General features: G+C 43.9%; 1 protein-coding gene across 15 annotated transcripts; it reads right to left on the reverse strand.

Moving 5' to 3' along the window:
- Positions 1 to 22042: 22042 nt before the first annotated feature.
- On the reverse strand, positions 22043 to 58567 carry GPATCH2L (G-patch domain containing 2 like). Of its 15 annotated transcripts, none has more exons than XM_086748522.1 (12): positions 58480 to 58567; positions 57941 to 58021; positions 57702 to 57848; positions 56922 to 57592; positions 50549 to 50613; positions 46960 to 47136; positions 46493 to 46572; positions 44341 to 44408; positions 43382 to 43436; positions 40693 to 40778; positions 28380 to 28471; positions 22043 to 23831 (listed from the first exon to the last, which is right to left on the reverse strand). In XM_086748522.1, exons 4-12 carry the CDS (start codon positions 57578 to 57580, stop codon positions 23659 to 23661), a joined length of 1455 nt encoding a protein of 484 aa, XP_086604648.1. In that variant the 5' UTR covers positions 57581 to 57592; positions 57702 to 57848; positions 57941 to 58021; positions 58480 to 58567; the 3' UTR covers positions 22043 to 23658. The 15 variants fall into 15 exon arrangements, with proteins under 15 accessions (XP_086604648.1, XP_086604649.1, XP_086604646.1 ...); XM_086748523.1 differs by having other exon boundaries at positions 57702 to 57858; XM_086748520.1 differs by having other exon boundaries at positions 56922 to 57589; positions 57702 to 58021.
- Between the last annotated feature and the right edge of the window lie 13522 nt (positions 58568 to 72089).

Here is a 72089-nt window from a genome sequence, read left to right on the forward strand (position 1 = left end):
AGGTAATAGTTTGTCCCCTTAGATTGCTCTTAGAGAAATGGATCCTCCCATCCAAACCATAGCTTTGGAGCACAAAGCATGGGGCCTGCAGAAAGCAGGACAACACTTACCACCACACCACTGTCACCAGCCAAACATCTCCCCAACTCAGGCCTCGAATCAGAAGTGCATCTATACTGACCCTGGGTCTCCTCTTGTGCCTCCTTCACTGGAAAAAAAGAGCACACAGGAGGAAAAGTCTGGGGACAGGCAGACACTATTCTCTAGCTGGCTCCCACTGCTGCTCCCACTGCACATAGAGGACTACATGCATGCACACAGTCAGCAGGGCAGTCTGACTTTTGAAATAAAAAAAATCCAAAGAAGGTGGACAATAGGATAAGATACAAGGAACAAAAATTCACTCAGCTTTCAATCCAAATCATATTTCTCTGACAACATCTCCAAAGTGTGGGCTCTGCTCCCCAGCTAAATCTCTATTCCAAACACATCCACCTCTTATCTTGGTTGCTCTTCTTCTTGCCTATACATGCCTTCATACATGTATCTTCCCTAATGACTTTCAATGTGCTTTAGCTGGTATCCTGAGATGCCCTGGCTCATGTCCTGAAAATTAAGGACAATTAATTCAGCAATCTCTTTTTTTTCCCATTTTATTTCACACTGATGTCATCGTGGATTGTATATCATCCTGCTCTTGCTCTCCTTTACGACTTGTGACCCACACCCACACCTTTCTCGGTTTGGACAGTACATTCTCTGGACAGCAAATGCTCCTATTCATAGCCTGTAAAGCCTCAGGGTCAGCTGGACTTCAGTATTGACCAGAGCCTCCTAGGGACTACAGTAGTAAAGAAAGTGAGGAAAAGCTGAGTTTACAATGATTCCGCAGGCTACAGCAGTTGCCCAGGGCATCACCTTGGTCTGTGGATTGCTTTGCTGAAAGAACACTTCTTTCGTCTCCCAGATAGAAGTACTATTTTTACAGGCCACCCAGTGACTTTTCTTCACACAACCCTTGTTGGAGGAGTTTAAAGCCCTTCAGCCACCACTCACTGGACACTGCAGATTTTTCAGCACACTCGCACCATGGCAACTCTCAAATAACCCAAGTATGCATCAGATGGAGTGAGGCACTTCAAAGCAGGTTATGCAAACCTGCGCCTGCTTGTATCCTCATAATTTGAAGCCTCTCAGGGAATATTGAGATCACCAATATGTTAAAGAACACATCAGAAACTACTAGGGTGTTAAATATTTCCAACTGAGAAGAGCCTACATGGCTGGGAGGAGACAGCTCCAGTAAAAGACTGTATGCTGCTGGATCCCAAGCCCTCAGCAAGAGCAATGATTTTCTTACTTGCAATATTTCACAGACTGTTTGAGGCTAAAGAAAATCTACCTTTGTTATTTAAATGTGAAATATCTCAGTGGTACCCTATGACAGAGAATTGGTCATCATCTTTAATATTTAATCTTGTATCATGCTTCTGTTCCCTGTATAAGTGGGCACACAGAAAGGCCTAAAAACTGTGACGAACAGAATGCAGTGACAACCACCACATCTGTAAAATAACAGAAAAATACTGTTTGAGTAGCTTCTGGTTTGGTTAGGGGTGTTTGGAGGAAGAGGAGGTGTCTAGACAGAATAGACATGGCGGCCAACTAATGAAGGCCCTAAATCAGTCACTGCATGGAGCCACTAAAAACATCACTTCAAACAAAAGAATTCAGTGAAAGTATCACTGGAACAAAAGTGACTGGAGGGATGAGATCTCATAAACCATCTGCTAGTTGGAGTCAGAGGAGAACTTTCTCCTCCACTAACATGTTACTACACATTTATTACACATCAAGTTTATATGTACCTAGAAAGCACCAGTAAGAAGCAAGGTAATCTTCCAGGGTGTGACAAAGCAAGCTTTCCATTAATAAACCATAATGTCATCAAGGAAAAAAAGGAGGTGCACAACATTTTCAGAACTGCTCAAGATTCTTGCCTGCCCATTCAACCCAGCTTTGTAAGCATACACTACAGGTGCAAGTAAGCCAACTTTTTTTTTCCCCCTCAACTTCCAACCACTTGGTTATGTCCAAGAAAGGTCAGGAGGTAACCATTAGCATTAACAATGTCTTGTCTTCACGGAAGCAAAATCACCTTCAGGGATCTGATTCTATGGAGGTATAAAAGAAAGACATTCCAGGAGAAAGGTAAGAAGCCATTAACCATATGCTGTATAAGAACCAACTTCTGCAGTTGTTCAATGATGAGACCTATCATGGCTGAAGCAATTTTTCTTTTTTGGAATAAGCAAGCACCTTTTATAGAAGCTTCCTCCTATTGTACTTCCAAAACACTTGATGGGTTACATATTCCACAGAAAATCTGGCTCTGTGCTGAGCAACCAAGGGTCCTTATCTAGGGATGGGAACGGAGACCTAGTAGGATGTGTAAACAGAGCTGGATCATGTAGCCAAACTGAGTAACATCCAGTTCATAATGACCTGTCATAATCCTGCGCCAGGATATGGGAAAATGGACCAAATGGTTTCCCAAAGGGAGATGTATGTTGCAGGGGGAATGGTAAAAAAAAACCACAGACTGAGTCTAAGCTTCTGGGCACTGCATTGCATTCCCTGGGTACACGAGGGAAATGGAGGGGCAGCTTGACAAACAGATTGCTTCTCCCTGATCCCTCTACTGCTGGCAAGGCTGTGATTTTATACAGGAAAAACAGCACTAGAACAGTCTGGAATAGAAGATATCACAGCTCTTTTTTTCTCCCTCTGCCAAGGTGAAGGCCATAACGGCCCAACAAAGCAACATATCTGCTTGTCTTACTCTTTCAAGGATCACTTCAGCTGTGGCATTGCACTGCACCCTCCCATCCAACTGGGATCGCCTCCAGTGGCACTTATGCTTCAACTGAGAGGAGGAAGGATTTAATACAGAAATGCCCTGAAGCTAATGCCTCGCAGGAGGTGCATGAACCACTCCAGGTTGCCAAGAGGCCTTACAAATATACAGTCCTTTGGGACAAGGTCTTTTGCGCTGTTTATGGGCTGATGCACTCTCACACTGGAAGTGGAAATGATAACCAGCAATACAGCTCATTGCAGCACCTGAAAATGAGACCACCCTGCCCTTTAAATCACCCTGCTTTAGTGCTTTCCTAGATGGAGAAATATAGTCAAATGTCATGCTCTTTCCTCAAACCCAGACCCTCCAAACCCCAGGAGCAGACAAAGTAATTGCACCTCTGCATTTGAGAATTACTCAGCACACCCACCTCTGTCTTGGGTGGCAACAGCATTCCCTGGATTGCCTCCCCACAAGCACAGGAAGGCTGGGGAGTCAGGCTCCCTCTTCAGCTGTGGAGGAACATAACCACTCCACCTGTGTCACCCAGGCACGCCGAGCTCTGTCAGTACAGAAGCATTAGCACTGCCCGCACAGGATGCACGTGCCCTGGCTCCCCTGGACTTGGAAGGCAGGAGAAGACAGAGACATTTTTGGATTTGAGTGCACATCTCAATCAACCAGGCCTATTTTGGTCTGTTTCCTCCTCCCCACCCCGCTTTTAAATGGCAGTTCTTTCTCTTCTGGCTTCACAGAGACCTTCAGGACTCCAGAATCCTTCAGCATTTCCTATCTAACAAATTTTCGTCCATCTTACCTACTAAAAGTGGACAAGAAGAACAAAACATCTGTGCTCAACAGAGCAGGCAGGTTTGTAAAGCAAGATGGGGCAGGGCAAGCGGAGAGTTGTTTGTTGATGTGACAGTGAACTTAAGGGTGGGCTCAAGAGACAAAGGTGAGAAAGAGTGACCCCTGCATTGCCCAGTATATCCCTCATTCCTTCTGAGACAAGTTCGTCAATCATGTGAAATCCTCACTTGGCCATCTCATCCTTCTTTAGTGACACGACTGCTTAGCAAGAGCCCCCGTTAGCAAACCTAAGCCCCCCTTTCGCAAGTGGCAGCCTGCTGTAGAAGGCAGCCACTTTACCAGGCAATAACACCTGCTGGAGAGAAAATTCCTGTAAGCAGATTCCTTGTGACTGAAGCAGCAACCTTGACCAGTCACTTCAGAGCCCTGTTACATCCATAATGATACTGTCTCCACCTTTCCCTTCCCCCCAGCATGAAAGATGAGTGGTTGCATGGAACGAGTCCCCGAGCTGTGATGGGAATCCGTCTCGCTTGGCTGCAAAAAATATATATATCCTGGTATGGCTGTGATGAATCCTTTCATTATTCATCTGCAATTGCCCCGCTACTGTTCCGTTCTCACTCTCTCTCTTTCTTTTATAAATAAAAATGGAAACAGATTAATGACAAATGTTGACAGAGATTGCTTTTAAACAGCCACACCTGAATGTGGGCTATGGGGGAGGAGCAGTGGCAGAGCAGCACGAGAGGGATGGGAAGAGCAGGAAAAGACTAAGAGATGGGAAAAGACAAAGATGCTCACTCCAACTGGGCTAGATGAGCAGTGACTGAAGCAAGGCATCTCTCTAGTGATGAGGACCTCAATTTGCTCCAACAAACAAGCTCTAGATTAACAGAGCTGTGTATCCAAAAATATTTGAAATAACTAGCAGTAGGCAGTTGTACTGTCAAAGATACTCTGGAGTGAAGTTTGCAGAGACGCCACCAAAATTTTCACTGAATGAAATGGCAACACACAGAGGTAGTTGCACACAGCAGTCCACAGTGATGAATAAACAGTACCTGATAATGCTGTCATCCCACTCCACTCCTGGTGAACCGTTAACATCAAGGCTCTAGTTTGTGCAACTGCCAAAGCCACTTGTATTTTGGGAATGTGGCTCAGATGGGCAAAGACAGTCTGTGAGCAGTCAGGCCACAGGTTGATACAGTGTGGGAGAGCATCCAATGCAGGCAAACTTGGCCTCATATCACCCTTCCCTGTCCATTCCCACTGCATGAAGATACACAACAAGCCTTTTACTCAATTAGCACTCCAAGAAGCTACATTGTTTATTCCTACTTAATGTTTCATCCTTTTATTGAAGAAAGTACAGGAGCAGGAGAGGAGTGGCAGAGGTGGTATCCAGGTCTTAGAGAAAGAAAAACCGACTCACTTTGGGTTTACTTCTGATCTTGCAGCCATTCTGAGCAGATGGGCTGCAGGAGAAAAAGAACTCTTAAACTGCTGCCCTCTCATAGCCAAACTGTACCTGTCCCTTGTAGATTCTGGCACAAGTTCTCATCACATGAACAGGTGAAAGACCTGACCTCCAAAATGGCCAACTCAGACTGCTTGGTGTGCCACACACCACTGGAGCCTTGCAGAGAGGGGCAGGGAGCTGCATTGCACCTGCCTTAGTATTTAGCCCAGATATTGCACCTTAGACCTTCTAGGTGCTGTGTAAACCCCGCACATTGGAATAAGTCTCCTCTCCCCCATGGGAGGACTGATGCCACTCTCTTGCCCTTCACACCTAGTGACACCCTTTAAATCAGCTGGAGGTCCAGAGATTACATTCAATTTTTTTTCCATTCTTCTTTCTGCTTTTAACCTCTTCCTCCTCCACAGACAGCTTCAGTTCTGTTACTGCGTCTCTATGTACCTCTACCCCTACAGTGATCTCCAGTGACTGTAGTCTCCTCTCTAGGTCCCACGCTTCCTACCTCAAGCACTGCCTATCCACCTGAAGATACCATGTCTTCTAAAATCACCCTCTGCCAAACCATTTCCAAGGCTATCGCATCTTCCTGCCCTCGGTTCCACCTCCTAGCTAGCTCCTTATTTCCATCAAAGCATTTGGCATCACATTTGAGAGCAGAGATGTGCATGGACTCATTGCTGCTTGCTCCTTGCCAGCCTCCCACTTAACTAAAGCCATTTTCATCCTTCCCTCATTCTGCTCTTTTGGTGCCAAGCCACCCTCCTGTCCTCCTCAAAGCACACTGCTCCTTGGACTCCTTTCAACAGCAGCTAATGCAAGACATTACAGCACAGAAGCCTGCGCCAACATTCAGTGCATAAACAAAGACCAGACACATGAGAGGAGAGAACACACTGTCAGCATTTAATAACAAACACTAATTGCAGACAGGGGGATGGAGTGCTCCATCCCTGTTCTCTCAGCAGCCAAAAGCCATCTGAGCCAGGAGACGTCGCCATTCACAAACCAGGATCCGTGCATCGCTGAATGGCCCCCGTGTGGGGTGGGTATCCATCCGGCTGCCACCGGCCTGCTCAGTGTCTGACTGATCCACTGAATGGCCAGCCTCCTGCAGTTTTATTTGTGCCTCACTAGTGCAGGGACACAGAAATGTAACGCCTTTAGGGATGCCATTTCAAAAGGCTTTCGGGCCTGCCACAGAATTGCCCTATAACCCTTGAAAAGTTTTAACTTCTCTTTGTGCCTCTAGTTCTCCTGAGAAAATTGCCATACATCCCATCCCAGAAGGCTGCAAAGCATGCTGTTTGTGGGCCTCAACATTTGGGTACTTCTATCGAAAGCCGTTGCAAAGGACAGATGGCTTTTTTAATAACATTCTCACCCACCAGAAAGGCTGATGCTCATCCCATGCAACATGGTGCAGAGATACTCAGAATTTTCCATCATTTTGCCCCATCATTCATTACTCCATATAGATAAACAAATCAGCCCCCTAAACAGAAGAGATCCACATGAGAGACACTTTGGATTCTGTAGAGCAGGCAAGTCCCCTCCAGCTATAATCCCTTTCCAGGAAGCACATACGGTTATGTCACAGGAAACGTCCCTTCTTACCTCAGCTAAAGATGGCCTCAAAACCCCTAAGCAGCACCTGGGAGAAAAGGAGCATGTAGTTCTTGGCAAGGCAGCTCCACGTGGCTTCACAACCCCTCAAAGCACCTTGTGCAGCCTTGGACTGTGTTGAGTTCCCACGAGCTGCAGAATCCCTAGAGAACACAGGGTGCTGGGCACAGGTCTGTAAGCAATTCAGCCAGCGTTAAAAGCTTGATGCTGCCAGTCAGGTCAGTCTCCCTTATTCAAACCATTCTTCCCCAAGGCTTTCTCCCAGCCCACCCATCTGCCCAGCCCCAGGCCTGCCCTCATGCCTTGGGCTGCCTCTGGCACTCCTCACACACATCAGTTGAGCCAAATCAACTGATTAAATCAGCAGAAATCAAGACTTTTTTTTGCAGTTAAAGGGGCTGGTGTGACTCAAAGGGGTCCAAGGAGTGAAAAGTAAGCAGTAGGAGCTTACAGCCAGGCGTGGGGAGACAACGGGGTGGAGATGGAAGAAGGCTTCCCCTTTCAGCAGCGATGAACTCTTTACCTCACCTCACGGCCTTGCATCTGTATTTCCAACAAAGGAAATAATGTCCCTAAAATTTTAGTCAGCTGCAAAGATTTTATAGAGTGCTTGAGAATGTATTTGGATAAAAAAGTAGTAATGGAAGGTCAACACCCTTCCAAATTTCTACATGTTATAGGGTTTCAGCTCCCACAGCCACTCAAGGTGATTTGAGTGCATTACTGTCCCAGTCTATCAAGCTGCACATGCAGTCCATCTTACTTGCTACTCTAGTTGTCACTGTACTTCTTGGTTGATTTTAACCTACAGAGCCCTTCAGGATTCAGAGTTTCAGTTCCCCCACTATCCACCCCTCTCCTCAGGCTCTGAGGCCAGTAGTTGCACAGTTACTTGTATAGTTACTTAGGACAACCTCATGAGAGAGTTTCAGCTGCTGCCTTGCCTTGGCAATGTTACTAGCTTTGATGTTGTTTGTGGTTTTCCAAATGAACACCCTGCGTTAACCCACACGAAGTTTTAGCCCTCTCAGCATTGAGCAGATTTGAACTCTGTGGAAAGGCAGAAGATCTGGAGTCTATTGACCTTCACACCCCACCGCAAAGTCCACCTTTCACTCAAGCCAATGTTTAATGAGGTGACATGAAGTGCCTAAGTAATGGGGTATAGTATTCATATGGATATAAACTGCCCAAACAAAGGCCTAGTCCAGCCTGTCTCTTTTTCCTTCTTTATTCTGCCCCTCATGTCTCACAGCTTTGCCCCTTTGCCCTTGTTCTGACTCTTCCCGGATCCTCCCATCAGGTGACAATTTGAATTTTAAAGCCATTTACACTCCAAAAGGTGCATAATCAGATTTTTATCCTGTACTTTTCTGATGTGACTTTTTTATTATGACATCAAGTACTGACCCATAATAAGGATGTAAATGCCCACTTTAATGTCTATTACTGGTATCTGCAGATGCATATAAAATTATAGTATCATCACATAACTACATATTAACCTCTTGAGCTCCATGACAGACAAACTCTCCAGGGAACACTGTATTCCAATTCTCAATTACCAGCAGTAGCTCAGTGACAAGCAGTAGAAGTTGTACTCATCCATATCCTAAACACTCAAGGTACTTGCAAAATGGTAGAGAAGAGTCACATTCTGATTACACCAGTTCTGGTGCTTCCCACTGTCAGCTATTTGTGATAAGCATTTGGGTCCTTCCCAGGAACAAATACACAGTCACATTTAAGTATACACACAGGTGGGATGTACCTTACTTGAAAGAAAATTGTGGTTTTCAGCAAAGCTGTTTCTAAGCCATGTGGTAGTGCACAATCATCGCTTTACCCACAGCGATTAGCAAGGAGAAGATAAGGTGTACAGCAACATACCATGTGTCATCTTTTACGCTTCTGTTGAGCAAACAATGCACTTTGCTCAGAAAATGCCCATTTTGCACAGGTGTAAAGGTGCAACGTATGAGCAAGGAGTGATGTGGTCCACAATATTTTAACGCAAGGATAAGGATATCACAACTGCAGCCACCTGCCCAATCTCAAGATGACATTTGTAGAAATTCAAACATTCCGATTTTCATCTTTCATGTTAATGGCATCTCTTTACATGAGAAATTGGGTATCCAGCTGCAAACGGAGCCTGCCAACCCACGTCTGACACAAGAATCCTACAAAAACTTGGAGAAGGAGGAGGTTGCTTGTGGTTTTTTGTTTAAGAAAAGTAAATACATACCAAAAATTTCTAGCTCAAAAATAAACTAAATCTATCTACACACACATATCCGGTTACACATAACAACACTCAAAAGTGAAGAAACGGACTGCTATCCTAATTTGTCCTTCTGTGCATACACATTATAATAATGACAAATCAAATGATCACAGAGTTTATTTTCTGTGAGACTCTAGCTTCATACGGAGCACAGAACACACACCCCTGGAGAGGTGAGGGCTGAGAACTGAAGGAGATTGGGTTTGACTCATTTGCTGCTGAAGACAGAAAGGACAAAGCAGGATACTGTCAAGGCAAAGTTCTTGCAATGAAAGGAATTGACCACTGGCCCTGGAGAGATGTCTGCCTGTTGCCATCTCTCTGATATCTAAGAAGCCCAAGAGAGACTTCAGTGATACGAACAGTGCTCCTCACCTCATCAGTAAGTGTGGCTGGATTTACAGAAGCTCTGAGCACTCAGAGCTGCTGTGGAACTTTGTAGGAAATGTGATTTGAACCTACCAAAGGCTACAAAGTAAGCCACTCCAAAACTCCTGTTTTTTGCTTCAGTCATTCTGACTTAAACTCCCCATCTATAAAATAGGGTGACAATAACATCAAAATTCTCAGCACATAAATAAATTCATTAACATTCTATGCTGCCATAGCAGGAGGTACCCTGAAGATGTTAACAAGGAAATTACTTCTTCCCTCTTCAGAGTACAGTCTGGATGCTGTGCAGTAAATAAAGCTTGAAGTCAGTCTAAATGAGGAGAAAAGCCCCGAAACTCAAGCAGCTGTACATTCAGAGAGTCTCAGCCCTCCTACAGTGACTGAGGCAGGAACCTAGTGTGAAGAGCAGGGGTAGGGAACGGGATGGGGCACACAACCCTCAAACTCAACAACAAATTGTGCAACTGCTTGACTGCATTGTACTGTGCACACAGAAGGGCACAAATTACAGCAACATCAGCCACTTGAATTGTAGCCTTGTTTGTCATTGGAGCTCAAATGTTCTGGTTTGTTTTCTCTTTTATCGGGGGGTGAGGGGTGGGGTTAAAGGTACTTGTTTAAATATCTAAATAAATATGTAAACACAGGAAGCCTGCCGCTTAGAGTCGTGCAGTCTACCAGTGTGGTCAGGAGAGAGGGAAATGCCACCGGCCCCAGGGTAGCCCTGCGGTAGCCCCTGCACTACCTGAGTGCAGGGCAATGGCTGCACCTCATGGTCCCTCTCCTCTCTTCTGGGAATCAGACCCTGCACTCATTTCCACTCTTTGCTGTCTCCACAGCACCTGAAAGAACCAGCAAGGGATAAGAGGCTCACAAAAGCTCCTCTTGTTTATATAGGTTCCTTTCATGGTGACACTGGACAGCCAGGAAAGAAGACACAGGACTCCTTTCACTCACCGTGCAACACAGCATTAGCAGTGTCTTCACCTCTGGCTTTCTCAAAATGGGAATGCACGTTTCTCCATGGTGGGAGGCTGGGTGAGTCCAAGAACTTGCAAATTATGTGGTGAAGCAGGATGAAGAAAAGTCCTAAAGCAATGTTGGTGAACCTCTCAGGAAGCTGGTGTCAAAGTTACTAGAAAAACATCAGTGTTGATGCTGACATTAGTTTAGCAGAACCACATTTGCTATCACTGCCCCTGCAGGCAGTCTGTAAGGAAGAAGCTAAGACACTTCCCTGAGTAAGATTTCTCCAACTAGGTGCAATTTTAAAAGTGTGTTTTGCAAAGTCCATGTGTTTCATCTGCCTAATGGCAGCAACTCCTGACTAAGCTGGGCTCTTGTTCTCATCTTTAGATAGCTCCCTGTTGCTCCCCCACTAGAAATGAATGAAACTAATGTCACTCAGCATTTTGAAACTCTATACTATGTTTCATTAAAAAACTATTAGCAAGTATCTGCTTTTACTGGAAAACTGCTTTACTTTAGTAAAGAACAAATCTTGTACCCTCAGATTTGAAATACCCTGTATTTAGGTGTGAGAAATTCTCCATTAGTACATAGCAAGTCTACTTGTATCCATTTGTAGTTTCAGTTGATTCTCTGTGCTAGAAAATTATGAAACAAGCATGGTCTGAAAAAAAATCAAAACAGTAAAAGCCACCACAGTTAGCCCATTAGCCCTGTTCTGAATTTACCACCAGCTACTCAAACTGAACTAAGAAAATTCTCAGCCCTTGGGTGTAAAATTAAGAACATATGAACAAGAACCATTTAGCTTTTTTTTTTTTTTTAAATACAAATGCTTCCAATTATCAAATGAAATGCTTCATTCCTCAGAAAAAAAAATGCAAACAAGTGGAAGACTGAACCAGCTTATAATGATTTTTAGATATCAGATATTTTTGACTGTTATCCATAGTTTATCATGTTTGCTAAGTTTGGGCACTTCCCATAAGAGAATCTATTAAGAGCTCTTTTCTCCTTGCTCCCAACAAAAATCAGCACATTTCACCAGGAGCACTTCCCAGTTCTCACAGGTGCAGCCTGCAGATGAGAGAGGAAAATCATCACTTTTAAAAATTGGATACCCCTCTCTCCCAGTATAGTGTTGAGAACTTGAAGCAATTTCCAAAGGATCTTGATTTTTTGTTTTGTTTTGTTTAAAAACATTCAATCAACTTGGGATCTAATTTTTAAAAATTTATTCCTTGGAATAGTTAAGGTAGAGGGAGTCCTGCTTTGTTCCTTCCACAAGTGTGCATAGCTATCAATACTGGGACACAAATATATGCAAAAGAAAATTCAAAGTCCACTGTTCATTTGATCTTTGAAGCCATTGCTATCATGGTAAAAAAGAATGGTGCCAATCTATCTTAAAAGGACATTAGCATTGGCAAAATGAATAGATACCCATTAAACAATTGTGACTGATCTGCTCATTTAAATGAAATCCTTTTTGGGTCTGGGCAGATCTGAAGCAGTGACTTGGAAGTGAAAGGCTACTTAAGAAACTCTGGAACTGTTTCAAATTGCTAACAGGGAGCATCTCACTTGTCTAGATACAATGTCAAGACAAACTGGGAAACAAACAAAATCACTGAAAAAAACCAAAGAATGGACATGATAAATTACCTCAAATCCCTCACTCAAGTTTGCAATTCAAAGGAAGAAAAGCACAGTAACTCCCTATAGACCTTCAGGTTACAGTTTATACTTAAGGAAACGGTCAGGGAAGCATGCAGATTAATGGACATTCCAATACTGTAAATCTAGTTAGATGTTAGCAGAGCCTCTCCCACTCTCAACTCAGTTCGCTTTATATCAGATAAAACACTTCTTTCATATATTGATTTATTTCCAGTCTCTATAATCAGAACAAAGATTCTGCAAAAGTCTCGTTCAGAAAATACACATCATGTTTAAGACAGAGGAATACAGGCAAGAATATTCCTTATTTACATGTTACCCCCAAAACAGAGTCCTAGGACCCCAGAGTCCAAGCCCTATCAAACAGTTAGATCTTATGGCCACATAAAACATTTGGGACATGCACAGTACAGCTCTTTAAAGATTTTGAGTAGACCTGTTTGTGAACTATCTCTAGGTAAACTCTCTGGGACAGCAGGAGGAAGCTAGAATGCAAGTAATGGTAGCTCGTCTGGTGCTGCCAAACTTGAGAGATATTTCAACAGCTTCAGCAGTACCCAGGGGCTCTGGTCAGGTCAGACCAGTCTCAGTTCATGGCACTCTTACAAGAGCTTCCAGCAATGAAATCTCACATACACCAGTCTGGGCAACAAAACCAAATGCTAGCATGGGACATTAACACTTTGTCCAGGACTTGAGATCTGAAGCAACAATTAAAACGTGGCACTATTCCATCAATAGGAGTTCACATTCATTTTGAAACAAAGGTACAGAGTAATGTATTTTAAAGCTGAAAAGGCTGAACAAGTCATTGCTCCCTAGTGTTAGATAAACACTTCCAGAAAATTGCTTACTCCAGTCTCACCATCTCCTCTCAGATGAGTGCAGAAGAGCTCTCCCCCTTGGAGAAACTTACCACCAACTCCTTCAGTGTGATAGTGAAGGGTACAGGCTACCAAAAGGGCACGCCTACAAGGAGGCACCTTCCTTATATGTCATGAGAGAGAAAACCAGAAGCAACTGCTATAGTGATTAAGAAAAATACTGCATACTTTTTTGGCAAGTATCATTTAAAGGTAATAAGCCTGCTGATGCCCTCCCTCATTTGTTTCTGATTTCAGTGCAATGTACTAGCAGTTCACACAGCTGAGTGAAAGAACTGAGACAGAGCTGCTGAAGCTGAGCGTGTACACAGGGAACACTACCCCAAGACAGCAGACCTGCAGCTGCCAGTACAGCAAGAAAGGGGAAATACTTGCCAAGGACACTGTTCAACCAAGTGACTGTATAGGTTCTGAAGATTGCACACCCTTACGTCATACTACTCAAAAATAAACTGGCATGCAGAAATGATGCTTCATTTCAGTTTGCACAGATAAATTTTTTCTCACCTTCCCATGCAAATTTCATTACTGTCTTTTGGTAACACCGTAAAACTTCCATCACCATGATTTTTTCCTATGTTTGCTAAAATACTTTCCACTTTTCAACAGATCTCTGTGCTGTAGAAAAAAAGTCTTCTGTCTTCTCTGAGGTTCTAAAGCAGAACCAACTATCATTTTGTGTAAACTGACCTTCACTATGAACTTGACCATTCAATGACTTTTAGATGCCTCTGTATTTATTTCAGTGGCTTACATTTGGCTACAACATTCCTTCCATAGAGCTGCTGTCTTCAGTTTGAAGCCTGAAGATGCACAGAAGCTACTCCTTCTCACAGTACTTTGTTCCAATGGTTAATCTGTCCTCACTGTTAAAAACTCACACACTATTTCTAACTTGAATTCATTTGGCTTTAGTTTCAAGTTCATTTTTATGCCCATCCACACAAGACAAGAGATGCTCAATTACCTAGTATTTCCATTTCCATGAAGGACTTTCTACCACACAGGCAAGAGACTTCTGATCCTCTGCTGATAAAACTAAACAGACCGAGCTCTTAAATGTTCCAGATTATAAAAACCGTCAGTCCAAAATTGCACTATAATACTGCTAAAGGAAATGCAATACATTTTGGAATAATTAAAAAAAAATATTATTCTTACTTTCTAGGATCTCGTGCACTGAAAAGCAGTGGCAAGAACTTTAGATTCAGAGTCAACTGTCAGAATATCACTTTTATGGTAGCGTTATAGCAGTGTTTGGGCAGCAAGAGCTAGCATGATGTTTGGATATATGAGTATATGAAGCCTGAATAGCAATAAGGAAGAAAGCGTTCCTGCTTCTGTAAAGAATAAGTGCAGACACTAGAACTGAATGCAGATGGAGATGTAGAATACTGGGGATTTTTCACGCAAGAGCATAATTAAGAGTTAAATGACAAGTTTTGCAGTGTGAAGCTTATGAAAAATGACTTATACAGGTTAGTGGATTACACAGGACTTGTTGACTGGTAGTTATAAGTGACAAAGAAGCCTAATTGTAAAGGAAGAATAGGACTTTTCAATCTTGCTGAAAAAAAAAGCATAGCAAGAAACAATGTCAAGATGTTGATATCAGGAAAAAACTATTCCAAGAGAAGACGCATTTTCCTTATAAAGAGGGCAATTAACAAGAAAACTGATTACCAAGAAAGATGAGCTAATCCTTACTTGATGTTTTTAAAGTCAGACTATATGTCCTTCTAAAATTATAATTAGTCCAGTTGCAGGATAAATACTATAGCCAAAAGGTTCACAAAAGTTTTCTCCAGCCTTGAAGAAAGAGTTTGTACATCTTTTTGAGACAGGACACTGGGCTAAGAGAACATAAAAGGAAAGTATCACTATATAACTGCTTTGTCCTTACAGTACCCCCTGGGGACCCAAACCCGGCCACTGTGAGAGACAGACTACTAAGCCAGACAGACCATCGGTCTGACCCAGTGCAGTCTTTCTTATGCTGTTCATCCCATTTCCTTCAGAGGCTATAAGGAAAAGAGGGCAGCTTTGCAAAATCCTGATCATCCTCATAATACTGGAAGCTCTGCATTAAGACAACGAATACTTCAGGTCATACACATAGGGCTCAGCAATACTTTCTCTGATTATTGCCTGCAGGTATATATATTTTGCATCTTTCTCTGATATAACAGGCTGTGTCAGCCCATTTTCCACCTGTACCAATTCTTTGAACTAGTAGAATTCTCTTTTCCTGGTATGCCAGTTAACACAGCTTTGTCAGCTCACTGGAGTCACACTAACAGCCAGGTTTGCAGTTGGGAAGGCATTTTACCCACATTAAAGTTGACAAAGATGTTGAAGATTCCCTTGTCTCCACAACATAAGTCTGTTCGTCACCTCATAGAGGGCAAGACATGCACCAGTCTCCAGGCATTGAGAGCAGAGAGAACAGAAGTTTGTTCTCCTCTGATAGTCTCCTCATAGACTACTAAAATACATTTTCTGAACAAATTACTGGTCCTTCACTTTTGCTTCACTGAAGTGTTCTATGGTTACAAAACTGTTCCTCAAGACAACAAAACAAAGTTCTTATCCACTTTACGTAATTCCTTTTCGATATCCAGACACACACATTGTTTTTTTGTAGCATCTTCTTTCTTCGGTGCAGAAGGGGTTACAATAAAAGAGGCACTCAATCACCCTTCTTGTTGCCCTTCCTCCAATTTCCCTTCTCATCCTCTGCTTGCTGAGCAGGACTCTGCAACATCCACAAAGTAACAGCATGAGCTTCTACAGTTCGAAGGACAGCACTAACCACCTCAATGTCATTATTCAGGAATGCTGGCAAGACACACCTCTGCATACCACAACCATGAAGTTAATCTATCACTCAGTAGCACTAGTCCCAGCCTCTCACAAGTTTCTCTCCAGCTACTATTTTGTTGCCTTTTTCACTCTTTACTGTACCTTACCTTAAAATCATAAATCCATCAGGCCAGAAACAACCGGTCACAAGTGGTGTTCCCCAGGGGTCAGTGCTGGGGCCTGTCCTCTTCAATATCTTTATTGATGATCTGGATGAGGGCATTGAGTGCACCCTCAGTAAGTTCGCAGATGACACCAAATTGGCTGGGAGTGTGGATCTGCCTGGGGGTAGCGAGGCCCTACAGAGGGATCTGGACAGGCTGGAGAGCTGGGCTGAAGCCAATGGGATGAGGTTCAACAAGACCAAATGCCGAGTCCTGCACTTCGGCCACAACAAACCCAGGCAGCACTATAGGCTTGGGGCGGAGTGGCTGGAGGACTGTGTGGAGGAAACGGACCTGGGGGTACTGATTGATGCTCGGCTGAGCATGAGCCGACAGTGTGCCCGGGTGGCCAAGAAGGCCAACGGCATCTGGCTTGCATCAAAAACAGTGTTACTAGCAGGAACAGGGAGGTAATTGTCCCCCTGTACTCGGCACTGGTGAGGCCGCACCTCGAGTACTGTGTTCAGTTTTGGGCCCCTCACTGCAAGAAAGACATTGAGGCCCTGGAACGCGTTCAGAGGAGGGCTACGAAGCTGGTGAGGGGTCTGGAGCACAGGCCTTATGAGGAGCGGCTGAGGGAGCTGGGATTGTTCAGTCTGGAGAAGAGGAGGCTCAGGGGAGACCTTATAGCTCTCTATAACTTCCTGAAGGGAGGTTGTAGTGAGATAGGGGTCGGCCTTTTCTCTCGTGTAGACAGTGATAGAACTAGAGGCAATGGTTTCAAGCTGCGCCAGGGGAGATTCAGGCTGGACATTAGGAAATATTACTTCTCGGAAAGGGTAGTCAGGCACTGGAATGCACTGCCCAGGAAGGTGGTGGAGTCACTGACCATGGGGGTGTTCAAGAAACGTTTGGATGTTGTGTTGAGGGGTATGATTTAGCTGAGAAGTATTGGTGATGGTTGGACTGGATGATCTTTTAGGTCTTTTTCAATCTTGATAATAATTCTGTAAGGCTCTGAGCAACCTGATCAAGTCGGGGATGTCCCTGCTCCTTGCAGGGAGGTTGGACGAGATGACCTTTGAAGGTCCCTTCCAACCCTAACCATTCTATGATTCTATGATTCTTTTAACTCACACTTCTCCAGTACCTCCAAACTGGACATTACGCCTCACTAGAGCTCACTGGAACTACTGGAAGCGTGCAAAGAACAACTAGTAAGTGTGGTCCTCCTGGCTCTCAATTTCTGTTTCACTGAATGTCCATCTTCTCCTGTACACAAATAAACCCCTGTTTGCAAAAGTATGTCTTTATAAGACTCATCTCTGTCATCTATGAACAATTGCATGAGGTCCTCGGAGACAGGAAGGGGTACATATCATGTCACCTTTCTAAAATGCAGGAAGGAGGATCTGGGGAATGGCAGGTTAGTCAGCCCTACCTCTGTCCCTGGTAGCTTTATGGAGCAAGTTCTGGATGCCATTTCCAGGCACACAAAGGACAAGAAGATGACTAGGAACATGCAGTCAGATTAAATAAGGGAAAATCATGCCTATGAACCTGACTGCTTTCTACGGTGAAATGACAGGCTCTGTGGATATGTAGAGGGCAGGGGATGCTGATTATATTGACTTCAGTAAGCCTCTTGATGTAGTCTCTCATAGCATCCTTAAAGCCAAATGGAGCAGTTACGGACTGGATACCATCCATTAAGAAAGATCAGTGAGACACTGGCTGAACTGTCAGGCCCAAAGAATAATGATCTATGGTTTGAAATCAGTGTGACGGCCAGTTATGAAAAGCATGCCTCAGCAGACAATGCTGGGATCGATACTGTTCAGGGATCATTAGTGATCTGGTGGAAGGAGACAGAATATAATCCCAACAAGATCAGAAATGGCATGTTGGGGAGGAGAGCCACTGATATACTGGAGGTTGGGGGTACCACCTAGAGGGACCTTAACAGATTGGAGAAATAAGAATACAGAAACCTCATGAAGTTCATGAATAGAATAGAATAGAATAGAATAGAATAGAATAGAATAGAATAGAATAGAATAGAATAGAATAGAATAGAATAGAATAGAATAGAATAGAATAGAATAGAATAGAATAGAATAGAATATTTAAGTTGGAAGGGACCTACAATGATCATCTAGTCCAACTGGCTTGACCAGTTCAGGGCTGACCAAAAGTCAAAGCATGCTAAGGGCATTGCCCAAATGCCTCTTAAACACTGACAGGCTTGGGGCATCAACCACCTCTCCAGGAAGCCTGTTCCAGTTTTTGACCACCCTCTCTGTATAGAAGTGTTGCCTAGTGACAAGTTTGAACCTCCCTTGGTGCAGCTTTGAGTCTTCCCATGCATCCTGTCACTGGATAACAGGGAGAAACAATCAGCACCTCTCTCTTCATCTCCCCTTCTCAAGAAGCTGCAGAGAACAATGAGGTCACCCCTCAGCCTCCTTTTCTCCAAACTAGACAAACACAGACTCCTTAGCCACTACCCACAGGGCATTCCTTCCAGCCCTTTCACCAGCTTTATTGCCCTCCCCTGGACACATTCAAGGACCTTCACGTTCTTCTTAAATTGTGGGGCTCAGAACTGCACACCACATTCAAGGTGAGACCACACCAACACTGAATACAGTGGAATAATCACCTGTTTAGATCAGCTGGTTACACTGTGTTTGATGCACCCCAGGATGTGGTTTGCCCTCTTGGCTGCCAGGGCACACTGCTGACTCACATTGAGCCAGTTACTGACCAGCAGCCCCAAATCCCTTTCTGCAGGGCTGATTTCCAGCCACTCCTCTCCCAATTTATACTTGTGTCCAGCACTACTCCAGCCCAAGTGCAGAATTCGGCTTTGTTCTTGTTAAATTTCATTGCATTAATCATAGCCAAATGCTCTAATCTATCTAGATCCCTCTGCAGGGCTTCTTGTCCCTTGAGAGGGCCAACAGCACCTTCCAATTTAGTATCATCAGCAAACATGCTAATGGTGCATTCAACTCCTGCATCCAAAACATTGATAAAAATACTGACCAGAAATGGCCCTGGAATTGAACCCTGAGGAACACCACTGGTGATCAACTGCTGGCCAGATGCAGCCCCATTCACCACAACCCTTTGAGCTCTGCCCTTCAGCCAGTTCTTCACCCAGCACACCGTGAACCTGCTCATCTCACAGTTGGACAACTTGTCACCATGAGGGACAGTATCAAAAGCCTTACAGAACAAAACTACATCCACCACCTTCCCTTCATCCACTAGGTGGGTGACCTTATCATAGAAGAGTATCAAATTAGTTAAACAGGACTTTCCCTTTGTGAATGCACGTTGACTGTGCATGATGAGTGCATTGTCCTTTAAATGCCTTTCAATAGTACCCAGTATGATTTCTGCATAATTTTTTCAGGTACTGAAAATTATAGACTAACAGGTCTATAATTTCTTGGGTCTTCCCTCACACCCTTCTTGTAAACTGAAATAACATTGGCTAGCTTCCAGTTAGCAGGGACATCCCCAGACTCCCAAGACCTTTGATAGATGATTGAGAGGGGTCCTGCTGTAACATCCACTAGCTCCTTCAATACTCTGGGATAAATCTCATCCAGCCTCATGGACTTATGAACGTTCAACTGGTCCCTTACAACTTTAGTGTCCACAAATGGAAAGTCACTGTTTCCCGCAGTCATGGTCCTCCAACTCAGGGGACCAGGCAGCCCAAGGTCTGCGAGTATTATCAGAGATTAAGGCAAAAAAAGCATTGAATGCTTCACTTTTTCTTCATCTCAATTTGTCAGGTGACCATCTTCAACAAATATTCATCCAATGTTTTCCTTAGACCTCCTCTTGCTATTAATGTATTTCAAAAAGCCTTCCTTTATGTCTGACACAACACTGACCAGTTTCAACTCTAATTAAGCTTTGGTCTTTCATGTCTTCCCCCTGCATACGCGAACCACAGCTCTGTAATCTTCCTGCGAAGCCTGACCTTGCTTCCAGAGATGACACAATTCGTTTTTCATCCTGAGTTCCAAGAGGAGTTCCCTGTTCAGCCAAACTGAAGACCTGCAGCGCTTGCTTCACTTTCAACACAAAGGGATTGCAAGCTCTTGTGCTTTTAAAAGGTGGTTCTTAAAAACTGACCAGAACTCATGGACCCCTAAGCCCTCAAAACCAGATTCCCAGGGGACACTGCTAACTAGCTCGCTGAATAGCTTAAAGTTAGCTCTCTTGAAATCCAGGATAGCAACTCTGCTGGTCATTTTTCTCATTACATCAAAAATTGTAAACTCAACCAGTTCGTGATACCTGTGGCCACGACAGCCATCGCATCTCCCACAAGTCCTTCTCTACTCACAAATATCGAGCCTAGGAGGCCATCTTTCCTAGTTGGTTCACTGAGTACTTGTGTCAAGAAATCTTCAACATACTTCAGGAATTTCCCAGACTTGCTTGTCACAGCAGTGTGGTATTCCGAGTTGGTGTTTGGGAAGTTGAAGTCTCCCATAAGGATAAGGAGAGAAGACAAATCTGAAAAAAAATGGAGAGTCCTGGTGCACAAAAGTGAAATATGAGTGAGCTGCCTATCTTTGAAGCAATAATCACATACTGGACTATCTTAGTGGAAGCACAGCTACCAAATCAAGGCACGTTATTATTCCTTTCTACTCAAGCAATCCACATCTGAAGCATGGTGTCCTTCACCGCGGGTACTGTGTGAATACAGTGTGAGTTCTAAGCAATATGCCTTAGAGGAAAAAAGACAAAACAATGCACCTAGTTCATTCATCTAAGAATATTCAAATATTGCTGCAGATATTCAAATCTGTATCTAGCTACTGAAGTCTGAAGAGAAATTTGATAAATACCCTGGAGTAAGAAGATATACGATTCATTTAGTTTGTCTACTACTCAGGAGAATCAAATCTGGTTGAAAGCCCAACTGACCGGCAAACGGATTCTAACCTAGAAATACAAAAGACAGGGCAGCTGCAAGAACTTGAGTCTCCTCGCACTTCCAGAAAGTTGCCATGGCAGAAGTATGGCTTATCAGGACAAGGCCTGCCACAGTTACTCTTCAGTACTGCCACAGGTACATTCAACCTTTAAAGGCAAGGAAGACCTCCTAGGAGCTTACAACCTAAGTAAGGGCTTAACCAGATGAACAGTGCTACTGACCTCAATAGGAAAATCTGATAAATTATCTTTCCCTGCCCCTAGAGAAAAATCATGTAAAGTCTGGCAATTCCCACCTGAAATGAACAAGATGAAGGCTGTTGATTCTCGAACACCTCAAATACCTCTCCAAAAGTTTTAAAATCATCCTGACACCACAGAAGAAACAGAACCACTTTGAACAATACTCAGAATATAACAAGATATATCACAACTGTTTTTTTAAAAGGAGAACACAAAGGCTAAAATTCAAAGTTTTAGGTGAATCATCAGTAATTTGAGAAAGTCTGTTGAATGGACTAAAACCAAGAGAGGTTGTGGAGGATCCTTCATGAGGCTAAAAGTGCTCAATTGCCCAAATGCTCTTTTAGGGAACCACTCCCTCTCACCGAAACAGCCTGCAAGTTAGGTTACAAGGCTTCCAATCCTAAAATTTATCTGCAGGTTGTCAGAAGAAGGTGACCGCCTTTCCACTTCACTGTTTTCTTAAGTACTAGGTAGTGAAGCTACTACTCTTCAGGTTTACTTTCTATTTGTATTTTCTAGATTACAGGCCCTCCAGTGCTGACTTTGTGTGCTACCTCTTAAGCACCATTGCTCAAAATAACTGCAAAATAAGACAATCCAATGACTGCCTTAAAACATGAACATCCCTCTCTTCACAAAACCCTTACAGCTTGTCCTGTAATCCAAACTGACCTCTGTACTCCTGCAGCAAGGTAAAAAGGGCTTCCCTGTTCTAATTAGTTCTAAAATGTACCACCACCAAAAAAAAAAAAAAAGTTTTGAGAGGGATTTACAATGACAGATCTGACAGTTTGCTTGGGCTGCGAAATATAAATCCAATTTGGATCTCTCCCCAAGAATAAGTAGGTATTAGAGGATCAGACATGGACAGTGTGTTTGTAGTATAACTGTATTTGTCAATCATGATTTAGTAAGTCACTCAATTTTTGTTTTGTGTATGTTATGACCATTTAACATTTTAATACAGAGTTAAATTCAAATCACTGCTTTATATCCTCACAATTATATCTGTCCCTCAGCTATTTGATTTATAACGGAAAGCAGAACACTGCAAAACTACTAAAATCATGCAAATTTTGTTATCTACTTAAGAGTGCTAACTGCACCTCCATGTTCGAAATGAATTTAACAACCTTAAATAGTCCTGTCTGAAAGCTCCACCCAGTGAGGAAAGCACAAAGAGTTCTATGCATACAAATATACCCAGTTTTTAAAGGACTTAAGAAGCCATGAGGCGACCTGTTGCTTGACACATGCTATGCAGGTATATATTCTAAAATCATAGCCCAAAATAAGCTCTGGACAGAGTAATTCAAGAAAAGTAAGTGGAGTGTGATCAAGAATTTGAGAAAAGAGAGGGAAAAAAATCACTATCTGTATATTCTGCAACATAGAAGGTAACAGGACACCAAACTGAAGTGCTATGAACACAATCTCTTTTGTGTATGCTGCAGAGTAAAGTACAATCATCAGTAGGTGGAGACACCTCCAGTAGATATAGCAGAAAATACTTTTTGAAGGGAGGGAAAACATGAGACAGAAGTGGTCTCGTCAATACCCAGAATGCTCCGAACTCAGAGCATTTAAATGGCTTTTTTGTTCAATGGCATGTTAATTTCAGCGGCAAGCATCCTTTAGAAAGGCTAACAGTCACTTTTCAGTTTATACACTGAGAAATGGACGCTTTGTGTATCCTCTACCATGCTCCAAGGATATTCCAGGGCCCAGGTTCCTTTCCAGGACACCAGCTTGCACATTTATATCCAAGTAGTTCTCCTAAATCCTTATCCAGCAGGAGATTTAGGAAAGAACATGCAATACACAAGCAAGACTTAAGATATTCAGAACAAGGGAGAAGGAAAAGGTCTAATGGACTATGCTGCCAGTGAGCCAATGGCAATTTCTGAATGAACAAGGACATATTTGCTTTGCTACAAGCAACATGATTTGAGTCCATTAGCACATGGCCTGAAAACATTCTGCTAATACAGAATTCAGGTTCCATGCTTCAACTTGTTTGCATTCCCTCCTCACTCCCCAGCCAAGAAATCCTCCTGGCCTGGAAGAAAGCAAGGGGAGACATTTGCCTCCCTGAGCGGCAGTGGGATTTTCACCCAAAAAATGCCAAATGCACAAACAAGCAACATGTCCAGGGGTGAATAAAGATCTGAAAACCTCAAAGAATCTGTACATGACCCAGCACATATAAGCTGGCTTCAGGGAAAGAGATAAATGCACAATAAATACAGCAATAGCAAGAACATTTTTAAAAGTCACTGCGGTCCCAACACTGATTACCTTTTTTTAAATATAAGTTCACAAACATTATTTAAGTATGTGGGGCACGCAGATCAGTCTGGATGATGGCACGCATCACGTGCCAATACTGAAGATATCACTACTCCCAAACAAGATGTTCGGTGAAGACACACACGAGTCAAACACTTCCAAAATCCAGCAAGCTTTTACAGTTGCAATGCTTCCTTTTAGCTGTATCCAGGGCTCTTCTCTGGTGGCATTTTAAAAAAGTTACTGGAGGCAGCAATAGCGGCTTTCTCGTCTGCTGGTGTTTTCCCTGTCCACTCAGAGTTCTGGGATCTCAGGGATGGTGTTGCTGGTAGCTCTGACTCTGTTGCATCCATGTGGACAGATAAAGTTGCTGGAATAGAAAATTGCAGGAAAGGGCAATAAATAAATATTAGAACAAGTGACTTCACGGCAAACATCTCATATATATAATTCCTTATATGAAGGTGATATTTACTGAGTTCCTACAAGTTTCCCCATCAAATTCCTTTGAAATATAAGTTCTTGATAGTATTAACACCTTTGCCCTAATGATTCTCACATTCAGAACTCCAAGTTCCCAGTCCACTAACTCGTTCCCTTAGTTAAAGTTCCTGTTGAAAATCAAGAGCTTTAGCTGTCCCATACTTAAACAATCAATTCATAATCACTCAGCTGAAGATAACTCGATCTCTTCACAAAGACTGAATTAACCCTGTATCTGAGAATTTGAGAGTCACTGAAGGCCTGGCAAATTTCAGGTTGCAAAGCTCAGTTAAAGAGGAAAATACGCGTCTCCCCCTTACCCAGTAAAGGCAGTACCATGAACCTCCACGTATATCCAACATATCCAGCATATTATAACAAGAAGCTACTTGCTAAGCTAGGTTGGAATCCACTCTCATTTTCTCAATACAACCACTGCTTCAAAATGGGAATGGCTATAATTAGCAAGAGAGATTTGCAGATCCATAGCTGAACCCAACAGTCACCCAAATTTCCAGAATTGCCAGAAACCTAGAAATACAAGAGTTTACTCCCACATTTTCAGTATCCTGAATCACTCAATCCTCACAAGCAGAACAGGGTAGGATTAAAAAAAAAAAAAAAAAAAAAAAGTAATTGCCACAGGAGTCTTTGGGGCAACCAGAATTTTTTTGAACAAGGAACTACCTCAGTATGAAACACATCTCTTTTTCATTGTATTCTCACAAGAGATAATAGTTGTTTGTTTTTATTACAAGTTTGTGTTTTTATTACAAGTCGCGTCTGTTGCTTTGTAGTGGATGAAGGATCAAGAGGCTATAACAAGCCTCAACTAGAGGATGGATTGCTTTGAAGTTTAAATAAAAAGCTAGTTCAATGCTTGAGGTTCCACACACAGTAGATCTGGAACCCCAACAATCCTGCTTCTGTACATCCAAAACAGTGAGTCATTCCCACACAACCACAACAACACAGTTGATAACAGTACATTGCATATTTTACCTCTACCCCATCAACTTCCTCCATCTGAAGGTCACATGAAACATGCAAAAAAGTCGAAGTCCTTAAACTAATAATCACCACTAGTACTACACTCTGGGCCCCTCGCTAGCAGACTCCCCACTCAGGCTCTCCATCTTTGTGCATAAAAGGAAAAAGAGCAAAGGACTGAAACAGGCTTCTTGCTGCTGGGTACCACCACACCATGACAAAGAGTGAATGCATTAGCAAGAAACAGGAGAGGGAAAACTCACCAAATTGCTACTACTCATCAGACTGTTCTCTGATCAGCAGCTTCAGAGGCTGCTAACTGGCACCTTTTGGAAATTACTATTTTTCACAAGCTAAGCGTGAATGCACGCCAAGGCATGCAGACATCTATTTATGCAGACTTTTGCCCCAGAGTCACTGTAATACCTGAATAGGATGCCAGTTACCATGTGCCCTGCTACATATATTGTTGTTCTCAACAGCCAGACCTTTTTCCAAAATGCTATTCTTCAACAGCCATCTCACTTATGGTATTGAGGCCAGTTAGCCTCAAAGGGCAGGACTAATACCGGAAGTTTAATGCTATAACAATACAACAGAGACCTAGGCACTTTTCTTACAGTAACGCATAATTTTTTATGTTCATACAAGGGTCTCTGATAAAAAATGCTTTACCAGAACCCATAAATACATTCATGAAAGTAGGTGAGAAGACACAAAATAAACTTAGTTTGCCTGACTCCCAAAAAACCACATCTCTAGCTCCCTTTTCTCATTCCTGCAGCTGGAAAGGAGATAGCATCCACATCTTGTATGCCTTTTATTTGCATCTCCTGATTTCAGCCAAATTCAACTCAAAACTTTATGTGGATGGTGGGGGGGGAGGTGACAGGGGAAGATTTGTAGCTGCATATTTAAGAAAGAAGCTAAATTCATCACAATGACAGGGGAGAGTGTTGGCAGAGATTTGAGCTATTTATTCTTTTAGGAAAATCCTATAAAGAATGACATGAGGAAGCCTCTATCTGCAGTCTTGTTCATCACACTGGTGAGGAGTCCGATAACAGATGTATGCAGTAGCGTGATTTAGTGCCGGGAGCTGGCCCCTGATGTGTATTAATACAGCGGCAAAGCGGAACGAGCCCCTCTTCATCACTCATCTCTATAAAAGAGGTGGAATCCGAGATGGCCCGATGTTCAGCAGAGCAAGCCCATTTGTTCTGCTGACTGATGGAGCCAGCTCAGGCTGTGTCCTTCACCTCCATGGGGCACTTGGGTTACAAAAAAGGAGATCACTGAAGCAGGACCTGGTCAACAAGTGAGACGAGAGCAGTTGGACTCAGCTAAGGAGCTATTTAAAGGTGAAGAAATCCAGCACTCTGTGTGCCTGCAGTGACAGGCATGGGCCTGCGTTCTGATTCACCTGTGTTTCATCTTTTGCAGAAGCAGTAAAACACCACAAACATAAAAAGCCTCTGTAATCAGAAAATGAGGCTGCCATGATTCCTCAGGCACAGGGGAACCCCAGTCACTATAAGACATTTATGCAGGGGTGAGTAGATGCATGGCAAGGGAGAAAAATCTGTATCTATTTCATCAATGTCTAGCAAGCGTAAGAGTCTTCAGTTAATTCTACATTATTGCAGACCAGTCCTATGTCTTTCTTTAGGCATTAGCAATTCCACAGTCAGATCATCTTTGACAGAAATAATATCATATTTCAGAAGTTTCCAAGTTACATGCCCGGGTTGTGCTCCAGCTGCAACTAGGAGACTGCTGTACCAAGTCAGCTAGGACACAGCTTCAGCTACCCAATCCTAAAGTTTCTTTCTGCAAGTCAGTATTGTAGCATACCCTGCCCATACCTGTTAACTTTGCTGGAGATATTTCTAAACAGGGTCTAAGGACGAGATCTTTACCATTTCTGACCATTAAAGACTTTGCAGCACTTTTCTCTTGATGATCAGCACCAGCATCCTGTCCAGATTCCAGTAACTATACTCTCCTTATTTTGCAATATATCCTCTAATTTTCTCTCCCTCGTTCCTAACAGAAAAAAAAGCCCTTTCAAACCTCTGTGCTATTTTCCAGTGCTGAGTTTCACTCCAGATGCAGATTCAACTCTTCAAAAAGTGTTCACTATACAACTTGCCTAGTCTGATAAGTACAATTTACATAACATTTTTAAACATGTAGGCATAGAAATAGGTGCTCTCCCTATAGAAAGTGACCAGCAATGCAGTACAGAATACACTCAGAACAATAAATAAATGGACAGGTAACAGGAGACAGTGAGGCACTAGCATTCATACGAAAAAAACCTACTATCCCAAAACTAAAATTCTGTGTCTACGGATATATGATTTTACTAAACCCTACAGAAGTTTGGATATCTTAGCATGGAATACTCAAAAGTCAGGAAGGAATATGCTAAATAAGTAGTTAATAGCTGATTACACTTTTGCCGAGCAACAGATTATTGATGTAATGTTCCTTTATCTTCTTTTTTAATACAGAACCTTTCAGTCAGTCTGTAATCCAGACCTATGGCCTGGAGAGCTGCACAGCTTTCTTCCCTACTTCATTATTCTACTGTCTATCCACCAGCGCAAGGAAGAAATCTGAACTTCATTCCTCCTACTCATTATCAGTTCCTTTGGCCTTCCCCACTGTTTTCACACTACCATTTTTCCCATTATCTTACCCAGTGCCTTGTTACTGGATTACAACAATAGTTTTTTAATAAGCTAGTTGGAAGAACATGGGTTGCTAGATAGTAGGCAAAATATTTCAAGAGGAGACAGAGTGAGAGGCTAGAAAGAAATCTTCTAAATCCCTAGTTCTGCAGATTAAAACTTTTTCAGATTCTGATGAGTAATCAATCACTTTCCAGAAATACGCTACATGAAAATAAACCAGCATTTTAATCACTACATCCTCAGAACAAGAAAAATAAAAGAGGGACTATTTTCATCCATAAGAGTAAGACAACTTCCAGGGAATAGGTGGTCTCACCCAGCGATGATACAAGAATTGCCAGATTCCTGCTTCTGTGAAAGTGTCTAGAAACACACTGAAAAAAGGTACCAGAGCCACCAGCTAATCTCAGCCCAACACAGAAGGAACGCACTGTGTATACTGATCACCTCCTTATTACCATGTACTGCATAATTTAGGAACGATGGAAATAACACCTTATGAAGAAACAGATTATTACCCACCGTACAGTGAAGCACTGTAAGTTATATTAACTTACTGTAGCTGGATCATAAAAGATTTGTTTAGTAGGTAGGCTTTGATGCTATGCAAAAACACATGAGATTCTCACACACGTTTGATCAGTTTCAAATCAAGGTAATGCTATTTTTAACTATTGTGACTCCGGCACTTCGCTCAAGAGAGATACAACTTCAGAAATGCTGGCACATACATAAATCCAGGTTACCTGATGTTGGGCTGGACATGGAGGCTGCAGCTGGCTTTCGTTTCCTCTTGATGTCCCTTGAACACGGTGGTCCCAGGTGTACATTTGCTTGCCTATAGAGAAATTAAAACAAATTAACCTCTGTTCCAGTATCACCTTCCCATCAGCTTCTTAACTAGTAGGCACCACAAATCAAAAGCTTTTCAGGGAAGTTTTGCTCACATTCTTTGTTAATATACCATTATGCTCCCATTTCTTTTAAGAGCTCACACCCATAAACTGCTCAGGAGAATAATTATGTCTTAGCCTTTAAAGGATCTGGGTTTGTGTTAACTTTAAAATAACTCTTTGCATAAGTAAAGATGTGATCAAACAGTGATACGACACATGCCCTACCATTACTTCTATACAAATGTAACAAATGTCTGTAAGATTGCTCTTTAAGGAAATTGCATGATATTGCTCTCTTATTTAGAAAATATTTTGCAACATACTTAGTACTGTAGAGTCATCTTAGAATCCACCTATATTCCAAATGTCCACGCATATTGTTTCCACTAAAGTAGTAAGTTCATAAAGTTAGGAATGCAGAACTGCCTCAAAATTACGATTTCCTTATCAAACTGCTGTAAAAGCAGCTGAATCTGGCTTATGGTAACAGTCTTGCTGCGTGTGTAAACTGGCTGAAAGGCATCATCTGTCCTGGTCATATCAACTATTAAGTCTGAAGCTTACTGATGACCACTTCAGTTTAGCCATTTGCCAATTAAGAAGAAACCTGCATTATTGGGACAGACTTGAACTCGAGTTTAATTCAGAAAAGGCAGTCTTGGCAGCAGATCAGAGAACTTTCTCAAATACAATCCATAATGAATACAAATGCATAATTTAGCAATGATGTTGGATTCAAATCCCTGCTTTCTCTGAGATAACAGAGTTTCTTTGGCAAGTTCCTTGGTCACTCTCTGCATCAGATTTGACATGCAAAACACAGAACTACAGTGCAAATAAAATCCATTAAAGATTGCAAGGTGCTTACATGGTGTAAAGATGGAATAGTATAAATTTTGATGATTAAGTGATGAAAAGTTTGTGTGTCTTTAAAGTTTGCTATTTTGATTAAAAAAAAAAATCCTGAAAGTTTAACAAACACATTTATCAAGTACTGAAACCTTTTACAGATAACAAAAGGAAAACTTCATGGCTTCTTATTTCCATGCCAAAATCTATTTCCAAAACAAAACAAACAAAAAAGCAGCATATTTATAATATATACAATTGTAGACACTGAATTTATGCAAAACCAAAGTGTGCTGTTGTAGCTATACAAAACACTGTACTAAGCACAAAAAGTTTCCTATACTAGGTAAAAATATTTTGTTTGAATGCTGCTGGGTCTACCTACTTACCTGTATCAAATATGCAACCATAAAATAAGAAAAAAGTACCTACTGTTCTGTCTTCTCAGCTAAAATTCAATAGTTCTACAAGATCTGTCATCTAAATCTGACATTAAGCAATAGCTCCCAAAATTTTTTAATTGTGTTAAGTTTCACCAACAGCCAATTTTTCAACTCTGGGAATGCATAGTAACATAACAAGACACAGAAGTCTCCTGAAAACATGAATTAGAGGCTTTTGAAAATACCAGCACACCTATAGAATGCATATTCAAATCTTGTGTTTGTACACATAAGCGACTAACCTCTAAGTGACTTCGCATATGCTAACAACTGCTTTGGTACATGATTATGATAGTGGCTATATAGGATTTTAGCAGAGTTCTACCATGTATTCTAAAACATTTAGCCACACATAGCCCAAGGAAAAGATAGTCTCAATCAAGGAGAACTTCAGTTTTTTATTTTCCATCACTGAGGTAGTATTAGATTACTAACTAGATGACTACATAATTATATATAATAATCCAACTCGTTTAATCACATAATAATAATAATAATAAGGTTCCCTTTTTAATTTTATTAACTTACATGAACACTAGCCAGTTGATCCTTGGTGGAGAATCACTACCAACTGGGAAAGAAGTATGCACTATCATTTCCAAGAGACTTCAGGCAATTTTTCCCAGTTCACAAATGTTACAGCTAGATTTTTAATATGAGGACCTGGCACTTAGCTCCATGGTCAAATCACATCTATTCTTACCTCACAATTACACAGGGGGTAAAAAAAAAAAATGAAAAATGAAAACAGAATATAAGAATCTCAAAGTCCCTTCTTGTAGTGAACATAAAGGCAAATCATACTCCAGCTGGAGACTAATAGCAGGGATGGTGCATCCAGCAGCCCTGCCTCTAACACACAAAGGCTCAGAGGTGATAAATTGTCTCTGTAACATGTATTCCATTCAGGTTTATCCCTTATTGATCATCCACACTTTAGTTAGTAAATCAAGAACCTATTGATTACTCACTGGCTCTGACTGACCTGGTGGTAAAAGTGTCAGTTTGAAGTGGCTGGTGCACTTTACAGGCACCATAAATCCGCATACAGGGAACCTCCAGGTGGTAGGTACCCTGGGAGAGAGAGGAACAGAAGAATGCACACAGGGATGATAGTTCTTATTAAGATATGGACATAAAGGGGTCTGAAGTATAATTTATGACACGCTGGAGGGAAGGGGTGCCATCCAGGGGGACCTTGACAGGCTGGACAGGTGGGCCTGTGCAAACCTCATTAAGTTCAACCAGGCCAAGTGCAAGGTCCTGCACATGGGCTGGGGCAATCCCAATCACAAATGCAGGCTGGGCAGAGCATGGACTGAGAGAAGCCCTGAGGAGAAGGACTTGGGAGTGATGGTGGACGAGAACCTCAACATGAGCCAGCAATGTGTGCTTGCAGCCCAGAAAGCCAACTGCATGCTGGGCTGCATCAAAAGAAGCATGGAGAGCAGATCAAGGGAGCTGAATCTCCCCCTCTACTCTGCTCTCGTGAGACCCCACCTGGGGTACTGCATCCAGCTCTGGAGCCCCCAAGATAACGAGGACATGGATCTGTTGGAGTGAGTCCAGAGGAGGGCCACAAAGATGATCAGAGGGCTGGAGCACCTCTCCTATAAGGACAGGCTGGGAGAGTTGGCTGTTTAGTCTGGAGAAGAGAAGGCTCCAGGGAGACCTTCTAGCAGCCTTCCAGTACCTGAAGGGGGCCTACAGGAAAGACAGGGAGAGACTCTACAGTAGGCCCTGTTGTGATAGGATGAGGGGTAACGGTTTAATGGTTTTCAAATAGAGGTAGGTACAATCAGACTTGATATAAGGAAAAAATATTTTACAATGAGGGTAGTGGAACATTGGAACAGGTTGCCCAGCGAGGTGGTGGATCCCCATCCCTGGAAACATTCAAGGCCAGGTTGGACAGGACTCTGAGCAACCTGATCTTAGAATCATAGAATCATAGAATGGTTAGGGTTGGAAGGGACCTTCAAAGGTCATCTAGTCCAATCCCCCTGCAAGGAGCAGGGACATCCCTGACTAGATCAGGTTGCTCAGAGCCTCATCCAGCCTGGCCTTGAACGCTTCCAGAGATGGGGCCTCCACCACCTTTCTGGGCAACCTGTTCCAGTGTTCTATAACTCGCATCGTAAAAAATGTTTTCCTAATTTCTAATCTAAATCTACCCCCCTCTATTTTAAAACCATTACCTCTTGTCCTATCTTATTGGAGACGTCCCTGCTTCTTGCAGTGGGGCTGGACTAGATCACCTTTAAAGGTCCCTTCCAACCCCAACTATTCTATGACTCCGAAATATGCATGTTTTGTTAGATACCACACTTTTCAATCTAAATTTCTAATCTCTAGCTCACATACAGGTGCTGTGAATAGAATTGGTGAATCCCAGTTGAACAGCATACTCCTAAAAACACCACCACCAGAAAACTCAGGTCATGGGTATGAGCAGCACACAACATTGTAGTGGACAGTTTGTACTACAAATTGTTAAAATCTCGCTGATAGGCTACAATCACAAACTAGTTTTTCTGCCAAAGTTGAATTTTAACAACCCTTCTGAACAGTTTAAAAATTACTCTGAAGTAGAATAGAACAGGGCTGAGAGGAAAGGCTGACAGAAAATGCATATTCATGCATTATCACAAGCCCCTCTGTGAAGAAGTCTGAGGCTCAGAGCTTCATGGGATGAAAGATCTGGGCCTAAACTGAGAAACTAGAATGGTACTTACTCTGTCCTTACCGGCTTTCAATCTCTTCAGCTAGGCTTCTATATACTTTCTTCAATGTTGCAAAAACAGTAATGAGAAAATAACTGCCTAGTTACTTTTGGAGTATGGCTGGTTGATCATAAGGAAAAAACAAAGTCGTAGTGCTCAGTCACAGTTGGTTCTGCTAAGTGACCAGAGACTGATGTGAAAATCTAGTCTATAGTCTAGAGAGGACTGAAATCCTAACCTGGGAAGAGACAAAGTAGAACACACCTGGAGAGACAAAGTAGGATTCCAAGTGCAGCTATGCTGATGGCTGCAATATATCCAATTCACACTGCAGCCTCTCACTGCCGGGAGTTAGTGAATGAAAAGTTGCATATGTACAGAAAAATGGTTTTATATGAAAAAAAGTACATAGTGTCTTTCTGACAGTGGTGATTTTTTTTTTTTTAAATCACAAGCTAAAGGAATTATCCAGGAAACAGGAATTTGTCTCTTGTTCTTAACATAGTACTTAAGGTACCTGATTCTGCATGCAGGTCACACTGGAGAAAAAGTGAGCTTTGCTACGTAGAAAGCTGAGATTCATTGCTGTCTCTAACGTGTCAGAAGTAACGCTTCCTTTATTTTCCTTTCCATGTATTTATTCCATGACTTTACTTATGTATACTCTTATCTTAAAGTTCAAGGTGACCACGTGCTGGACTATAGGGTTACAGGAGCTTGCCACTATTTTACATCTACCACAGGGTTTCAACAGAAAATTAGGACTGGCAGCACAACGTGTGGGAGACAATACAGAGCACAAGCAGATACCAGCCCGTGAAGAACCTTATTGAACAGCATCAGGCCCCTGAAACCATTCCAATCTAGACTTCTCTTCACAGATAGTGATGTGATGTCTACTCTCTCAAAATTTGAAGTAAAAACACCTCAATCTCACAACAGATGTCTCTCTGAGAAGACCCTGCAGAACTGAGACAATCTGTGGCCTTCTTGGAGGCAGGAGGCGCATCACACTCTTGGGGGTGTATGCCTCTCTCTGTAGTCTCACATCACCCAGCTTCGCTGCTGACAATCTTTATTCTAACCCTATCCTTGGAGGAAGCAAGTAGTGAGAGGCAGCCATTAATCTACTGTCATATAAACAAGGGATGCTATTATCCTCATGTTAAAGTAAATGTTCAACAGAGACAGCCTTCTAACAAGAATACTGCTACTAAAACTCCACACAACCCAGCTGTTGCTGTTGTGATATACTCCCACCAAACACAGGCCAAATAAAAGGCTCTTTCTCTAAGCCCTGAGGTGTTACCTGAGGCTGTTGATGGTGGCTTCACAAAATTAACAGTCAAAGCAGAGTTATTCCTCCTCTTTGACTATACAGCCAACTGGGCACCGACATAACACATGTAAATCAATACAAGTTGCCCATCCAATCTGCATGCAAAGCTCCCATGCATGCAAGTAGTTCTTGCCATCACATCAAATGTAGATGTTTCCTGCGCATAGCAGAGTCTCCTCTGCCCTGCAGAGGCTCATGGGAGAGCTTCTAGAGCACATTTTCAGATTCCAAAATCACTAACAGGTCAGCTCACTTCTTAAATCATCTGAATCTCACAGATCTTCATGCAGCAGCAGTCTGTTCCCCAAGTATGCATTCTAATAGCAATTCCATTCCTAGAAGTCTGTGTGTGCCAAATGCAAGCAAACACATTTTCTTCCAGTTTTCCATGTAAGCATTCTAAGCAGAGATTATGCGATCCCATATATCGCATTCTCTATTTTCATACTGAATCACATGATACCTGTGCCAGAAAGAGCCCTAATATTTGTCAGACCTGCTGAGTACATGCATTTGATAATGGCAACATGCTTTATAGGCGAAGAAAGCAATAGCAACTGTCATAGTTCAGCCCCAATCAGGACCAGACTACACAGTCTCTCTCTCACGCCCCCCACCTTCCAAGAGAATAGGGGGAGATGAAACAAGAAAAATGGCTTGAGGTTTGAGATAAGGACAGGGAGAAAATCCTTAAAGTTACCGTTACAGGCAAAACAGACTCGACTTGGGGAAAACTATTCATTTATTACTAAAAACAGCAGGATAATGAGACAGAGAACCCCCATCCCTCCCTCTTCCCAAGGTTAATATTATCTCTACTACCTTAGCCCCCCCGAGCTGCACAGGGGGAAGAGGGAATGGGGGTTGCAGTCAGTTCATCACGCGTTGTTTTACGCTGCTGCTTCATGGTCGAAGGAAGAACACCCCCCATTCCTCCCCTGCTCCATTGTGGGGTCCCTCCCACACGCCACAGTCCTTCGTGAAACTGCTCCAGCATGGGTCATCTCTTCCATGGGGTGCAGTCTCTCCAGAACAGCTGCCCCAGCGGGCCCTCCACGGGCCACAGCAGCCTTCAGGCCTCCACCTCCCCCAGTGCGGGGTCCTTCATGGGCTCCAGGTGGATCTCTGCTCCTCCGTGGACCTCCATGGGCTGCAGGGGGACAACCTGCTCCACCATGGTCATCACCACAGGCTGCAGGGGAATCTTGGCCAGGAGCCGCATTACTCCTCACCCTCCTTCTTCACTGACCTTGGCATCTGCAGCCGTTCCTCTTACAAGAAAAATTCTTCACAACAGGCTGGCAGATGCCTCTCAATCTCCTCACATCATCCATCTCATCTCCTCTCCATTTCTTGCAGCCGGGCCGGGCCGAGTTGGGCCCAGTGGGCCCCCTGACGAGAGGTCAGAGGGTGAGGCCTGCAAGGCCCATGAGGCCTGCACCTCCCCCTCTGCGCGTCTGCCCCCACTCAGCTTCTTCACATCTTCTCTTCTTTTTTTTTTTTTTCCCTGTTTTCCCCTTCTTAAATACATTATTGCAGAGGTGTTATCACAGAACATTCTGCTACCAATTTGCTCGGTCTTGGCCAGCAGCGGGTCCGCCCTAGGCCCGGCCAAGTCCACTGAACAAAGGGGAGCAACTTCTAGTAGTTTCCTACAGAAGCTGCCACCTTAGGGCTCCCCTCACTAAACAAAACCACAACAATTCTGAAGCCAAAGGGATTTTTTTTTCACTCCAGAGAATTAGGATTCACCAAAATGGGAGCATTAGGCCTCAGACAATTGCATGTGACACTAGGTTGATAGCTGCTGTTCATTGCATGCCTGTCAGAAGAATTCAGTTATATCCCCAACTGGAATATTAGCCAGGCTTCAGCAAAGGAAGACAAAAAAGTGTTCCAGCTAAATGGAAAAAGAATTAAAAAAAAAAAAAAAAACAGGGAGAAAGATGCCTGAAGCAGTTGACAGCAGACATTTTTACATAAAGACAATTCCAGTGGACAGGTGGTATAGAATGAACTGGATACTGTCCTGGTGTCGTAGTTCAGCCCCGATCAGGACCAGACTACGCAGTCTCTCTCTCGCTCCCCCTACCCTCCGAGAGAATAGGGGGAGATGATATAAGAAAAACGGCTCGAGGTTTGAGATAAGGACGGGGAGAAATCCTTAAAGTTACCGTCACGGGCAAAACAGACTCGACTTGGGGAAAACTATTCATTTATTTCTAAAATTAGCAGGAGAATGAGACAGGGAACAAGATAACCTCCCCCCACCCCTCCCTCTTCCCGGGCTTAACATTATCTCTACTACCTTCCCCTCCCGAGCGGCACGGGGGGGGGAAAGGGAACGGGGGTCGCGGTCAGTTCATCACGCGTTGTTTTACGCCGCTGTATCATCGTCGGGGGAAGAACTCCTCGCATTCCTCCTCTGCTCCAGCGTGGCGTCCCTCCCACGGGCCACAGTCCTTCGTGGAACTGCTCCAGCGTGGGTCATCTCTTCCACGGGGTGCAGTCCCTCTAGAACAGCTGTCCCAGCAGGCCCTCCACGGGCCACAGCCTCCTTCAGGCCTCCACCTGCTCCGGCGTGGGGTCCTCCACGGGCTGCAGGTGAATCTCTGCCCCTCCGTGGACCTCCATGGGCTGCAGGGGGACAACCCGCTCCACCATGGTCTTCACCACGAGTTGCAGAGGAATCTTGGCCAGAAGCCGTATTACTCCTCCCCCTCCTTCTTCACTGACCTTGGCGTCTGCAGCCGTTCCTCACCGGCTGGCAGACGCCTCTCAGGATCCTTTTTACATCTTATTCACTTCTCATCTCCTCTCCACTTCTTGCAGCCAGGCCGGGCCGAGTTGGGCCCAGTCGGCTGCCTGGCGGGAGGCCAGAGGGTGAGGCCTGCAAGGCCCATGAGGCTCGCGCCTCCCCCTCTCTGCCCCCCGCTCAGCTGCTTCACATCTTCTCCTCCTTTTTTTCCTGTTTTCCCCTTCTTAAATACGTTATCGCAGAGGCGTTATCATGGGACATTCTGCTACCAATTGGCTTGGCCTTGGCCAGCAGCGAGTCCGCCCTAGGCCCGGCCGAGTCCACTGAACACAGGGGAGCGACTTCTAGCAGTTTCCTACAGAAGCTGCCACCTTAGGCCCCCCCTCACTAACAAAACCAGAACACCTGGTCAAGTGGGAAAGCATGAAATTGTGAACATCTATTCACTCCTTCAGCTGCCTCATGAAAGACTCGACTTTGCCGGCAATCCCTGTACTTCCACATTTTTGGGTTAGAGGTAGAAATGTCAGGATCTCCACACAGATACAGAAGAGAAAGAACAAGATTCACTTTGATGAGCATATTTCTAGAGCTGGAACTAGAATTAGAGACATTCAAGCCTTTTCACTCTAACAGCACCACCAAATCTAGGGTATGGAGCAACTGGCAGTTTACTCGGAGATGGTCACTCATCCCCTTTAGATCTTTATCTCATGTTCCAAGCAGTATGAGAGGCTTGCTTCTAAACCCAATTAAACTGTAGGTTTACAGTTAATATTAACTTAGAGTACGTGCAAAGTTATTTTCTTCAATTCATCTGTACTGTTCAGAGGTCTCTCTAACATAATTCATCACATCTCCATCTTCAACATCTACTTCTCATCTGAGGTCCACTTTTCCTATGACCTCCAGTGGGAACATTTAATTTGGTTTTTCACCCATAACCCTATTTTCAAGGCTAGGCAAACAATAAATGGCATTAGGGACAATTTATCTTCTACGTTCCTCTCTTATTCTACCTGCTATTCAAACAAAACTGAAGGGAACATTAACTCTGGGCCCTTCTGAAACTCTTACCCTGCCTCAAGGGAATAACATTACACCAATCAACCACCTATAACATCTTCCCCCGATAGAGCCATTGAATAACCACAATCTAGTAAGATATTCTGCTTCAGCCTGTACAAAATCCTCTTAAGTAGAAGGAGTTCAAAAAGAAAATTCTGTTCAGACCACTCCTTTCTCCCAGAGGGACGAATGGGCAGAGGGCAAAGAGAGGAAGGATCACTTGGGCTGTCCACGCAAGTGTCTACTTGCTTGCTTTTAACAGCCTGCATCGTAAAGCCGAATCCTTAACAGACAAGACACGATTAGCAAATGCTTTGTGCTCTTAAAGGAGAGTAATTATAGGCATGTGAAAAAAGGAAGAGATCCCTGAGGTACTCTTCCTTGCATGCCTCCCGAGAGGCAGCAGGGCCATTAAAAATTCCATGATGAAGAGGAAAAACAGCCTGGGAACAGCCAGGAGGCAATACAGCAAATTAATACACCAGCTGTCCCTTGGGAGGACTGCAAGAAAGCAGGAAACTCTCCTCGCTTCACAAAATAAAATGATACCACTAATGATAACAGTCACCACACACACAAAACTGCTTCTAATGATGGGTGTGAAATTCCCAGAGCTGCGTATACACTTTGAATGAATTCTCGTCTCATCACAGACATAAAGCAAGAAAGGTAATCTTCGTAGTGCACAATTTATATAGTCTTTCAAATAAGACTTCCCTAGGAACCCTCCACATAGAACCTCCTCCTTGACACTGAAAAGCCTTTCTTGAACATCCCCAACTCTGCTCAGTATTCTGGCCTTCAGCTCTGCTTAAACGAAGCACATCGTCTTCCAGATGAACTGCGCTTCCAGATGAACTGCACCAAAATCCATCACTGAGACAAAGAAAACATTTCTATGGGAGAGAAAAGACTCCACCTGGTAACTGTACTCTATTGGACACATTTGTGATAGCAGAAGCTAAACAGAGAGAGGTAATTTTGCACGGCACAGTCGACATCAAGTTGAAGAAACTGGATGTTCACAATATCAAGACATTCTCAGAGGATTAGCTTCTCTGCACGCGCACACACACACACACATATTCTGATAAATTTCTGAGCAGAGTAGTAGAGTTTCTCCAGGATTAGGTGCAAGCTGTTAGGAGCTTACTAAAGCACAAACTACTCGAATTACTCCATCCATGGCAAAAAAGGAAGATGTTAACATGGGCAATGGCTGAACAGCACTTACAGAGATCACCTGTAAGAACCTTCTGTAAGAAAATGGACTACTAATAGGCTTTACTCTTGAAGCACCTAAAGAACAATTATTGTCAAGAAGACAGTTCTGTGTAGGAACAATCTCCTTCTGTGCCCTGGCAGCATCTTTACATAAAAGAAGTACCTTGTACCAAGGAGTTCAACCCTTGCCACATGCATGGGGCCACACAACACATTCATTCTTTCCATATTTCTTGCGCACATTTCACACTAAAATACTAACTACTTTCTCGAACTACAGGCACTTAAAACCAGTTGCCTCTGGGACGAGAAACTTCTCTGCCAAGATTCAGTAACAATTCATCAGGGATTATGCTTGTCAGGACATCAGTCACCTGTTCATTAGAGGAAGGAACCAAGCATATATTCATTGGTTAACTAGACTACATATTCAGCAAAACAAAGCAAACATGACCCCTCCAGGTTTAGAAATCCCTTGTCATAACCAGCAGCTTTGGGAAGGGCCTTCACCAATCATCATAAAGGTAGAGATTTTGCTCTGTTTGAATTTGTGAGCAGGACTTATCTAGCTCTCCTTTCTGGAAGACAAACGTCTGTAGAGCACTAAGTAAAACACTCAAGGCACAAGAAAGGTTATCCTAGCTGTAAATGAAGAGACCAATCAATCTTCTTGCTTCATGGGCACAAAACATCCCCAGAGTAGGGCAAAAGCACAGACAGGAACCAATTTGCTGATGCACAATCTTCTGAATTCTTTTTATTCTCATCCAGTTGAATATGTCAGACCTGATTTCTTCCTCCCTCCCCCTTTCCTGCTTTAACATGCTGGCTACAGCAGCATGAGGTCACGGTGCGACATCACAAAATTCCCTGCAGAAGCCAGTGGGAGGAGAGGCATTGCTGGGTGGGTGCCAAGCTTTCATTCAGATACATACAACCTCAGTATATTTTTCATGCTCTATTTGCTAATTAACAAGAAAAAGAAAGCCATGAAGCTCAAAGTCCAGACGTTTCTTTCTGATTTGGTCCTTCATACAAGTACATAAGCAGAATTGCATCCCAAGCAAGGCTTTGTCTCCTTGCACGGGGAAAGAGCTGAAGGGCACCTTACCTTTAGATAGTCACCTGCAGCACAAGAAGAGGAGTCACCTCTAAGGCCAACACTTGAATTTAATTTAGGATTAGTCAGCAGAAGGTGTCTGAATAGCACATTAACCTGAACTACACAGACTCAAATGTACCTCAACGCTTGGCCAGAGTAGATCTAAATTTCAGCTATAGCAATAGAGAAAGATATCAAGCCATTAGAGGTCACCTCAGGTGAGTTCTGAATCTGCTCACAGGGTCTATTTTAGGCACCTAGAATACCAACATGCCTCAGCATGTCACCCACACAAGCTTATCAGCACTTTCTCTCTCATCTTGTTCCAATAGTGGGCAACAATACTATGCCCATTTGTACCTAAACAATAGACTTGCAGCAACTCACTGCACAATCCAGAACAGATCACATTTATTTCTAAAAGCACAGTATGTTCTGTCTGTCTGCCATACACTGTTTCATATATTCTAAGTGCTTAGTGTATTGAGATTCTCAAATAATCTGCATCACTGTGTTTTATGTTAAGTTTGAACACAGGCCTCCTAGGGAAAAATGCATTAACTTTCAGGTCCATGAGCATCATTCAGACCACACAGTACCACTGAAGACAACCATGGGAGGGAAGTGCAACAATCCCAACAGAGCAGAGCAAGTTACCTGGCAGTGCAGTGTGCTGGTGAGCATCTTCGGTGGGAAGCATCAGCAAGCACATCCAGAGAGTACAGAGGAGATAATGGATTGAACTGGAAAGTCAAGAGATTTTATTTAAGCAAAGTGTTAAAAGAAATAGTCTCCAGATACAGCTGCTCAGATCTACTCCCTGTAGTTGTTCATACAGTATAAGGAAACCTTTCCGACACATCAAGGGGTGAGACTAGGTGAGAACTGACTCTCACTTCAGCCAAAAGGCTAGCATGGGGTGCAACAGCAACTCTCATAACCATCTGCTCCCAACAGACAGCCTTATAAGCACGCTCCTCTTTCAGCTCGCGTTATTAAAAATGCTGGTTGACTAAGAGCATACTCAAAGAGCTCTACTGCTGCATCCCATGAGCAAAAGGTTTCCCTCCCCTTTGGGAAGCCTCTTGTCTACCTTCACATTATAGAGAGAAAAGTCACTGTTATCATCGGTGTAAGCACAGAACTTCCCACAGAGCAGTTCCAATATTCCCTCCAGTCATATGTATCACTGAAAGAGACCTGTAGAAGACTCAGCCCCACCAGGTTCAGTTCACAATGAGCTCCCAATTCATTCCACAGCAAGAGAGCTGCTTCTCCCACTCGCAACCCACCTCACAACCTTTCTTTGCAAACTGCTTGAGACAAATTTCTGAAACACTCTATGGTCAGGCTAATCTTAAATCCTTTCTTAGACATACACTAGACAAATCCTGAAGGCATCAAACCTGTGCAAGACAGCTTGTTGTAACAGATGCAACTCTTAAGACTTATTTTTTTTTTAAGGTCAGGATAGAAATTGAATAATCTAGTGAATCAATGCACAGAGCAAACTGCTCAATACGCAAATATGTCCTGGCTTTGGCTGGGATGGAGCTAATTTTCTTCTCAAAAGCGGCTGTATTTTCGATTTAGTATGGGACTTGGTATATGAAGAATGCTGATAATACATTGATGTTATTAGTTGTTGCAAAAGAAACCAAGGACTTTTTCCAGCTTCCCACATTTTGCTAATATGCAGGTACAATAAGCTGGGAGGAGTACAGGCAGCACAACTAGCCAAAGGAAGTATTCCATGCCATAGACGTCATGTTCAGTATATAAGCGGGGGATGACCGGTGGCTAACCCTCTCACTCTTTCTCTCGCTGTTCAGAATTGTTCTTGGATCAATTTTGGTTTCATTCTGTGATCACTGCTCAGGATGGGCTGTATTGGTCATCAGGCTGTTGAGTGGTGAGAAATTGTGCATTGTTTGTTTTGTATATTTTATTATCCCTATATTTTTTTTATTATCATCTTCCTTTGCTATTCTAGTGAACTGTCTTCATCTCAACCCACGAGTTTTCCTTTCTTCCTGATTCTCTCTCCCATCCCATTGGGAAGGGGGAGGGTGAGTGAGCGGCTACATGGTACTTGATTGCTAACTGGGGTTAAATCACAACAAAATAGAAGGTTTAGACTGCTAGTTTCCCTGGGATACTTGCATTACACTTCCATTCAGCATCTCCTCTTTATTTGTAATTCATACCACAAGCAGGAAATTAATTTCCATCTGCTTTGCAAAGTGCTACACCAATCTCCAGAACAGTTTTATTGTATTACTAGGATTACTGAAGCATTTTAAAATAAGGACAAATTAATAACCCACAGTTGTAGCAGGACTCATCATGAAAACTACCTGCAACTCTAAAACTCAGTCCTAGGCCTTTGCCTTCAACCTTTCTGAGAAAGCAGAGGCACTACGTACCACAAAGCTACTGCTCTCAGGGAGCTTCTCTTTAAGTTGGGACTTAGTTAACTGTCAGTGAAGTAATACTACAGCTGCATAGAGGGGAGAATCAGCAATAACCTCCTGTAGGCTAATTCAAGTTCAAGTTCATCCAAGAAGAACAAAAGTAATTTATTTTGGTCATTTTAAAGCTTATGTAGCTTATCTTATCTTTAGCAATATAGAAATGGTATGTGAAATACTCTCATTAATGGAAAATACACAATTGCACAAAGGCCTGAAAATTATTTCTTGCCGTGCATGTATTTCTAGTCACCTGAAGGGCAAAACAGATTTCAATCCTAGTGCTCACCAACCAAAAAATAACTCGCAAAGGAACAGAAGAGAGTGTGCATGGCTAGGAACACTGCTATAACATGACTGCTCAAATGGAAGATACTTTTTGCTTCCTACTATCAAGAACCCAGGCTCTTATATTTTAAGTAAAAAAGCCTCCTATCACCAAAGCTATGAAAGACTTACTGGAGAATATAAAAGTGCACACACAAGAGTTTCAGTTACAATAATGCCTATTTCTCTTGCTTATCACCTCTTACATTTTCCTGTTACTGCTGCTCACCATTTTTCTCCCTTCTCTGTTGATCAGACTATCAAGTAGAAACCAGAGCCAAACAAGGCAAACCAAAGCATTTAAAAAGAGAAAAATATTCCAATTGTTATGGAATTTTGAGAGGCCAAAGCTCCTCCTGCCACAAGGCATTTTCCCTCCCACTCACCATCAGAGAGGAAGGCCTACACTAACTTGAAACAGGGAGATAAACAAAAGGAGTTCCTGAGCTATTCCGTTTAAATAGACAATATAATGCCTGAGACATAAGTTGTGTTCTAAGCCCAGAAGACATCAGTTACCAAAATGAGAAGGGACAGGGCTGCCTTACCTCAGGTGCACAGGCCACAGTGTGTGGGAAATCAGAAGCCGGCACTTTGTTCTTTCTAGGGAGAAGGAAACCAAGAAAATAAAAAAGGTAGAGCAAAGTCAGCTTACCTGGTTGCGATCTCTCTTCCCCATGGATGGTAACCAAAAACTGGAAGGAGGCAGAGTCGAAAGGACAGGTGGGAGCAATGCCAAGGAAAGAACGAACATGAGGGAAAACAACAGGAGAGTTGGGGGTACGGAGAGAAGGGACAGGGAAGGACAAAGATGGAGGGAGAAGGAGAAAGAGTAAACATCAGCAGGACTTATATTAAAAACAATAAATTTCAGATCCAAGGATGAAAACTGGATACTAACAGCTGGTGAAGGCTGAACCCACTGCACTACAGCCAAAAGGTGCCACCCTTAGCTATCCATTGCCCAGCAAGAATAGCATTATAGGGATGCCAAAGGATAGGCACTATGACTATTTCTGGTGCTGACTACAATTTAAATACACTAATTGGGGAAGTAGACAGAACACCAAAGAAAGAGAAAGCAATTTCGCGGCTGCCTTGTCAGCATAATTTCTGCAGTCTGGGTATGTGCCCATAGCGTGACTCTACACAGAAGCTTTTTAAATAACTAACATGTAGGGCTCAGTCTTCTCATACTGTGCAGAATAGCTGCAGTCATTGCAATGGCACATAGTAACGGACGGGGAAAGAAAAAGCTGACTGTAGCCAAAAGGGCATCTGAGCAGTGTCTACACACTGGGGCAGTCTTATAAACAAAAGGGAAGTCAGCAATTGCAAATAAGAAAACAAAGAAGCCATCGGTAAAGGATTGTCTCCCATTCCACAGGTCACTGCATGCTTAAGTTCCCACCCAGCTCTTCATTCCCTTCAGTCCCAGAAGGGAAGAGGACCCTACAGTTCCTCCTCCCCTCCCAAAGTGCTACACAACAGCTGTTAAGGGCCTTACTCTTTCTGGCGCGGATCACTAACAATATGACCTAGCCTCTCCGTGCCCAGAGTGCTCATGGAGGTCTCCTGAAACACAAAGACAGGTAAAATGTTGCAGGCTCTCACACAGTAAGCAGACACAATAGTTTGCTGCTGCCAGTAAGAACAGATCCAACTCCCCTGGGCCACATCCTTCCCTTCCCAGCCCACTCTCGGCTAAACATATTCACCCTCCCGTTTCAAAACCTCAACTGAGCTGAATTAACTGATTAGAATGGAAAAAAAATGATTCCGTTTTATTTGTGGGGCTTGGTTTCTATTATTTAAGTGACAATATTTGCTTGCACTGGGCTGCACCAAGGACTGAACCAGTACAAAAGTATGCAGCACAAGGATGCAGTTAAGAACAGGGAAAATGGCTGAGAAGTGCTTATTTCCAGGTTGCTGGGGTCAGCTGGGACAGAAACAGGCTGAGAGACAGACCATCACACTGTCCCACTAACAATGGAGATTCACCAAGCACAGGTGAATGAAACAAGGAGAACGCATAAAGTTTTCGCCCTTTCTGAAAGCAGCAATTCAGCAGCAGGACCTCTAGCAGCTAAAGAAAAGGTAGATCCTAAGAGAAAGGACTTGCTCTGGGAGCACGTTTCTCCCTGTGAGACACTGCCCTGTGTATGTGCTTGATGCTGGTGCACATGTCCACACACAGCCTGAAGCACCAGCTGTTCGTATCTGCATAGCAACTACTTCCAAGAAAGAAATATACCTTGCAGCAAGGGTCTGAAGATGAGGGTAAAGGGCTTTCACAGGTAAGATTCTTCAGTTTGTGCCAGGCACACAGGCAAAACACACTCCAGGTTTGGGGGGAGTTGTAGCAGCAGGGGTGAAAGATGGGCTATTTGTTACAGCAGGAAAATTATTAACTTAAAGTGCCGTAATGTTTAAATTTACGGTTTATTACTGTGTAAATTACAAGCCATACTTTTGGTAATTAGCAGCTTGCTGGCGGGGAGCTCTGAATGAAACTCATTATTTATGATTACATTTAGAGAGAGATGGGGAAGGGGGAGCAGTGACCTCCGCTGCAAATGACAAAGATCCCTTTAAGGTGATGAAGATGAATTAAACAAGTAAATATTATCCTTCTCATTTGGATCATTAGAGGTGCTGCTTACAGGCCCAGCCACTTGCAGGTGGCCTGAGGAACCCTACCCAAAGCCAGTCTCTTGCCAGCTGAGGATTCATATTTTAAATGCTGGTTACAACTAAGCAAGGTGAGTGGAAGAAGGAAGGGGCAAACAAGGATCTTTCAAGTGTGACTGAACAGAAGGAAGAAGGCACACTCCTCTAGACTCCAGCCCCTCTAACACACCTTGCTAAGACACTCTCTAAAGCCAGTCAGCTCAGAATATATGCCAATATTTTCAAAAGCACAGAGCACACCCCAATAAAAGTAGTCAAACACAGCCAACACCTTCCTTCTCAGAAACATGTTTTACAACAATCAACAGCACTCAGCACTCCAAGATCCAAACTCAGCCAGGTGTATCCCTCCCTCTTTTAGATAGGCATCTGCAAAGTATTGCTTATTCTTTTAGAAACAGTACTAATATTTTGTTTGTGGATTGCCATACATATAATAAACCTAATCAACAGTTTTGGGCAACTTTGTGTGCATTATTGCATATACCCTTTTATTCTTCCATCTCCCCACTAAAAACACAACTGCTAAAACCATCTTCCTTTGCTGCCACTCATCTGCTTCCCTATCTAAAATTTGGCCTTCCTTCACCTTTGAGTCACCTCTCTGCCCTTGTAATCTCAAAATACAAGCATGCACATGTCTCATGCCATTATCATTTTCCCCTACATTCTGTCTAAATCTTCTCAATATTTATGCTCCCTGTCATTCATCTTCAGACCTCCTTTCATACTGCTTTTAGCACTGATCAACTGTCTTTGCCACTCCAAACCTGCCTTAAAATCCACTTAGTCACTCAATCAACTTCTGACAGTCAAAGCAGTTAAACAAATCAAAAAAATATATGAAACAAAAAAATTCACAGAGCCTCTTTCTGCAGAAAACAATTCACGTGGTATCTTAGAATAGTACTTCAGGACTGATCAGCACAGGAAATATAAAATTATTGTATTGCAAAAGCAAATACCTTGCCAACTAGCCTCCTCCGACCTTTTCGGAGACAACGGGCAGCAGCTCCTGGAAGGCGATTCAGGCGAGCATGAAATCCTGAAAAACAAATACAGAAAAACTGAGCAACAAATAGAGAAGATTCTTCCTGACAAAACCACCAGGAAAAATAGGTAGTTCAGTGGTCAAATCAGATGCTCTGTCTCTTGTTTCTCAATCTGCATGAGATATATATGCCAATTTATTCACGAATCATATAAAATCCCTATTTAAAAAAAAAAAAAAAAAACCAGAAGACTCAAGAATATGGGCAGCTGGTATGAGTATTTTAGTATCCTCTCCAGCAGTGCAGCAATTTTTAATTGGATCGTTAAAAAAAAAAACAGATCACTAATATAAATTTAAATTGCAGCACCTATTAACAGAATCTACTCTTGCCATCACGTCAAAAGTTCTCCAATACATCACATTCCTTATGGACCTCACCTCTCTGAGCTGGCCGCGAGGGCAAGAGGAACATGGAATCTGAGAGCTTGTCCAGGCCTGAGTCAATTCGCTCCACTTCAGATCGGTGGTCAGGTCCCCACTTGGGAAGAAGGTTGGGGACAGTGAATCCTGAAACACATTCCCCTTCATAAAACCAATCACTCTGCTCATCATCTCCTAAAGAAATAGGATAGAATTAGCCACAAGTATCTTCAATGTGCCCTGTGACAGTCCTACAAAACACTACAGGTAGGCATTTCTGGATGTAAAACAGCTGAAATCTCATTAGGAATTCCTTCCTGAAGAGCCTTATATTTGTATTCTGTTTCAATGACCTGCAGTAACTATGGGGCCTCACTAAATGCTTTAAACTATCCAACTCATCAGCCTACAGAATTTCCCTACAGAACAAAGCTCTCTTTATAGACCTGCCTAGGGCAGCTTTAGCACTTTGTTGCGACTGCATCTCATCAACCTTAGTTCAATGTTGTGTGATGTCTTATGCACAACTCTTCCTCTGAAGTAATTACTGTGACAGAGTTAGAAGCCAATCATTTGGCACACGTTATAGGCTGTCACAGGAGAGACTTCACAACAGGAGAAGACCAGGCTCACAGAGCAAGCAAAAGGAGCATACTCACTGATGAGAAAGATCCCTAGTCTCCTAAGACAGCAGCTAAGAGGAAAATGCACAACTATTAGAAACTTGCACTCTGAGTGCAAGTACTAACCGTACTATGAGTCCACCTCAATCAAAATTTCTCAGAATTTGTCAGAACTACAAACCCTCTGTAAAACTAGAGCAGCAGCAACAGAAGTAATGACCAAAGTCTCCATAAAACAGGGTCACTGTAATTAATGCAGTTGCAGTCTAAAACTGAACTGCATCAGACACCAATCATGGTAAATCCGCCTGGCCAGAAATCCCTGAGAGCAGTAGCATCTGAGCAGCATAACAAAAAAGCAGGAAGAGCGCAAAGAACCTGACACACTTAGCTTTGCAGTAGCCCAGCTAACACAGTCCCACATAACTGCAAGGTACTTCGCCTTGCCTTTAAAAACTAACACACCCAACTTAGGGAAAACTCTGATTTGCCTACAATTAATTCTCAACTCAAGCATCCCCATTTACTTTCCTTTCCTCACCAAGTTATATTATCCCCGACTGAAATCCATTATGCCTACTCATACATCTTGCCAGACAAAAAAAAAAAAAAAAAAGAATACAAGAAAAAGAAAATACCAAAAAACCTCATCCTAGTAAGAATGCTGGACTCTTACACATAACAGAAGAAGCAACACCCAAAACCAACTCCAATCAGCAACAGGCAGGACAGCCAGAACACTTAATCTCAAAGCTCTGACATTTTATTTCTGTGATATGTCAGTTGACCTAGCATGCTTGTGACAAATACATTTTAAAATATAAATATCTCTACCCCCCTTATAGTAAATCAAAATTAAGTAATGTTGGATAGATTTTCTAAGTTATAATTTATGAAAAAATATCCCTATAGTTTTAGATCTACAAGATAGTGCACTGTCATATCTCAAACCACTATTTTCACAAGACAAACTTTAACAATCAGGATCATATGCTAACAGCACAGTAATCTTCACCGTGAGAGATCCCGATTTAACAAAAGCATTTAACAAAAAAAAAAATAATAATAATATAAAAAAAAAACCAAACAAACCCTTACAATCGAATTCTAAACTAGGACCATTTTCTGCTCACAGAAGTGCACTGGTAGCTGGAATTGCAAAGACAACCTATTTAATTAGCACAAATATTACATGACCCAACCTCAAAAGAAGGGGGGTGAAAAAACTACATTGAATTTAAGTACACTGCTATCTTAAATTCCTCATTATTCAGTTTGGAATTGCACTAGAAAACTATTTCTAAGATGATGATCTGTGGGAAAAAAAAACAAACAAACAAACCAAAAGCGGTTTGGTGGTCTCTCCATCTCACTGAAGTGGAGAGCTTTTGTTTTTTATTTTATGACTTGAAATTGCCTAAAAAAGGGAGGTGTTTCTTATTTAACTTGAAAGTGTAACAACATTTTTTAACCCTTTTAAACATAATAGTATAAACCGTTTGAACAGACAGAGACCTGATGACGAGGGTGTCAAATCTCTTGTAGTACCTAGACAGTGAAAACTGTAATGGGATTTTATTAAGTATCATACTCTACATGTTCTTGTATACTAGGTATCCTACTTCTAGTAGCAGATAAAAGTTATGTCTAAAACAGAGTATAAAACCAGGGCAAGTATATAGACAAGTCTGTGTGTGTATATATATACACACATATACATACACACATATACATACACACTTATCCAGTCTACATCAATCTTGCCTCAGGTGATAAAGTAAAAATTCAACACTTCAGTCACCACCTTGCTTTGTCATCTGATACACAAGTGCTCACTGATTTCAGCTCCCCCAGAATAGCCATTGATAAAAAGAGAGGACAAAAGATTTGACTTCTCTGTTGTTTTTGAAGGATGGCAGTCTGGAAACAGTTATTTTCTAGCAAAGGTCAAAACTGATATTTGAAAACCATACTTTTAGGGAAAGTACTATAGCCACCTAAGATCACAACAGATTGGCCCTACAGCCTAACATATCATCAGAAAATACATAAGCATATTTGCTATCTTTGTGCTGCCTCACATACAGATATGTGGGTCAGTAACAAGCTAGCGGAAGCAGCATTTCCTACCGAGTTACTGATACTACTTCCTTTAGCACTCGGATATTCTCAGAAGAGATCTCATCCAAATCTTAGCTTGTGAAATGTGACAGAATCAGAGTGCACAGCAGCAGAAGCTGCGCAGAATTACAGGTCTCTAGGGTCACATTCCACCTGCTCCAAATATAATAGTCCTGAGTGCCTATGTGCCTGCTGCAACCTCCTTCACACTTACTTCTGCCATAACCTCCATAAACTGGACACCGTGCTGTCACTGATAAATAAAAGCAAACTACACTCCACACTCAAACGTCCTAAGAAACCATTTCTACACTGAAAATTCAACACTGAAAGTACAAGGCTCACCTATTACACACAGAAGCAAGGGAGGACTGTGCAGTTAAAGAAATAAAACCTATCACATACTACTGTTGTCTTGTCAGCACAGTCCATTAAGTGACTTGTCAGTACTGATTTTTTTTTACCATCGTCTCTTCCTGCACATAGAGAAAACAACTAACAGACTCAGGTACTAATGGTATGTAGACAACAATTAAAACACCTATAGAAACAAATCATAAGCTCTGCCCTTTATTTACGGACAGCTCTAAAACCCCTCTTGTATTTCCATGCCTTTCCATAATAACCACTTCGTATATTTCACATGTTACGGATCTGATATACGAAGTATGTCAGCAGGAAGAGGGTACTGTTATCAAAATCACACCTTCGGTTCATTTCTTAACTTCCAGCCCCGCCCAGCCACTGGTCTTTCTCCCATACTTCCCTCTCTGTCTCTCTTCTTAGATCTTTCTTTGTATCTGTAAAGAAAGTAAGAAAAACTCCTCCGCAAGACATGAGGAAAATCACAGGACAGTTGTTACCTTGACGGCCCTCATCATTGGTAAACAGGCCAGTATCACTGCTGCTGCATACACTGCTGGTTTCACTGGAACAAAAGCAAATAAAAAATCCCATTGTTACAATTGCAGCAGATACAAAACAAAAACCACATTATTACATTTCACTAACTTCTCTGCATTTCAGACACATGGCTGGCTCCTGCACGGGACACAATTGCGTTCTGTGAAAACCTGCCAGTGCTGCATCACTTGAAAAAGAGTAGAATCTTGTATCTAGTCTAGTTCTGAGCTATCAAAAAGTAATTAATACAATGACATTTGCCTCAGGTACTAGAGTTAATAACCTAACTACAACATTGTCTGAAATACTCACTAGGAAATAAAGCACAGTTAAAAACTCTGTCCTTGGGTCACCTAACAGCTACTGAAAACCCTCTGAAGTTTTCTACTTCAGATTCTTTTTTCTCCAAAATGTATACAGGTACATAAACCCCCTTCAATCTACAGCAACTTTTATTTTATTTGGAAGGAAGAGCAGCTGGTACATTCACAACTCTTCAGCTAAACACCTTAGCATAGCATGACTTGCTGCGGCTGAATGCAACCTTGTTACAGCACGCCTTGCATTTGCTGAAGCAGTTACAGGAGACTTGATTCTTGAACCAAAGAATGAAACTAGAAATTAACATGTAGAAAGCTGTTAAGTGACTGTAAAGCTGGATGAATATTTGCAGCAGAAGTACATGCTCAGGTCAGTCTCAAGCACCTCATGGCTTTAATGCTGATATTAAAACAATTCTTGGACACTTTGGGCAATACTTCCTCTGATTTAGCTGAGAGACATCAGAACAAGTGGAAACTACTTACTGCCCACCCCCTCAGCAATAAGGTCTTAGACGCGAACATCAGGTATAACTCAACACTAGAACCAATTTCCAATCAGGGCGTGCTGTTAGAAAGCGTCTTCGGGTCCCTCTTTTCCAGGGCAGCTGGATCACACTAGATACCAGTATCAACTGGATACCCCTTGATTGAAAAGGCTGAAGGATGAGGCATCACAACATCTGTCACTCCAAAGAATTGCAGGCACCTAATAAAACTGCATTTTGTGAGCTTATTCCTGCTCTTAGAAAATGCACTCTGAAGTGTAGCCAAATCACCTCATTATGCTGGGTATCTACAAACTCCGCATCTTCATTATTGTATAAAGGCCATTTAACTTAAACGATGAACAGTCTGTACATCATTCCCACATTTCAGCATATAAGTTAATACCAAATTCCAAATCAATCCATTACAAAGTCTAGCCATCCATTCACCCTCCCACATATACACTATAGCAATTAAGGCCAAGGACTGAGAACCATGAGTCACTCCTTTCGTTCCTAGCTCTCCTACCAACTCACTGTATGACCCTGGGCAAATCTCTTAGTGTGTCTGCTTTCCCTTTCAAAAGCCTGGATTAATAGTCCCCACAAGCAGCAGATGCGAGGATTGAGTGACTGTTTCACAAGGGTTTTAGCATCTTCAGAGGAAAGGTGCCCGAGAAAGGAAAAAGCATTAAGTCAAGACTCCAGATCATATTAACAGTACTTTAAGCATCTTGTGCTGAGAACTCTTTAGTTCTTTACAGACGCATTACTGCCAGTGCTTTACTGGAACGAACTTTCACAGATCTCAGCCTCTTCAGCACCTCTTTCACACTTCAGGGCTGAACACAAACTACACTCCTACTCAAGCCTTTCTGCAGGTCCAGTAAGCACTGATTAATGACCTCCACTTGCAAAGGAGGCTACTTACCTTAACCATGAAATAATGAATGCTATTGATCCGACAAGCTACTGCTATAGAGTGTTATTGATCACCCAATCTTTGGTTAAAATGGTCCTCATTTAGCAATTTCACTGTCGCAAACACCTGGAGCAAAGCATGCTTGTAATTAAATAGTTTGGGGGAGTTAAAGTGAGAGGTGATGGACAGAGATCTCAGGTTTCCCCCATTTATTCTTTCGCCTGAGTTATTGTTTGTGTCAGGAGGGATATTGATTTGCTATAAAAATAAGAAAACAAGAGGCACCGAGGGGCTGCAGAAGGTCAGGCCAGGCTGGAGAAGGAAGGGAAGCCAAACACTCTGTCTCTGTCACTTGCCTTTCAAGAAAGAGGAATTTTTTCTTTACAGAGAGACTGGCCTCCAATTCATCAGCTTAGCCAGGCTCTTGACTGCCACTGCAGGCTGTCATCAAAACTACTCCCTTCCAAAGGGTAAAGTGACTCTCCTGCACACTCAGGATGAGCTCTGGTTACACTCCCAGGCCAAAATACTGTGCTGATTTTGGCTGGTATAGAGTTAAGTCTTCCTCATAGTAGCTCTATGGTGCTATGTTTTGGATTTGTGATCAAAATAGTGTTGATAACACACTGATGTTTTAGTTACTGCTGAAGAGTGCTTAAATAGTGCCAAGGCCGTCTGTTTCTCACAGTGCCGTGCCAGCGAGTAGGCTGGGGGTGCACAAGCTGGGAGAGGATACAACCAGAACAGCTGACCCCAACTGACCAGAGAGATATCCCACACCATATGACATCGTGCTCTGCAATAAAAGCTGGGAGAAAGAAGTAGGAAGGGGGAACATCAGGAGTTAGGGCATTTGTTTTCCCAAGTAACTTACGCATGACGGAGCCCTGCTTTCCTGGAAATGGCTGAACATCTGCTTGCAGACGGGAAGTAGTGAATGAGTTCCTTGTTTTGCTTTGCTTTTGCATATTTAGGTTTTGCTTTACCTATTAAACTGACTTTACCTCAACCCACAAGTTTTCTCACTTTTACACTCCCAATTCTCTCCCTCATCCCACTGTGAGGGAGTGGGCAGGCGGCTTTGTGGGGCTTTGCTGCCTACCCAGGTTAAACCACAACAAATACATCAGCATCAAGCCACTGAAGTCACACAGCCTTGGTGGGTCAGTATGATCCCCAGTTTGAAAAAGTTCATGTTAAGAGTTATGGCACTTGAGAGTAGATTAGACAAACTGCACATCTCTCGCTAGTAAGCACATCATTCAAAGTCATTTTTCAGACAGCTCTTGTACTATGGTTTGTTCTGCCCTCAAGGCAAACCCAGACCATTCTGGGAGTACTCGGCTTAGACCAGCAAGAGAAAGAACTTCAGCACTCTATATATAATTTGCCTTTGCTTTATTATGGCAGCAGGGAATCTCAAAGCATTAAGGGACAGAAAGGCATGTTACTTCTAACAGTGTTAGCAGTTAATTGTCACCTTTGTACAAATATAGAAATAGCTACTTCAACTAAGACCACTTGCTTCCTCTGTTGTTTCCACAATCATTTATATACCAGGCTCTGAGTTACGTCATTACTCAATTTAGAACCATCATCATTCCCTCATCCTGTTCCTGCACATCCTTCCTTCTCTCAATTTGCATTCATCTCTTGCCATGTTTGGCAAACAATTTAAAAAGATTTAATTTCATGCACACTTTGAATCACAATATTGCAGCATATCTTCCTCCAGGAAAAGACTGGGTGCAGTCCCACAAGCAAACTATAAAAACTATCTCCTCATTAAGGATCCATATCCAAAGCTTGCTCAGTGAACGGGAGTTTATCAACTGAATACAGGAGCTTTTTGAACTGACTTAGGATAAGGAGCCTTCTAGAAAGCAGAGAAAATGATGGATATTTTAGCATTTACAGAGATTCATTCCTACGTAACAAAGAAAAGCAAGTGTCAGTGGAGGGGAGAAAAAAGAAGGTGAAAAAAAAAAAAATCAGTTCCAAATGTACAACTTAGTTTGCTTAAAAACACTTAGTCTTGTGACACTCCCCACTGCTAGATAAGTAAACAGCAGGGGAACCAATTCAGTTTCAAAGTGTTCTGTACATCACTAGATTACCAAAGACTGCTTCTGAGTCCCACAGGCCTCATCACTTTCCCTCCCATCAGCTTGTGATGACAACCATACCATTCACCCTCCTAGGCATCCAATTTTCTTCTCCCTTCCTCAGGACATGCCCTTGTTATACATCTGTGCAAAGTACTTCTCTTGCGGTACCAGAAAAAAAAGGCTAGAGCAGAGCGAGAGCACAGCCAGTTTCACCCTGCTGCTAGCAGCAAAGTGCTATATTTAGAGCAGCAGAGACCAAAGCATGATCCTTCACTGCCACGAGGGACACTCTGCAGAGAAGAGGGTTGTATGTATTTCTCTCTCCAACTTTGACCCTCCCTAGTGAGTCAGAGCACAGATCACACACATGGTGTTGGAGAGGTCAAGTATTCCAACCTCTGGCTTTCCAAAGAGAATCCCAAGGATTTGGCACCAGACGGTAAATGTCATTTGATGCAGACACTTGCACAATAATTAGTTTGAAAGCAAGGGACAACTGAGACAGAACAAAGCGATCTCCCAGCACGGTCCTCAAGTAACAGTCCAGACAAAGCTGTTTATTTACTCTTTCAAAGGCTGGCACAAATAAAGGCTAGATGAAAGCCTGCTGGTTTAAGTTCAAGTTTGACACGATGGAACAGATTTTGACTGGTGAAAAAAAAAAACAAAACCTCATGGAACACTGTCCGTCACTGCCACATCAAGTAAGAGTATCTCTCAGTCCATCACCGCTGACATGCAACACTGAGGGGCTACTCAGCACACTCCCTTTCCTGGACTACCAGCAAATAGCTCCGGAAAGGTAAAACTGCTTTTAACAACTAATAGCAAAAAGGCATCCACTGGTCTCTTGAAAATGCCTACTTCGCACCTACTTTTTAAGCAAATAATAGCCACTTCTCAAGGAAAAAATGACCACTTTTTCGCTATATCCACCCTATAACGGTTACATACAAACTACACTGATTCAGTAAAAATGCAAGTGGTCCCCTGAATCAGGACAGTGAGGATGTATTACAACCTATGCTTTTCACAGTTTCCCAGAAAATGCCATTGAGAAATTTGCACTTCCAGCTATTACCAATAAAGCCCTCAATAACCAAGTGCCACCTGTTCACTCTGACAAACTGCAGGAGCTAGACAGCCAGAATACTTAAATGAACCTTAACAAATGAACAATCATACTGGATCAAACAATTTCACTTTCCAAATCCACTGTCCTCTGTCTGATAGTGCCTATTGCAGTGGATACTTGAGGAAAGAATATGAGAACATGACAAATACAGACCGACTGCTTCCTCTGTATATTCCTCCAGCTTCTAGCAGTCAGCAGTTTAAGGACTTCCTGAGCCGGATCTTCTATCTGGGCTGTAATGCTTAACAGTCCCTGATAAATCTATGCTCCACATCCTCCTTTTGGACATATTTAAATTTTTTACCTCCAAAATGTCCTACACCAGAGTTCCAAACCTCATGTTTTATGAAAAAATGGTGGGGTTTTTTTTTGTTTTAAATGTTTCCTCAATGTCTCCTGCTTCTTACGCAATGATAATTAGCAAATAAACAACCCTATTCACTCTCCATATGCCATTCATTAAGAAATCTCCTCCATTTGATTCTCAGCAGTTGTTTCTTTTCCAACACGAAAGATCTCTTTGTCCAGAAGCTGTTTTATAACCCCAAACCTTCTACAGAGAGAATAAAAGCTATACTTAAGGGGAAAACTTCCCAAGAGTGACACACAGACAAATTCAGATTATGACATTTACACTTCTCATCTTCATCTCTTGTATGAGATGAGATTCTGTGACAAATTCAATTTCATTCATCAAAGTTCTCCAAAACTGGACACGAAGACATGCCAGACTCCATCGTTTGCATAGGCTTATTTTGTAAGTACTAATTCAGTTTCCTCCAACTTCTTTATCGCCTCGCTACATTTTCCCCCTAGCTAGCCTTTCAGGACCTTATTCCAGATCCAAAGCAGAGCTGCAGAACTGCAAACAAGATGTTTTGACTCAGGTTCACACAGTACCTGTACAGAGGGCTAGCATTCACAATGGGAGATCTGATCTGTTCTCTATTACTACTTATGGTAAATTCTGAAAACAAGAAACTGAGATCAGTTCATATCAATCATGCAACACAAGTGTCAACAGTGGCTTTACTCTCCAAACCTCAGGCCACAAGCGTGACACTTTGTAGCTGCAGGGCCACAGACATTTCAGAGGGCTCCTTGTGTAGCAGGAGCCAGAAACATATCAGCTTGCCCACTTTTCAAGGAAGTGTTTTGGGTCGTAAGTACAGCATTGACAAGAAATATTTGGAAAAAAAAACCCTACAGTTTAGAAGTAGCTGAGATATTTCTCCTCTTCAAAAAGAGAACAGCACTGAATAATTTTCATAGAAACTTCTAAAAGCAAGGCACGGGATTTACAAGCAGCTGCAAGCAAGGCGGCCATCTGACTAGCACAGGGAAGAAACCAAGATCTCACCATTCTGACATGTTTTCATCTGAGCCCTGTTTCTGTTCATCAGCCTCACACTCCATCCGCTCCTTCCTTCCCCCTTTGCTGAGGAAGGGCCTGTTCTCTCCTGATTCACAAAGCCCATGACTGGATGATGTCCAAGGAGCATTTTCTTTCCAGCGTGAAAGACGCTGTTTCTTGGCTGACTTGAACCTGCAGCCCCTCTCGTAGTTCCACTCTGACACCCTGAGCTTTTGCTGGAGACTGGCAGCTACCTCTGATGTCACACGTTTGACTTTCCGTCGGCGCCTGAGAGGTCGACAGGGTGCGTTCTCTGTAAAGGAGTCTGACTCATGCCACGAGTGTGGCTTGCTCCGCAGAGCGGCACTGAGAGCTGGGTGTCGTTTGGCCACTGCCATGTCATCAGAGTCACTGAAATTGGCTGTCAGCACCTCACGGCAATCCTTGACAGCTTCATCCAAGCTTGACTCTGAGGCCTCGCTGTAGCAGCAGGCATGCTCTGCCTGATGCGTGAAGTCTGAGCGCCGTTTGCGACCCCGTCTCTTGCGAAGCTGACGCCGCTGCTGCCGTGGGCTTAGGGCCATCTCTTCCCATAGCTCATCCAGCTTGTTTTGTTCCGAAGTCTGCTCTAAGGCTGAGGCCAGGTCATGCACCAGTTCATCCATTGGCAACGCCTACTAAACATGACAAGAAACAATTAGTACCAGATAGAAATGCCACTACTAACACATCACTAGACTATGGTATGCTATAGCCTTTGTAACATTAAACAAGTTACACACTTACTTTGGAGTTGCCTGGGAGACCCAATGCAGGACAACTGCCGCTTCTCGGACTAACGCTCACTCCTTCCTTTTGCAAGGGTTAAATCCCTCTTCTAACCATGGCAGCAGAGATCTCGCTACTGCAGCAGTTGGGTCAAGTGCTCTGTGTCTGAAAAGGCCTTAAGGTTGCATCTTTTGCGTTGAAGCAACATGCTCTATGACACATCTTAAGGGTACGAAAGCCTGCAACTAGTTTGCTACCTGGTGTCGGTAAGCCACAGAGAAGGGTTAGCCTGCTCGGCAAACAGATTGAGTCTTCCAAAAAGTAGACAAGCAGCAAAGCTGAGAGTAAAACAGATGGTAAAACAGGTAGTTTGCAAGCCACCATCACTTCAACAGCAAAATAAGGCACGCGGGACCCTGTGCTGCTTAGAACAGGGTGCATGAGACCAAGCCCCAACCCCTACTGCCAAAAAAAAACCCCACCCCTTCCACCTCAGGGCTGTCAGTTTGCCAGTCCCACAGTCCTGGCCAAACCCCTCAGCTCACAACCTCCCTCTCCCCACCCGTGCCTTGCAGACGCGGGTTTTCTCTCTCCCCCGTCTCCCACTGGGCTCAGAAACAACCTCACCCCCATGCCGTTGACGCACCAGCTGCCGCAGGCCGCCTCCCCTTCACTCCCCTCAGGGGACCCGGCCATACCCGTCTCCCTCCTCCGAGGAGAAACCGGTGCTCTGCCCGACAACACCCGAGAAACCCTACCCTCACCGATTCCTCCTCGCGGACCCGCCGGGCCTCACCTCCGACCTCGCTCACCGGCCACCGCCGCGCTCCGCCAGCCCCTTCGTCAACGGCGCTTCCGGCCTCCCCGGGCCACTTCCTCCCCGCCCGCCCCGCCTGCGGGGCGGGTCTGGAGGCGGCAGGGGGGAGGCTCGGCCGCGAGGCCGCTGCTGCAGCGGCTTCACGACGGAGCCTTCCCCCGCCGACCACCCCGCCCCTCAGACCGGGTCGCGATCGCTTCTCGGTGGCTTTGCGCGGTGGTTGGTGCCGCTGTCGGAGCCGTTAAGAGCTCATTTACCAGCTAAAAGGGCAGCCCTTGCCCTCTGCTTACCCTTTAGTTCTTTGGTGTTCTTTTTTTAACAAGCGGCCGATAAACTCCGTAGCCAGACTCCTCCATTTCACTGCTGGCACGCTAATTGTGTATATCAGGATGAAAATTAGCGACCTCCTAAATTAAACCTGTGTTACTCCTTTCTTAAGCCGTGCACCTCTTTTCCTATCAGCATTTTACACATTGCCAGCAGCCATCAGAGTAAAGCCAGGTGTGACCCTGCTACTGTCCAATTTTGCTTAGAATTCCCTTTTATTTCTCATCTTCCTAGGCTTTTTTTTTCATTTATTTTTTATTTTTAAACCCAGGTGGCTGCATTCATATTCAAGCCAATACTCGTTCATTTTTCAAGAAACATTTGACGAGGCAGCGTATCAAAGACTCTGCCGAAGTCCAGATATGTTATGTTTGTGGCATTCCCTTCGCTAATTTTGTAAATTCAATCAGAGAAAGTAATCAGGTTTGTCTGACGTGATTTGTTCTCTATAAATCTACACTGCTGCTTATTGCTCATAGATCTCTTCTGCTTTGTATTTTTGCTTTTTTTCTTCTGCCGCTATTTATTCCATGTCATCAGGAGCAGAAGTTACTGTGAAAGGGTGATAATTGCCAAGATCACTGCCTCCTCCCTGCTCCCCCACTAAAAGACTGGTACAGAGCTTGCTTTTCCTCAGTCCTCTGGCACCCTCCCTAGTTTGTCAAGATACTTCAAAAATAACCGAAACCTTGAGCTTGCCATTGATTGCTACACCCTATAGGACAATCGTCGTTTCGCTTCACTGAGCTCTCTACATGCCGTTTCTCTAACTAGTCCTTTATGTCGGTCTGAGCTGTCATGTTAACGTTTTCATTACCTTTTAGTTCTCTGAGAAATTTCCTTGGAAAAGAAATATTAGAAGAAGAAAAACCGTCATTAGGTAGATCATTTTTTTCATATTTCCAATAGCTGACTTAATTTAAGTTAGTTCCTCCACATGGATTTGTCTGTAAAATTCTGTCTTTTTGTATCTTTAACCCTTTTCATGGCAGTAACTGACCCTAGTTGCCTGCAGTATTTTGTTTTCCCTGCCAGTTTCCTATTTCCAGTACAGGGGTTTTCTTTTTACTCTCAGATCTGAGAGCAAATCCCTCCTAAAATCTAATCCTGTTTCACTGCTGCAATCCTTTTTCATGCTTCAGGATATAAAACAGCTACAAGATGTCTGGGTTAGAGAGAAACTCCCCTGATGGGAAGGTTATTCTGTAAACATCCACTTCAGAGCTTCTTACCTCTTCATTTCAAGCGCTCAGTACTGGCTGCCATTCCAGGCAGGATAACAAACCAGACAAACAATTGTGTACAAGAAATCCTGTGTTCAGATGTCCTGGCGCGATGGCAGCAGATGCCCACTCTAATTTATCTTCTTTTCCTTTCATTTTCCCAACTAGTTCTCTGCTGTTTCTGTTGGTCAACAAACTGTTTTGCAACTGGTATAAATTGTACTTCATCCGTCCAATTTTATGCCGTTTTCAACACTTCAAACCAAATTTCAGCAGATGTTGGCAGCGTTTGACATGAGCAAAGACAACAGACTGGTGCACGGGCTTGATTTTCTGGGAGAGGGATAGGGCAAAAGCAAGAGACAGAGTGAAGCTGCTTTTGCAGTTGCAACAGTCCCAAGAACTAAAAGGGTGCAGCAAAGGAGCACTGACGTGTACAGGGAAAAATCAGAAAAATGGGAATAGGAGTTGGAGAAATAATAACGGGGCAGTTGGGGTAATCTGATTTTGAGCAGTTTATGGTACTTCTGTCCTGTCTTACAAGGTTCACTCTGACATGGGCCAGTGACCATAAATTTTGAATCCTTGTCTGCATTCAATTTCATCCCATGTGCCTAGCAAATTATTTACTCTGTGCAGTTTGCAGGTTTCCCGCATGGACCATGGGAACTGGCCCATCTTCTCAGCACTAGTTTTGCTCGTTAAATGCTTTAGAGATACAAAATGTTCATCACTCTTATCCCAGTTTAATTGTTACCTGTCACTGGGTTCTTACAGGTTTCTTTTTCCTTCCCAGAGGCTGTGGTCACCAGTGCTGAACTGTTGCTGGAGGGAGAGGAAATGTTAGTGGTGAGGGACGTTTCTGAGGCGAGCAGGAGAGGAAGCTTGGCTGGATGCTTGCAGGGCATGATGTCCGCGCCTTTGCCTAGCTCCCTCTCCAGCGGGCAGCGGGAGAGGTACGGCCCGGTAGGATGGGGAGAGTAGAGGGGTCGTTGCTCTACCCTAGCCAATGCTCTGCCTGGTCCCGTGGTGCTTCTCAGCAAAACCTTCCAGGGGTTAAAAGGAAAAAGAGAGAGACAGAAAGGGGACAAGAGACAAAGGGAGGAATAAAGTCAAAAAATGTGCCGTGAAGCTTCTTGCAGCAAAACGCGGAGAAAGTAATTTCCAACTTCTTTCATCTCGGAGATGAAGCCACTAAATAAAAGGGCAGCGCAGAACACAAGGGCTTTTAATCTGTCTCATCTCCTTCATAATAACTGCAAATTTTCCCTGGGCTCCTGGGAGTGAGCCTCTTTCCTCTGTCTTTGCCTTATCTCCCCCCTCCATATTTCACAGCCGGCTCGGCTCCCCTCACTCGGCTGCCCCCGGCCTAGTCTCCGAGAGGCCTGTGGGAGCCGCCAGCTCCCAGGGCCTCATTGTTCCCGGCTTGGGAGGAAGCTCAGGGAGGGAATTGAAGGCAAGTCAAAGGGAAACGGCATCATCGCTGCTTCATTAATGGGAACCTTTCAGCAGAAAACATATCAGAGCGAGGTCTTTTCAGAGGCAGTAATTAGCAATTTGGAGCCTTCCCCCCTCAGGAGATGCAGCTGCGATCTAACAAGTGGGAGCAGTTCTCGCCTCCTTTTACGCTTCATATTTATTGTTTTTCATTTTCTCCATCTTCCTCCCATTGTCCAGCCTCCTCCTCGCTGCCAGATAAGGGTCCTTTATTAATCGCTCCCTTTTAATTCTTCATTAATGATAATAACTTTCTCTGGTGCGCGGAGAGGAGTTAATCTTTCCTGGGTATTGAGAAAGGACAGGGCTGAAAGGGAGGGAGTGAAGAAGTGCATGGTGGACAAGGCTACACCGCCACATTTCCCTCCCGCCCCACCACCCGGAAGGAGTTTCTGAAGACTTTGGCTGTCAAGCGGCGAGTTGCCCATTGGAAAGTCTCCAGGCTGATGCTTTGGTCAAGCTGTGTGGTTTGGTGGGATGTACCATGGTTCACCGATACGACCCTTACCAGAAACAGGTATACTTGGGCCAGAGGGAGAGACTTTCTCTGAAAAAAAAAAAAACAAAACAACAAACCCAGTGCCATGGTGTGACTAACAGGCTGTATCTACTCATCTTGTACAAATGCTCCTTCAGATACCTTCAAAGCCCAGTTTCCCAACTGCCAACACTGTCGAAGCTTAAACAGCACATGAATGTGGAAAGAAATGGTAGCTGGGAAGCTCTGCACATGGCAAGATCCTCCCTGGTGCCTTCCCCCGCCAGCTGGCACAATCTGCCTTAGATTGCACCCATCTGGAGGTGCTAGCCCAACAATGTGGACATCTGTGTGAGGTGATTGCCACCAGGCTGGCTCAGCATGGGTAGCCCAGCGACAAAAGCTGGATGAAGATGGCAGGGAGGGGAGGAGGCTGTAGCACAGGCTGTAGCCATGTGCATGGGGCTACAACCAGTGAACAGCAGACCCAAGAACATTGCTAGGGAGGACAGTGCCACAATACCCAACAGACTTACAGAGCTTAGCTTCTCTTCCTAGTGTTTTGTACCACTGGCTTAGTAGGAACCCCTGCTAGTAAAGGCCATGTAACTAATCTTGCCTTCTAGTGGTAGCCTCAGCCCTTTCTGGGTAGCTGGGCATGCCACTGCCTCATTAAGAATATTTTACTACTACCAAATATGAGGAAAAAAAGAGATGAATGTTAGTCACCAGGATAGATGGCTTCACAACTTCATTGAGGAGCATCAGGCTGGCAACAGGGGGACATGCTGAGGGAAGGGAACAAATGGCCTGAGGAGAATCCAGGAACTTCAACATAGGAGTTCAAGCTCATCAGCCAACCACAGAGACAGCTCAGTGGCCTTCCCTCACATAGTGGTCCCATCCCAGCTTCACACCCTGCTGTCATTCCATGGGTGTTGCCAAAGAAGCTGACCACAGTTGAAAGTAGTGGCTCCCTTGGCCCCGGAAACACAAGTGCCCACATGTTCACCTGTGACAGAGGTTACCACAACACCATCAATATTGTTGTGTGTTAATCTGAGGCTTTTGTCCAGCAGCACTGAGAACTGGGAGAGAAACCAAGCTGCTGAGGGAGTCAGGGCATGAGCAGGGAGAGACAGAATAAAACTGAAATGTGGTGTTTTCATTTGCTGCTTCTTTAATGTAATTTTCAGGGCAGATATCCTGTCTGCATTCTTTTACAGACCATAGTAGTAGATATTTTTTTCTCTACAGTCAATGCTCTTACTCAGCTGTTGTGGTTTTGTTTAGTGAGGGGGGGCCTAAGGTGGCAGCTTCTGTAGGTAGCAGAATGTCCCATTGATAATGCCTCTGCGATAACGTATTTAAGAAGGGGAAAACAGAAAAAAAAAAAGAGAAGAGAAGATGTGAAGAAGCTGAGTGGGGGCAGAGGCGGAGGAGCAGGCCTCACCCTCTGGCCTCTCACCAGGCAGCCCACTGGGCCCAACTCGGCCCAGCCCAGCTGCAAGAAATGGAGAGGAGATGAGATGGATGATGTGAAGAGATTGAGAGGCATCTGCCAGCCTGTTGTGAAGAACTTTTCTTGTAAGAGGAACGGCTGCAGACGCCAAGGTCAGTGAAGAAGGAGGGGGAGGAGTAATGCGGCTCCTGGACAAGATTCCCCTGCAGCCTGTGGTGATGACCATGGTGGAGCAGGTTGTCCCCCTGCAGCCCATGGAGGTCCATGGAGGAGCAGAAATCCACCTGGAGCCCGTGAGGGACCCGCACTGGGGGAGGTGGATGCCTGAAGGCTGCTGTGGCCCGTGGAGGGCCCGCTGGGGCAGCTGTTCTGGAGAGACTGCACCCCGTGGAAGAGATGACCCACGCCGGAGCAGTTTCACAAAGGACTGTTGGCGTATGGATGGGACCCCACAATGGAGCAGGGGAGGAATGGGGGGAGTTCTTCCCCCGACCATGAAGCAGCAGCGTAAAACAATGCATGATGAACTGACCGCAACCCCCATTCCCTCTTCCCCCTGTGCTGCTCAGGGCGGGAAGGTAGTAGAGATAATGTTAAGCTCGGGAAGAAGGAGGGGTGGAGGGAGTTTATCTTGTTCTCTGTCTCGTTATTCTGCTAGTTTTAGTAATAAATGAATAGTTTTCCCCAAGTCGAGTCTGTTTTGCCTGTAACGGTAACTTTAAGGATTTTCTCCCTGTCCTTACCTCAAACCTTTTTTTCTTATATTATCTCCCCCTATTCTCTCGGAGGGTGGGGGGAGTGAGAGAGAGACTGCGTAGTCTGGTCCGGATCGGGGCTGAACTACGACACTCAGCCCAACATTGGGACTCTTGCCAATGGCTGTGGGGCAGAGAGGACCAGTTTATTCCTGGTTACTGTTCTACAGGAATCAGTTGGTGTTTCCAGTACACTCTATTTCTCAAGTGTCTTTGAGGGTGAAGTGAAACTCAGGCCTACATTTATGTTCCTTTGAGCAATCTGCTGCCAGCATTTTTGGAGTCCATTTAATGTGGATTTTGAGGGATTCCTGATAGTACTGATAATCAGGGACCACCTGTATTTCAGTGTCCTGTGACAGGCCTGTGCTTAAGTTCCAGTGACCTTAGTACACTGCAGAGAGAGGTCTAAAATAATTTTCTAGCTATGAACTTGAAGTAATATAGAAATTTAGGCTGGCCTGTCTGTGAATGTTGCATTTTAATCTCCTGGTGGGTCAAGCTAGTCCTGCTAAACGTGGGCTGGCTTCTTGGGCTTACTGTTTGCCCACAGCATCTCTGTGTGAGGCCAGAAGACTTCACTTGCACACAGCAAATGGAAGAGGTTTTCACACTTCAAACCAATAAATGAATTTTGTATTTTAAACCACGCATTTTTTCTTTAGACTCAGTGAATCAGATACTTTCTGATCTAACACTGCTCCTCTGCACTGGCAGGCCAGCAGGGTCTATCAAATCCTCTCCTCCACCCTTGCTGCCCCACTAGTAATAGAGATGCTCTGCAGCTTCTGGGACTGCTGCCTGTCTTCACACATCTGGCAGAGGATGGACAAAGTCTGCATGGTGGAGATAAAATCAGCTCAAGTAAGGGGAGCCAGGAGGTTTGTGGAACGTGGTGCATATGAGGGCCACCCTCCTTCCAGTGTTGTATGCTGAGCACTGACTAGAGATGGAGACCTCAGTCAGGATTCACGGGGTCTTTGTGGCTGCTAGCAGTCAGCTGAGCAGTGACCATGTACAGGGTACATGGTCAGGACTTGTGACGAGGTGCCAGTCCTGCTGATATGACCAAGTCAAACTCCTGATTGCTATGGAGAGGACACTGTAAGTACAGGTGTGAGGCAACATAAAACAGATGTGATTATTACTGTGACCGGTGAGAGACAAGGCATCACAGATGCAGAGTTCCTTGAGAAAGAAATTTTTTAAATTAAGATAAATCAGTTTTACGTGGCTTCCCCCATGGAAAGGAGGACATTTAAATACAGTAAGCAGGATGTTAATAATGCTGTAACTTGGAAGCAAGAACTAAATAAAAAGAGCAACTGAGCACAAGCAAGGCAGGAACTGAAGAACCACTAAACAAATTACAGGACTCTCTTTAGTCTTGCCACTGAGAGCCTGGTCTTGAAGCTGCTCATTTCTTATCTAACACATTTTACTTTATAATTTGCTTTATTTGGCAATAGATCAAGGACTTCTGTAGGACTGGAACTGCCCACATTCTTACTACAGTGCCCACATGCCATTGCTGGTGTAACAACAGTGGCCTCTGAGCCACTGAGAGGGGCACTCGGCAGTCTCCCAGCCGGCCTCAGGAACCCAGCTAAATCCCCTGAGGATGCTTTCATGCTCAGAAAAGAAATACATTCACCATGGCAGCAGAGAGCTGGCAGTGGCACCAGTGATACTGGCGAGGGTTAGAACGTTGTAATTGTAGTTAATGTCGGGTGGCAGGAGCTGCATGCTAGCTTGCCCTCAGCAAGAACGTGCGGTGCTTCAGAAGCTCTAGGCCTCAAAGCAAGCCAGCACAGCCAAATGTGGGGATCACCCACAAGGATTGGTGAAGCTTCGAGGAGGCTGGAATGATGCGTTTTGCAGTTATAATGATCGCAAGTTTTGCTTCCTGAAAGTCCTCTGTGGACTCTCTTTTGTCCTCTCCTGCTGTCGTTGCATCTCACGATTATCTGCCTGTTGCAGCGAGACCAACTGGTATGCAGGAGAGCAGCAGAACTGCAGGGCATGTCACAAGTCTGCATAAGCAGGGGTTGCCAGAAGGCCTCGTGGGATGTGTTGTCATTCCTTATTTGAGGGGAAGCTGAAGGTGCTCTGCTCACTGGATGTGTGAACCAGACTGGGCGTTTCAGCCATGGGCACACTTGTTGGAGTAGCCCTGTAGGTTAGCTGGCATCTGTAGATTGGGCTGGGTCATATGGCTTGTTTTTAAACATGGAGCTGTTATGCATATGGGATCTACAAATGTGTAGCTTTAGAAAGCAAGCAAGAGGACAGCATTTTCTGAATCACAAGTGTTACTGGAACACAGTTGCATGCAACAGCAGGTGGATCCCTGCCCCAGGCTGCACTTAACCTCCCCCTGCCCTCCAGACCAGCCTGCAGCCAGGGCTCTCCTCCCTCATCTCCATGTGCTTGCTCACCCCTCCTACCACCGCTTGCTTTCTGCACGGCGTATTTGCCTGGTCCTTGCCTCTTGCTGCTCAAGACCCAAGTAGACCTGGTGCAAGCCCCTGCCCCTTGAGCAGATCCTGCTCACTGCCTTACCTGGCTTTTGTGTGCCGGGTGCTGTGGCTGACATTGCCAAGCCTTTCGGAGGGTTGAGAGTGCTTCATGGTAAGGAAGAAGGCAGCAGCGTGGATCTGCGGGGAGGGGGAGGGAAGCAGCCTGACAATCCCCTTCGAATTATAAACATATCCTCTTTAAATACATTTCTAAGGATAACATTTGTATTACTGCGTCCTGTGGCTGCTGATAGGGCCCTGCTTATCGCCTCGGTCTCTCCTCCTTTCTCTGGGCCCTGCTGGGAAAGGTCCCTATCTGGAGCCGAGCTGGCAATCCTCCGCCAAGCAATTGTTTCAGTCCAGGGGAAAAATTAATTTCTGCCTATCATTAATTGAGAGAATTGTGTGGAGAGCTGGGAGGGGGGCTGGTGGGTGGAGTGGGGGATGGAGTGGGGAAGAGAGAGATCGTGTTATTAACAGTGTCCCTTTCATAACCAAATACCCTGATTTCCATCAGTGAGATGAGAGGCTCATTACAGCAAGAAGGTGATTAGAGAACTTGGAGGAGCTATCAGGCTAAGCAGGAAAGTGACAGGGAATTCGGGAGGGACTCCCAGCAGAAGGGCCACCTCACCAACCAACCATCCCCTCTCACCCTTACTGCCATCTCCTCCACCCCTCCTCTCCCTGTCAGCCCCAGTGACCCCCTACCCACATCTGAGGAAAAAGCAATGAAGTTCCAAAGATTAGCAGTTTTAGTGGCTGGAGAGCTGCTTTAGGTGGTGGCGGAGCCTGCACACTCCTAACCAACAGCCCACTGGAGTTGTTCAGCTCCTAAAGGCCATGCTGACAGCTCATCTTAAACACCTTTCCCCAATGGCCAAAGAAGAAAATGCACAACAAAGGTGTTGGCCTCCTTCCCAGCCACATGGGGAGGTCATGCATGGCCATCCAGAGTGTCCCTCATTAGCTGATTCCTCAACAGGTGGCTAAAAACTAGGACCTCTGACTGTTTCACTCACTTACAGAAATTATGTACAAGTGGAAGAAAACTACCCCAGACTGTACTCTCATCCAGATTTTGCACCACTCTTTCCATGCATGACTTCTTCTGAGATATTCCCCCTATTTTAGAGGTATCACTGCTGTGATACAGCCTGCCAGCCCCAAGCCATCTCATGCACCAGTGTATGTCTTCATGAATTTGCTGTCCTTCAGCTCACAGTCACTCCCTTGACAAATAGCTACAGAATCCCCTTGATTCCTGACATTGCTAGAAATAACTTTCTCCCCCTTCGGGAAGGTAAACAGCCTTGAAAATTCATCCAGGCCACATAAACACTAGGGGATGGGACTAGGATAAAAAGTTGAACTTCTACCTTGCATGCGAATGATGCAATGAAAAAAAAAACTGATCACTTTAATTTTCCTTCTGTTTTCAATATAAACCTTTGGCATCTCAGGCAGATTTGCAATGGACAGGAAGATAATAGAGATTCTACTAAATTAATCTATCTAACCCATTACTCCCATAGTCAATATTAGTTAATGCTTTTGTTATTAGGATTTTTTTGTTGTTGTTAGTCTATTGCCGGTGTTGTACTTAAGACTGTCAAAAATCTTGTTCTGAGATGACAAAGGGGTCTTTGGCAAGGTCCATACTGGAGAGAAATGCTGCAACGGAGAAGTCAAAGTGTCAGCTGAGCAGCTGCAGACTGAAAAAAAAACTATGGGGACTGAACTCTGCTCTTCCTTCGACAAAAACCATTCCTCTAGGCTCGGGATGAGGGGCAGATTGTCTCACTCTACTGACTGCAGAAAACTCAATGCAGTATGGCACTTGCAACAAATTTATGCGCAATATTTTTAGAATGTAAATGGGCTACTTCTCGTCTAGATCATGCAGGAGAACGTGACAGCAGATGGCAGAAGTGCTCACTGTCACAGTCTACAGAGTTCTGCAAAAAGTAGCACAAACAACCTCTCCTAACTCCCCCCCAAGGTAGATCTCCTTCCTCTTCTTAGTCTAATCCCATCTACCCATGACCATGTGTTGAGCTATAGTAATCTCCAGCTCCTCTGGGAGATCCAGACAGATGCAGACCCTCCACACAAGGCAAGGCCTCCCATTTTAGCAACAAGTTTCGTTGCTGACATGTAGAGGATGTGTCCAGGAATATATGGTCTCTTGGAAAGCTAGCTGGAGGGCAAAGTGGTCACTAAGATGCATTCAATCCTGAGCAATTTCTCTTCGTTCACTTATCCCCATGGGACAATTACTGGCAAAGAGCAAATTGTTACCAGTTAAGAATAGGCCCAGAGTCAGACTTAGAAAATGAATTGTGAGAATCTGTGTATTTAGCCTTTCCTCTTTAGAAAGTGTCCATTTCTTGCTGATTCTTGTACAAGTCACCAGTACAATGTAAATGGAGAAGTATTCTTGTCATAAATAGTTTGTGTGTTGAAATTCTGGGTTACTCATGTTATCTTCTTCTAAAGATGCTGAGGGCTTAGCCTTGAATTTCTAGTATCACCAGTCAACTAATGAAGAAAGAGGAAGATCCTGTATTAATAGGTAGCTGTGGTCTAATACAATCGATAATAAGGCCAACATAGGCTTCATGCCAGCCCCTCAGCTAGTCTGACCTCTGGCCAGAGGGGTTCTGGAGACAAAATACAATAGCATGATAGGCAGTCTGATCCAGGGACTAAACACTCAGTCCTGGGCAGCTGGACACAAATGGCCTCTTGCCAAGCCTTAAACAGCTGAAACTCCACAGAGGCTGCTCTAAGTTGATAGCCTCCGACTTTGGATACCCAATCTGAGCTACTGTTCTGCACTCACATAGCCCAGGTTGCCTTGAAGTGGGGAAGTCTAGGCCTTGCATCTCAAACCAAAACCAATCAGGCATTTCCAAAAGCCTCTACTACTAGCTATTTTCTTCCTCAGACAGTATTCTGCCACCAACTTTGCAAGGCTGCAGCAATGAGGTATGAGGAAGACCTTGTATGGTTGCTTCTCATCCTCTCTCTTTCTCCCTCTGCAGTCCATCTGGAAGTAGAAAAGGGGAGAGACTGCATGCTCAGCCTCCTGCTAAATCCATCCCAATTGATGGTTCTGAAGTGTCAATTATAATGACTGGAGTGGAATAAGACTGGGAACAGGAACAACTGGAATATGTAAAAGGAAAAGAAAGAGGAGGTGTTTGGGGAAGAAAGAGCCGAGTAGTGACAGTGAACCAAGGACAGTGAGGTAACACCAGAAGATGGATGGAAAGAGAAGAGAGGATTACAGCTTCTCAAACAGGGGAAAGTGCTGAAAAAGGGAAACAGAAAAGACAGAACTTAAATATTACAGTAATATAAGATCTACACAATCATTTCATTAAATGGGTCAGTAAAAAACAACTTACTGGAAGTTAATAGATGGTGTACAAAGAGAGAAAAAAAATATATTAACAGAGGGAAGGTGGAGAACCAAACAAGACAGTATATGCAGCTTCAGTGCTACTGAGCTGAAGTGACCCAGGTTCATACTTATCACTTTCTTGGCCATCACCCTGTATCTAACTTCTCTTTGCCTTTGTGTGTTTGGTCTGTAAGCATGGGATTCAAAATGGACAGTGTGATTATTGTGACCACATATTTCTGTATCATCATGCATTACTCTACTCTAAATCTCATAATGAGTTGTGTATAAAAAAAGAGAGCATAACTGAACCTCACCAAAGCACGTGGAAGTTATTTCAGCAAGTACAAAGAAAGCCCCCTCACACATGCAGAGCCAGTCCTGCTGAAACACTTTCTAGTGCTCACACAGTTTGGGCACTGCTGGGTGATGTAGAAAACCAAACGGTGGTTAGTTGGAGCCCTTGGGGAGAATGAGATGAGGGTGAAAGTGCTGAACATCAGTTCATAGGGCAGCTCTGAGATGCTCTGGTGATCTCTGGTGTCCCAGGGAGTCCCAGGGCAGGACAGACCCTATGCTGGCACAGGGAGCATGCACTTCCCAGCATCTTTCCTCCAGTTCAGCACGGAGGAAGAAGTGAGGTGATTAGCCAAACTCACAGAGTGAGAGAGAGCATGACACCTGTACGAAGAGGGACAGGCAAGCAGACAGAGCTGTAAGCAGAGAATATGAGAGAATTTCAGGAAGAGTCTGAAAAACAGAAATGTGACTACTATCAGAGGAGAGTAAGGGTGAATTAGAGAGAGATGGGGACATGGGCTATGTTTGGAGGAAAGAGCATAAAGGGAGAAAGGAGGGGGCAAAGTCGGAGGCACTCAGCGAGCTCAGAACAATCTCCATTCTCTACAATGCTTTCTGTTTAAAAAAATAAAAAAGGAATGATGGAGAAGGGGAGAGAGTCAGACAAGTTTAATGATGTGTGTTCAAAGCTCAGATTGGAAAAATGACAGAGAAAAGCAGCCTGTTTCGGCTCTAATAAATTGTTCTTTGCTGTAAGAGACGCCTGTCGCAGCATTAATACAGGGCCCTAATACACGGGTCAGGGTTAAGTAATTTTCTCCGGCAACTTAAGCGAATAATGAAGCTGGCAGCGGCTAGTGGCGCAGTGGGAGAGATGGCCCGGGCCGCCGGCACTTTGTCTTCATTTATTATGCCAGCTCTCATGATTTGGGTACTGGCTGCAGCGACGGGAAGCCTCCGCCGAGAAGATATCGCTTCATTTCGGCAAGGTAATGAAAGCTGGGATGGGGGGAGGATAAACCAATTTGCTGGCTGACATGGGAAGGAGTGATTTGCAGACCTGGGTAAGGGAGGGGGGCAACCAAGCGAGAGGAAGCACAAGGCTAAACCAAGGGGGGTGCTCAAGGCCCTTTCCTGAGATAACGGCACCATGTGTTTGTGGGGAGGGCAACAGAGCAGGACCAAGCAGGAGGGAATGGTGGGGCTGGAGTGCAGCACGTGTCAGGACCTGAGAGTGTGGAGTGCAGGGAAGAGCCATCAGGTAGACCAGTGTGGGCAGGTGGAGAAGGAAGCAGCAGAAGCAGGTCCAAGGGCTGGTGGAAGTGATTGGCAGAGTAAAGCTGAAGTAGAACACCACGTAATTGTGGAATGATGGAAGACAAGCAGAGAGCAGCTGTGTGGGGGAAGGCAGGCAGAAGAAGCAGGATGAAAGGGAAAGGAAGGGCTGTTGTTCTGGCACTGTGGGGGAGGGAGACCCCCTCACAGGCAACTTGTCTAAGGCATAGACACTCAGGAACTGCAGTTCTGGAGCTCACTGAAGTTCATCCTGACTGAGCCCATCACTGTTCTCATGAGGAAAAAACTCCCGATAAGCAAAAGGCAACTCTGCAGCCACATCC

This window comes from Chlamydotis macqueenii, chromosome 5, assembly GCF_036417535.1.
Source record: "Chlamydotis macqueenii isolate bChlMac1 chromosome 5, bChlMac1.mat, whole genome shotgun sequence".
Classification (NCBI taxonomy): Eukaryota; Metazoa; Chordata; class Aves; order Otidiformes; family Otididae; genus Chlamydotis; species Chlamydotis macqueenii.

Coding starts and splice junctions, on each gene's coding strand:
- GPATCH2L (XM_086748522.1), bottom strand. CDS start 57,580: ATGGATGAACTGGTGCATGACCTGGCCTCAGCCTTAGAGCAGACTTCG. Junction 47,137..50,548: donor CAATGATGAGGGCCGTCAAG/GTAACAACTGTC, acceptor CTATTTCTTTAG/GAGATGATGAGCAGAGTGAT. Junction 46,573..46,959: donor CTCGCGGCCAGCTCAGAGAG/GTGAGGTCCATA, acceptor TTTGTTTTTCAG/GATTTCATGCTCGCCTGAAT.